Below are 63,526 nucleotides of genomic sequence, written 5' to 3'. Positions count from 1 at the left end.
ATTTGCGCCCTTGACTGAGTCGTCATTATTATTATTATTGCTGATGGTTAAATTCTGGCTGCGGCATGGGTAATGCTTGTTGGGTGCTGTCGCCGCACTGCACATGACCATTAGATAAGTTTATTATAGAATAAATACGCGCTGTGCCCACTCATAAAGAAGTTAAGCAATTTCAGCTCTTTAAAGCGTAAATTGTTTAATAGAGTTTGACGCGACAATTGGCGGAGGGCTCATATAAAAGTGTCGCCTGTTATGCAAGAGGGGGGTGGGGGGAGGTGTTGAGGGAGACAGAGACAGAGATAGAGATAGAGATAGAGATAGAGATAGAGATAGAGATAGAGATAGAGATAGAGATAGAGATTAGAGATAGAGATAGGATAGAGATAGAGATAGAGATAGATGATAGAGATAGAGATAGAGATAGAGATAGAGATTAGAGAAGAGATAGAGATAGAGTAGAGATAGAGATAGAGATAGAGATAGAGATAGAGTAAGATAGAGATAGAGGATAGAGATAGAGATAGAGATAGAGGATAGAGATAGAGAGATAGAGATAGAGATAGAGATAGAGATAGAGGATAGAGATAGAGATAGAGATAGAGATAGGATAGAGATAGAGATAGAGATAGAGATAGAGATAGAGATAGAGTAGAGATAGGATGAGATAGAGATAGAGATAGAGATAGAGATAGATAGCGAAGAGATAGAGATAGAGATAGAGATAGAGATAGAGATAGAGATAGAGATAGAGATAGAGATAGAGATAGAGATAGAGATAGAGATAGAGATAGAGATAGAGATAGAGATAGAGATAGAGATAGAGATAGAGCTCGCGCTCGCGCTCGCGCCTCGCGCTCGCGCTCGCGCTCGCGCCTCGCTCTCGCGCTCGCGCTCGCAGCTCGCTCGCGCTCGCGCTCGCGCTCCGCTCGCGCTCCGCTCGCGCTCGCGCTCGCGCTCGCGCATCGCGCTCGCGCTCGCGCTCGCGCTCGCGCTCGCGCTCGCGCTCGCGCTCGCGCTCGCGCTCGCGCTCGCGCTCGCGCTCGCGCTCGCGCTCGCGCTCGCGCTCGCGCTCGCGCTCGCGCTCGCGCTCGCGCTCGCGCTCGCGCTCGCGCTCAGCGCTCGCGCTCGCGCTCGCAGCTCGCGCTCGCGCTCCTCGCGCTCGCGCTCGCGAGCTCGCGCTCGCGCTCGCGCTCGCGCTCGCGCTCGCGCTCGCGCTCGCGCTCGCGCTCGCGCTCGCGCTCGCGCTCGCGCTCGCGCTCGCGCTCGCGCTCGCGCTCGCGCTCGAGCTCGCGATAGAGATAGAGATAGAGATAGAGATAGAGATAGAGATAGAGATAGAGATAGAGATAGAGATAGAGATAGAGATAGAGATAGAGATAGAGATAGAGATAGAGATAGAGATAGAGATAGAGATAGAGATAGAGATAGAGATAGAGATAGAGATAGAGATAGAGATAGAGATAGAGATAGAGATAGAGATAGAGATAGAGATAGAGATAGAGATAGAGATAGAGATAGAGATAGAGATAGAGATAGAGATAGAGATAGAGATAGAGATAGAGATAGAGATAGAGATAGAGATAGAGATAGAGATAGAGATAGAGATAGAGATAGAGATAGAGATAGAGATAGAGATAGAGATAGAGATAGAGATAGAGATAGAGATAGAGATAGAGATAGATACAAAGAGAGCATGCATAGATGGTTCATAAGTTCATATATATATATATATATATATATATATATATAACTGTGATATTTGCATGTTATATAAACATTCTAAGCAATTCATAGGATCGTTCAAGTTTTTCCCACTTGAGGTCTGTTCTGTCAAGCATATCTTTCAGTCGAATCTTTGTAGTAACACAGCACCAACTATTTTTAACTCGCTTTAGTTCCAGACACTGCTTCGCTATTTAGTTATAGACGTAAGACTACGAGTGCCCAGATAAGCCCGTAACAAGTTCAAAGAGTCGTTTTTTATGTGCCTGATAGCAGAAGCAAAGTCAAAGTTTCTGCGTAAGTTCGTGTGCCAAAAGACATACATAAACATATATATATATTGGTCTAATTTCGGCAAATGTATATATATATACATATATCAATTGTGGTTGTTATATAATTAGCGGAAAATACGCATTCGCTGATCATTGTCGCGCGCATGCGACTGGCCCCAGCCGTAAATTGCCATTTGATGAATAACAATTAAGCAGGCATTAATAATTAGAACACTTTGTTTTTATTATTTGCGATCTTAATTGCTGTGCGTCGAAAAAGGCTGAATAAGAAGAAGAAACAAAAAGCGAGTGCCGTCGACATAATCGTAAATCATGTATTTGACACTCATAAAGGCCCACTGCGCCAGACCTCTTCAGATTGCCTCCCCCAATTACTCATACGCCGCGTGGGATCGCGTCTACCTCAGCCTCTGCCTTCACCTAAATAAGCCAAATGCTGGTGCGCGACCTTATCAGCCAGCCACCTTATCGAGTGGCCACCAGCACCGATCCACAAGGTGAGCTATCGGGAACACTTTGTGCAGAAGAATCGCCATTTGGTATGCAGCCAGTGCTAAACGCTATCGGCGATCAAAGTTTGCGGCCGTGTTTATGGCCCACGCCACAGACGAGCGTCAGCGGCTCACACGGCGCATTTGCGCTGAGGCCCAAAAGACTCGCCAAACACCTCGTAAAAATTGCGAGACAAAAATGCCGATGGACGCATGCGCGATTCACGTGAACCGTTCAACGATCAACTGTAACGTGAGACGTTGAGCGTGGAGCAAGGAACGAAAAGTGTGAAGCGGGTAGTGAGCGCCGGCCGACGGCCGACGGCCGACGGGTAACGGCCGATGGGTAACGGCCAACGGGTAACGGGGAACGGGGAACGAGGAACGGGGAACGAGGAACGAGGAACGGGAAACGAGCAACAACTGGCGGCGGCCGGCAATCGATCAATAGAAAAATAATTTACACTTGTTGTCTCTTTCTAACTGCACTGCGAGAAAAATGTGTTATAATTACCAAGCAATTGTTACATTATTTATATATATAATTATTTGAAATATTGCTTAACAAAGTTTTCACTTCTTTTCGATTTTTTTGCAATTTATTTTGTTAATTTTTCTTGTTAATCGATAACTTGATTAAAAACGGGTTTAGATCTAGTTTGAAGTAGGTTCGATTAATATTCTCGCAGTGTAATTGTTTGTATGTTAATTGTTCATTAAGAATTTAAATAAAATTAAGTATTTTTATATCGGACAATCGTCCAGTCGTCTGGCTGCCTTTATTTGCGTTTATTTTTAGATTGCCTGACAAACGCTGCTCTTACGGCCTGACTTCCAGATTAATTTGTATGGCAAGCAGCGCGTGTAAAAACTGACAAAAGTTTATGTTTTGACCTTAAAGTAATTGTTGAACTGCATGACGCTACGGACAGGCAGGCAGAGAGAGAGAGGGAGAGAGAGAGCGAGAGAAAAAGAGGAAGAATGGCGTAAGTCGTAAAGACAGAGCGAGGGGTATAGCTAGAGAAGAAATTGAAGATAAACAAAGAAAAAGAGCGACGCAAAGGAAGAGAAAAAAGCAGATCCAAAATTAGATAGGGGAGAAAGTAAAAGAGTGCGTCAGAGGTAGAGAAATACAGATAAAGAGGAGGAGAAAGAGAAAGAGCAAGCGAGCGATTTATAAAGATAGAGAGGAAGATGAGGCTGAGATTCGAATGAGAGAGAGAAAGAAACGGGCAGATAGAGAAAGAAGGAGAAGTGGAAGGAGTGAAATCAGAAGGAAGATAAACAAAGAGACAAAGAGATAGAGAGAGGGAGAAAGAGAGAGAGAAATAGAAAGAGCCAGAAGTAGATCCAAAGAGAAGGAGAAGAAAAAGGGATAGAGAAAGAAAGAGGCCCCTCGAGAGTATGAGAATAAGAGAGAGGAACTTATAGATAAAGAGAGAGGAATAAAAGAGATTTAGAATAAAAAGGTGTAGAGTTAAAGAAGTGGAAAGAAAGAAATCAAAAAGATCGAAAGAGAGAGAGAGAGAGAGAGAGAGAGAGCGAGAAACATATTCAAAAAGAGATAAAAAGAGAAAGTGAGATGAATAGAGAAAGAGAACAAGAGAGTGAGAGACAGACATATTCAAAAAGAGATAAAAAGAGAAAGTGAGATAAATAGCGAAAGAGAACGAGAGAGAGAGACGCAGAAACATATCTAAATAGAGAGAGAGAGGAACAGTGATAAATTCGAGTTACAAAACCAAAAAAAAAACGTTGTTTTTCTACCTCTCGCTCTCCCTCTCTCTCTCTCTAGACGGCGTAAGCGCAGTGACCTTTTGTTATCTTAACTCCCGAACTAATAGCTATTCAAATACGCTCGAGCCATACTCAATGCATTCATTGTAAAGCAGATATCTCATATCTCAGTCAATGCTAGTTTCAAATATGTTTCTGATAATTGGCCTTGGCAAACGATTGAATGTAGCCAAAAGTTCTTAAGATAAGACACAGATCGTATACTCTATATATTTATATATATACTTTATATATGTACATGTTTAATGTGCACAAATATAGATATGCATAAGGCAGACAATTAAGCAAACAGCGCCAAACTCAATGTGTGAGAATCTTGAATGGGTAATTAGCACATGGTAGGTCTATGTGTGCTTTTGTTAAGACGTCATAAATATAATCAAGAAAGAGCCGAACATCGCAGCTCCGCATCTGGGGCCATGTCCGCAGTCGAACAGCAAACTGGTATATAAGCTGATCAATCGCCGCTAGAAGTGCGCAGTTCGACAAGAACGTCTCTTAATCCTAAGCGGTTTCTATAGATAGGCCCAAGTACTCAACTCAACTCAACTCCCGTCACATACTACTGCTCGTCGATCCAGTTAAACACAGTTGGACACGGATTTGCGGCCAAAAGTCAAGATATCGTCAAGATCGCAATCGCTAACAGCTGAACTAAAGTGCGTGCAAAGAAAGAAAAAGAAAACAGTTAACAGCAATAAATCGAATTTTAACTACGTAATTTTAGTCCAATTATCAACGGCGTGAGATAAGGAAAAAACGTCGACGGATATCATAAAAGCTTATGCAATATGCATTCATCGTAAGTTGGAAAAACTTCTATAAATAGTAACATAACATCACACACATAACAGCACTTCCCGACATATATGTATATATATATATAAATATATATATATATATATATAGGCATTAATTATTTTATCGTTACGATAATTCAGATTCAATTCAGTTCTCAAATTGATAAGATTGAAAGATTAGATTAAAGTGAATTTAGAAAACGATCATTTATGATATATATATATATATATATATATGTATTTATATATATGCTTGATATTCGGAGTCTCACAACAGTCAAAAATTGAAATGAATTATGACCTGCTGTATAGTTACACAGATTAATCAGACTAATCAAGCCCGATGATAAACATACAGATTTAGATAATCAAAACTAAATGGAAGAGCACTCGTTGATTGTTTTATCTAGCCATGGGTGAGCCTCTCAGGCATACATACGCATATCGGCACGTAGGGGTTGTCATGAACAGATGCAAATACAAGCATAGTGTGTGTGTAAGTGTGTGTGTGTGTGTGTGTGTGTGCACATCCAACATCAGCCGATAGCAATGACGTTGCATATCGCAAAAAGCTGACGCTCTGCTGTTATCTATGCCAGCATCGGGTCTAGAGATGAGCGCGTGCCGTGACAACAGCTAATGCAAGTTGTTGTTTAGCAGAAGTTCATGTATAAATAATTAATTATTTTACGCCGAAGGCAGCCGCAAAACAAATGAATCTAGTATTAGAAAGCTATGCGTGTGAGTCATTGGGCATCTTGGCAGCGTCATGCCCAAATGTATGCTAAATTAATCAAGTTCTAGATTCAGCGTTAAATAATTCAAAATACACGCTTTGAGCGCGCTCTTATCAACAACAACAGCACAGTGTTTTGATCGTAAATCAAAATGCGTACAGAATATCGTAAATGCTAAATGATCGTATATCGTATCGTATATGTCACGTGCACACCTCTAGATGGCAGCGGGACTTTTGCCGTTGCTCGATCATGCAGCAGCTAAGTAAAAAAAGAAAAAAGAAGAACTAGCGAGCAGCGCCGCATGGCCGACAGCGTGTAGAAAGCAGCGCAGCAGCAGCGCCGGCGGCAGCGACATTGACGTTGGGTTGTGGGCGCACTGCGACCTCTGTCGACGCGTCGCTGCTGCCGCTGCTGCTGCGACGTTGACGAAATCTACAGCGCTTGCGCTTTGTTTTTGGAATTTGTTTTTTTTTTATTATTATTATTGAATGTTGTTGCTGCTGCTGCTGCTGCTACTGCCCGCTCAGCTTGTTGTAAGTAGTAGCAGTAACAACAATGTTGTGCGCGTTTGGATTTTAGTTTGTCGTTATAAATTGAGTTGGAATAACGCATTCCAGCTTAGTCGTGTTCCAGTAACGTTTACGCGCGCAGCAAATTTTCACTAGAGCAAAGCATTCCATACAACATCCTTGCACCGACAACTAAAGCACAAGCAAAAGACCAACAAACAGGTGCGCACATAATCCAGCGAGTGTCAGTTGAAAGATCGTGCAGCAAGGCTAATTTTTTTCCATAATTTCCATTTTCATTTTCACTTTCATTGAACACAAATCGAAATCCTGCACCCACATTAACACCCATAGTATGTCTGGTAGAATTCTGGAAGACTCGCCCAATGCGCGCATCAACAAGACCATCTTGGACCGCTATCTGGCCCTGCCGCTAGAGGATAACATTGTGCAGGCCACCTACGTGTGGATCGATGGCACCGGCGAGGATCTGCGCTGCAAGGATCGCACACTCGACTTCATACCGTCGAGCCCAAAGGGTAAGTGGACCCAGGCGCTGCTGGCTTGGCCCTGCTCCCAGCCCAATCTAATCAGCTGGCTAAGCATAGTTTCCCACAGCCACAAAGTGGCATCTTGAGTGGCCGTCAGCCAGACAGCTCGTTATATCAGTTGCACTGCTGCCCTTTAGGGAATGCCACGCCGAGATTAACTTGATTCCCAGTAGCAATCAAAGCAGTGCGAATCACATTCATAATTCAAGCTATATATATTTATATTTATATGTATACATATATATATATCGGTGCCGTTCCATGGAATCCGAGTTTATGTTCTTTGGCAACTTTTGCCTTGACATTGTCCAGACGACGTCAGACGTCAGACGTCGGACGTTAGACGTGCGCACGACGCGCTGCCAAATGTTTATAGACATTGAATTAAAAAATATATATAATTATTTTTTAGTACAGACATTTTGATAGTGCGATTCCGTTCATAAAGGCGTACAACTTAAAAGGGGTTTCACGCTGATAATTGATTACGTTTTAATGTGTTTGCCGAGCAGTCACTGCTTTATGGACATATAAACTAAATGTCGGCAATTAGACACGGCGCGTGTTCGGCCCAACATCGGTACGCGCTCAAGAGAAGAAGTCAAACCGATTCACTTTTCACATGCATATTCGCTGGCTAACGCGACGTATGCGTAATATTTCGCATTTAAGCAGTGAGAACAGTTTAGACAGTCGAACAAAGACACAAAAACAAGTGCAAATCATTTTAGCTCGGAAGTGAAGCGATCATGATGATGATGATGATGATGATGATGATGATGATGTTAATAACAAGCATCTGAGAGCAAATGCATTTATTTAGCTCTTTTTATGTTTTGTTTATTCAGTTTTTGTTCTGCTGCTGCTGCGTCTTCTTCTTCTTCTTCTTCTTCTTCTTCTTCTTCTTTCTCTGTGTGTTTTGCACTCGTCAGCAGCAGTGCACAATTACTAATTAGGAATCTCAGCTGATAACTGTGCATATGCAGTCCGCACACCAGCAAACAGATATATATATGTATATATAATTTCAAAATACAGCTAGATTTCAGATGCAGACAGATAGGTGTGAAGTATGCCAACACGTCTACACACAAAATTTGCACAGCAAAAACCCAGGCGACACCTGGCCGCTGGGGCGTATGCTTAATATTATTGCCACAACACACGCCGACGGCGCGTGCCCAAGTAGCTAGCAAAAGACCAGGCACACTTTCTCTCTCTCTCTCTCTCTCTCTCTCTCTCTCTCTGTGCGTGTGCTTAATATATATACTAAACTCTCTCTATCTCTCTCACTAAATATATATACTAAATTGATTTGGCTGGGGATTTACGAGCAACAAGCAATTACCATGTCAATTGAAATGCGCGAATTGATTATAGTTTAGCATTAGCTAAACAAGGGTCGCATTTTGCATGACCAATTTGTGGGCAGGCAAATTGGCCTAAAGTGCATGGCAAATAACGAGCCGCAATTTGGCTTATCCCTGGCTCCACTTCACATTCGCTGGGCCCAAGGCAATCAGCTGTTTATCTAGTCTATGGCGTCCATGTCACTAGCAATCGGATATCAGCGGGCTGGGTGGCCTGAGCCTGAGTGGGGTGCGTGGGTGGTCAACAACGAGCGTTAGGCACGAGATTGTAAATGAAAACGTCGGCCCAAGGTAACAGCTGACGCTCTACCCGCTGCTAGCACAGTAACTTCTAATTATAGAAATTTTCTATTGACAACTTGAATAACATTTTCCTACATATCTCCCCCGCACACAACCCCTCCCCTCCCTCTCTGGCTATGTATATATTTATTTCTTTTTGCATTTTTTTAAAATTAATTGTTGCTAAAGAAAGGAGAAAAACTTTTGACATTCAAATTATTTCAAGCAATTAAAAACATGAAGCTTGAAATGCTGCTAAAAGGCAGCTAGAGATGAGCGCGTGACACGTCAATGATAATATTGATTTAAATAAATTAATTAATAATTAAAAAATAAATATATATATATATATATATATATATATATATATATTTATTTTTTAATTATTAATTAATTTATATATGTATATATATATATATATATATATATATATATATATATATATAGATTGTTCAATTGCGCTACTAGCTACAGTTTAGGAGTCACAAAAACTGAAAAGTTTCGAAAGCTGCGCAGCTTTAGCTGTTGAACAGAATCATAGATATATATAGAGTGTGAACACCGTCATATATAGCCGACTTTTTAGGTGTCGTGTCACGCCGTGACACGCATCCAGCTCAAGTTACATTGCAAATGCAATGCAAGCTGTACAACCAGCACTCGTTTAACAGGTTCACAATAGACAGCGATGATGAACAGGGTTGGGTATGTCAGCTGCTGTTGTTGTTGTTGTTGTTGTTGTTGTTGGTTGGTTGGGCGAGTGGGAGTGGGAGTGGTAGGGTAGGGGAGGATTGAATGTACAAGTGCGCAATAGCTAATTTGTAATATTCACGCTTGGCTATTAAATATTCAACTGCATTCTATTATAGGATATACGATATATGCCAGTGCAATATTACATAGAATAATGCCTATGTATAGCAGTAGCTGACAGATGTGTGTGGCTTTGCGGTCTTGGCGAGACAGGAAATGCCACTGTTTCTCTTTTTTTTTTTTTATTATTTTGTTGCTTGTTGCTTTTGGCAAACGGAAGCCAATTAACGCTTAATTATGGGCATATCGCATTGCGTGCCCCAATGGAGGGGCGAGGCCGGTGGTTGAGCGCACAGTTGCTTCATCTCGACTCTCGACTTGCTACTTTCAGAGCTTCCCGTTTGGAACTACGATGGCAGCTCGTGCTATCAGGCGGAGGGCAGCAACTCGGACACCTATCTGTATCCGGTGGCCATCTACAAGGACCCGTTCAGACGCGGCAACAACATCCTGGTCATGTGTGACACCTACAAGTTCGACGGCACCCCGACTGCCACGAACAAACGCAAGTCCTGCCTCGAGATCGTTAACAAGTGCCTGGACGAGCAGCCCTGGTTTGGCATCGAGCAGGAGTACACGTTCCTCGACTTCGACGGCTATCCGCTCGGCTGGCCCAAGAACGGTTTCCCCGGACCTCAGGGTCCCTACTACTGCGGCGTGGGCGCCAACAAGGTGAGTACCGCCTCGCGCCCATAGCAGCCGAGTGGACCAAGCTAAGTTTCTACATTGGACAGGTCTATGCTCGCGACATTGTGGATGCCCATTATCGCGCCTGTCTGTATGCTGGCGTCAAGGTGTCCGGCACCAATGCGGAGGTGATGCCCGCCCAATGGGAGTTCCAGGTGGGCCCCTGCCTAGGCATTTCGATTGGTGACGATCTGTGGATGTCGCGTTTCCTCTTGCATCGCATCGCCGAGGAGTTTGGCGTGAGTTGCCCAACAAATTTGAGCTTGTTCAGTTCTGTAGCCACGGCTTGTTGCTTTAGATTGTCGCCACTCTGGATCCCAAGCCCATGCCGGGTGACTGGAATGGCGCCGGCGCACATACCAACGTGTCCACCAAGGCGATGCGCGAAGATGGTGGCATTCGGGAAATCGAGAAGGCCGTGGCCAAGCTATCCACGTGCCATGAGCGTCACATTCGCGCCTACGATCCCAAGCAGGGCCAGGACAACGCACGTCGCCTGACGGGCAAGCACGAGACGAGTTCGATCAACGATTTCAGTGCCGGCGTGGCCAATCGCGGCTGCAGCATACGCATTCCGCGCGGCGTCAACGATGACGGCAAGGGCTACTTCGAGGATCGTCGCCCCAGCTCCAACTGCGATCCCTACTCCGTCGTGGAGGCCATATTGCGCACCATCTGCCTAGACGAGTAGAGCACCTGCCGCACCCAAACACGCCCTGTCGACCTGGACCCGGACCCGCCCACAAGCCGCGGCGGAGTAACCATAGACGTAGCCATACACAATCAAAACTATATACTATATAATATGTATAACCAACGTAGAGCTTTTGCTTGCTTCCTTTTTTTTTGTCGACTTCTAAATGAACTACCCCCTAAGCAGCTGTTAAAGATAATTATTTTTTTTTTTTTGCTTTTTTTTGTAATTGTTGAGCTTTGTTGTTAGGTTATAGACATTAACGGAACACGTTGAAGAAGTAGGTTTAGAGCTGTGCGTCGATCGATCAACTGTTGCCTGTTCAAGGACCCGCAACACATTACCAACTATATCCAAAAAAATACACACCCACCAAGCCCCAGACCGGAGGACAACAACGTACCGTAGCAGAAGAAGAAGAAGAAGAAGATGAAGCAGAAGAAGAAGAAAAGAAGTCAACGGGCAAATAAACCTAACTATTAATGATATTATTTTAACATAAAGTACCAATGCATACATGCACACATACAAACACGCAATACATACACAAATACACAAATACACACATACACACATACTCACATACGCACATACATAACATACATACATATACTCCTTAGTTAAGTACAATGCACGAAAAAAATTTAAAAAATTTGCGTTTTTATTGAAGGCGTTTCGCGTGGCTGTTTTTGTTGCAGAAATATTGAAGGCATCGACAACAAAAGCTGGAAAATTGAAATGTGGAAAATCACTTAAGTCAGCTTCGACTGAGTTTTTCATAAGCAAAGCTAAGAACTAGTTAGATATACTACATACAGTAAACGACTCTTGGCTTTTGACTGCTCTACGGCAAGCAACATTTTGATCGGGAAAGCCCGACTAGACGATATATGTTATATAGATATACGTTTTTTGATATAAATCTGAGTATTCAAAGAAAACTCAGCAGTTTTTGTGGCATTAAAACAACGCTAAAAAGCAAAGTCAGCTAATCGATTTTTATCGATCATAGGACAATGTAATGTGTAGGCGATACGGATAGCTTAAACTCAAATGAACAGACAGACATGGCCCGCCTGATCAAGAATATATATGCTTTATGGGCTTTGTCAGGCCTCATTCATAATACTCCAAATGTCCACTTGTAAGACAGAATCTGCACTGGACTATAAGCTATGGGAATCCCTAGACCCAATAATAATAACAGCAGCCAGAGTTGAATTTGATTTCTCTACCATTTTATTTACTCGTATTTGTATATTCATGTGATTTATACTAAAATGTATACGAATCGTCTGTTCTTTGAGTTAATATATAAATACATATATATATATATATATATATATATATATATATATATATATATATATATATGTATATATATATATATATATATATATATGTATATATATGTAGTGTTATGTTTTGTAAATTGTGTATTACGAAGTGTTTGCATTTGTTGTTTTAACAACGGTCCACAATATGTTTGATTAGTTATATAGAATTTAGCATATAGTATATATATATATATATATATATATATATATATATATATATATATATATATATATACCACGGCATCTATGCGCTTAATATGTTTGTTTGTAGTTATGTATAAACGAGTACTAAATGTCTTCAACTTTATTCGGTATTTTGTATGTTTTTTTCTCTTTTGTTTTTTATATAAATTTTGGAACAATTACAACACAATATTTCAATAGTATTCAACTACAAATGTAATTATCATTTATGTTTACTTAAACGAACATTTTCAGTAATTCAAAATTTCACTTCTTAAACATAGCTATTTATTTTCCTCAGTGTATTGTGTCTGTGTGTGCTGCGAACATGTGTTTCAAGTAACAATAAACAAAACAAAAAATAAAATAGAATAAATTATCAAAATAAAATAAACAGGAAAACTGATGTCCATCTGAACACTGTCAATTGTATAAATGGAAGCTGATGTATTCATATAGTTAATATTGTTTTGTTTATTATTTATATATATATATATAAATTATATAAGCCATATGTACATATATATATATATAAATATTCACGATCACTGCGCCTGCAAATTCAGCAAAATGCAATTTGCTTTTGATTAGCTCATTTCAATGAAAATGCACTGATAAAAAAAACAAGTGAGAACTTCAGCCAAGAGTCCGCTGACTGTTGCTTGACTACAGGACTGTTAAATTTAACAGCAATTGCCACTGTTAAGTTCGATTTGAACATGTGCATGTTAAAGTTAACACTGACTGTTCTTACAACATGATCGTTCGATTGCGCCTGTCAAACATTTGACAGGCAGTTTTAACTATTAAACATAAGCAATTCAGTGCACAAAATATGAATTCATTAGAATTGGTCGCTTATGGCAGTTTATTCGATACATTTATATATATATATATATATATATATACATATGGTGTCTATATATGTTTTAGAGATATGTTTGTCCTTTATTTATGTACTTTATTTAATTTTATTTTGCGTTTCTATGTGAGCTTAGTTTGATGTTAAATTCTTTGTGTCAAATACAATTTGAGTTGAAGTAAAAGTAAAAGTAAAAGCAAAAGCCAAACTTAGTGATAAAAGATATATTACGTAAACTAGCAGATCATACACATATCAGTTGAATGTAGAATAGTAATTGTGCGCTATTTACTTTAAACACAATTAACTAATATGTTTTGTGTTTCCGTTTCTGTCGAGATTTAGTTAATTAACAAAACATTCACTAAAATGTTGTCCACCTCGGTTATAGAACTCAAATGATAGAGAGATAGTTATGAGAGAAAGAGAGCACTTCTTGAAACTTGAATTGAGAATATTTAATACTGAAAGAGGAACTTCATATGATCTATTGGAATCGAAGAACTTTAAGACTCTTCTGCTTGGATTTAGGAAATGTAATATTTTGGCACCTTCAATCGTAAACAAATCTTGTGACATTAACTAGTTGTAGTACCTATGGTTTGATTTGAAAGGATCTTGAGTTCAACCGAGAGTAAAATGCAGTTGGCACAACATCTTAATAAACGTATGCATATATCTTGATGTATGTATACTGATAGAATATTGTATATTGTGACACACAGTTTATCGTTAACTAGAACTACATAAGAAATTGTTTATTTATATGGTCTTGTCATGAAGTGCAATACGGAAGCGCGTCTGCTGCATAAGAATACCATTCGGTAAATTACATAAAATATATGACTTTAGTGTACAATGTTTAACAAAAATGAAAAAAAAAAAATACATATATATAAAACACACATATTAAAAAAAAATTATTAAAAAACAATGCTTAGAAATTAGCAAAAAATATATATGTATATATATATTCATTCATATATATATGTGTGTGTAAAATTGAATTAATTATTGCACTTGGAAAACAGCTCAAACTTAAATACACATATTCGTATAATAATCGTTTTTTTTTTGCATTTCTCTTATGGTTTTTTTCTTTTAGTTTAAGTTTTACATGCTGCTAAGAATCGCTGGATCGCAGATCCATTTTAGTTGCAGCTGTTCGTAAGTAATTGATGCGCTTTATACATATATCAATATCAATATATATTCTTTGCATAGAAATATCTATTATTTATGCGTGTGTGTGTGTGTGTGTGTGTGTGTGTGTGTATTTGTGTATTTATGCATTTGTTTGCATATCGACTACATCGTTAAATGGGATTAACCGAATATCGTATTTGGAATATCGTAAGTTATGGGAGGCCTGCAATTCATTGCATATCTCGAGGTTCTGGTTCGCACTATTTGAAATAGTTAAGGGTTTCTTGTTATTGTTGTTGTTGTTTGAAATAACATTTTGGCAACGCTTGTTACATGTTTGAACATTATTAAAAACTTTCTTGGGATGATTTTCGCACTTCGTTATCGTAAAAGTTGATCTATAAATTGTTTAGGTATGCTCGCTATATGATCTCAATAGAATACATTGGGTATTGCTATTGTTTTCTTTATGCTTGTTGTTTTTTTGTGTGCAAATATATGATAATATTATTATTAAAATAAGTGTTATGTCAAACTTAGTTGGCTACACGATGAGGAGTTACAAATTCGTTTTAGACATATGTGTGTGTGTCAGTGTGTGTGTGTGTTTACAAAATATCAGCAATATCCATTCTACACGTATATAGGTTTTAAGAGGTAAACAATATAAAATACAAATAAAAAACTATTTCGTTCTAAACTTGGTTAAAACTCACATAATTTTTTCCTTTTCTTTTTTTTTTTTTGATTTTTCTTTTCAGTTTTTTTCCTTCTCAATTTAAAACTTACATTAAAAGTGTTGGGTACATAAAATCCATCATTTGCTTTATAATAATATCTGCATATATATATTAATATGTATATATGTATATATATAGGAGTGACAAAAAAAAACTATACATATCAATAAATAAATATTTTTTCGTTTTTAACATAACAGCAAATTTCCTTATATAAATACATACAATAAAATTGGAAAAAATCATAAGTATAGTAATAATTGTTTAAAACATATTTTATAAATAGTAATCGTGTTTTTTTTTGTTTTCATTGAATTTCAACTAATTATATTTTATTGACCATCGACGGAGCACAGCCGACTTTGTGACAGAACATACATAGTTAGTTATGTATACCATATGCAGCTGGATGCACATAGCTCAGACATTAATATGTATATATATATGTATACATATATATATAGTGATTTATATAGTGATCATTCATATATGTATATATATGTGTATGTGTATGCATATATGTATATATCATTGTTAGCCGCACTGAGTGACGCCCGCGACTCTGTATATTATGTGGATAGCTCCGTGCTCCCGCGACGCACCATGTTGAGGTCACTGAAGTCGATCTCTGTCGATTCGATGGATTGTATGGAGGCGCTGCGTAGCTTGTTGGCTGGAAACTTGCCGCGACTTTTCAGTGCCGTCAACTGCAGCAGGAAATTATGTTGGCCAAGTTAGTTGGGGCATTTATGAATATTGTTCGTGTTGTGCGTGCATTACGTATACGTATTATAGTAGTAGTAGTTGTTGTACTGTGTGTGTGTGTGTGTGTATGCGTGTGCTTGTGCTTAAACATTAACTAAGCTCTACCAGATACCAACTACAGATATTTACACAAAAAAAACTATATACATTAGATGAAAGCAGACACAAATTCACAAACTGAATTTGAATGAAATTTAAAGTAAACCAAAAACACTGAAAATATATTTAAGAATCATTTAATTTTCATATATACAAATTTTAAATGATCTTTTGGTTTGAGTCTTGGCTAAGCATAGAGCTTTGCAGCTTTACGATATTGGCAAAAAAAATACCAAGCAGTACTATACGGTATATTTGAATTGATAGCAATGTGTTACAGTGAAACGTGGCTAAGATATCTACGGCACGCAGAGTAGGTTTATGTATGTTACAAATGATAATGGATATACATATATATTTACATATATTATAATGCAATATGAATACACTTATTAAGCAATCTGTAAATAAAATTATTTTAATTGATTTGATGCGAGCTCACAGATCATATTTCGTGCAGTAAAAACTAATTATAAATAATAATATATAAAATTTAAATATATATATAGCAAAAATTTATCTTTAAGTACCATGCAGTAATATCTATTACAACATTAAAAACACTATAAAATATGGAAACTATCAACAAGTCTTAGCAGAACTTTATCAAGATAAAACCAAAGAGCGCATGCTTTACTCAAAATGAAACAAGAAAAAACCGTATATAAATAAATAGATTGGGACAAGCAGGCTGAGGTAAGAGGTTTGAATATACTAAATACATGCTAAATTGGAACATGAATACGCTTTAAATACTAAATGTATTCAAAAACAATGGACAACGAAGTCTATGATCTGATTTACACTAGCAGGCTTAGATCGTAACTATACAGAAATGCTAATCTATCATTTGATCTTTTCGACTGAGTTATAGACACCTGATTCGCACAGTCGGTCGCTTGCTGTTAAGTGTTGAATTTGATTTGGGTTTTAACTGGAATGTGGGGTAGTTGCTTTTGGTATTTGACGATTATGATGTTGTTTTGCTGAGTGTTTGTCTTGGTTTTTAGCATTTTGTATTCGATTAGCTTAGCTTATCCATTTCCACGGTTCAGTGTCGGGGCTGGTTATTGGCGTTGGATACTATAGACGCAGCATTGCGTTTCATTCAATATTTTTTTTTTGTTTTGTTTTTTTTTTTTTGTGGTATGAGAAAGAGATTCAATGAGAAACATACGATATTATTATTTTCAGCAATTTCAAAGAACCAAAAACTAAAAAAATATCTTTGAAAATTATAAGAAACACGTATACAAAATATAAAAGCGTATGCCACACCAAAGCTTATGGGCTGATAAGCAATTAGCATGAGCTGAAACACAATTCTTAATGTGGTTTTTCTCTCTTTGTCTTTAGTGTTTAGCTGATGGCCAATAGCACCAATGGAATGGCCCTTTCATATGTGCCGTGTGTGTAAATATATGTGAGCATGGGTGTATAGTATGTACACAGTGAATATTAGTATGTGTGTGTGTGTGTGTGTGTGTGGCAGTGACTTTAGCTTGGCGCTTTGAATTGGCATTATGATTGAATGTTTGTTTTTGGGTTGGGGGTCTGGGTGCGCAGAATATTAAAGGCCCGAAACCGAAAATAAACAGCAAATGGTATCCAAGTAAATAGATTGGCTGGACGCATCAGCAATACACACCTCCGCCTTCATGTCAGCCAACCTGTCCTGCAGGTCGCGCACTTTATCCGAATCGTCGAGATTGGCGCGCAGTTCACCCTCGGCAAGCATTTCCGAATTCTGAATGGATTGAATGAGTTAATACCGCTGAAGAGCTGAACATACAAATTTGTAGACTTACGACTTACCTTTGTCTCCAATCGTGAAATCTCCTGCTTTAGCTCGGCAACCGTTTGGCTCTGTTCGGTAAACTTGATTTTGACATTCATGAGCTCATCCTTCATACGAGATTCCAGATCCGAGTATCTAAAGCAAACCAAGCCCAACTCATTAATAACTAAATAATAACTGATATGAATGTGGATGAACCTGTGTTGTTGCTCGCGCGCCTTATTGGCCAATTCCTTTTCGCGTGTGACAGCCAGCTCGAGCTCTTCCTTGAGCTTCTTCTGCTCCTCGTCCTGCCGGCGCAGCTGATTTGTGGAGACCTGCACCTGGGTCTCCAGCTCCATGACCTTGAGCCGCAGCTCCTTCAGCTCGGTTAGCGTTTCCATTTCACGTATACGCGTCGTCATTAGCTCCTCTTCGAGCTTCTGTGTGTGCTCCGTCGATTTGGAGTTGTCGAAAAAGTTGGTCAGCAGCTTTTTGGGCGTGGAATCAACGGAGGCGGCGCTATGCTCGTTGCGCTGATTCTCGGCCAATTGGCGCTGCCATTGGCTGCTCAGCTCCTGCACCCGCTGCTTGAGATCCTTGAGGGATAGCGAGGCCTCCGCCTCGCGCAACTTGCTGGCAATCAGCTCGTCCTGCAAATGGGCCACCGAATTGTCCGGCGTTGTTTCGCGCAGTGTCTTTTTATCCTCTTCGAGCTCCTCGATTTTCGACTTCAGAGTTCGTATCTGATCTTCACTTTCGGCCGAGCCCTGTCGCACCTTGACCAGCTCCTCCAGCAAACAGGAGACCATCTCGTCGCGCTGCTTCAATGCCTCCTCCTTCATGCACAGCTCGTCGATAGACGATTGCCGCGAATTATTCTAAATGGAGAAAACTCAGGCTGTAGCAAAACTCCCGCAAAAGGCGCGATTCAATATTTTCATGCATATGTACAAAGCTATCGATAAATCGATCAATGATATATCATAATTGTAATTGGCGTTAATTAATCGATAGCTTTTCAGCTCTAGCTATAAATGATTGAGCTTAGCACTCAATAGAAACAAGTAATACATGAACAAATGATGTTAATTGTGTTATATTTGTATAATGTACGCACGTGAATGGATGAATTATTGGTCAACATCTAATTACTTATCAAAAAAATAAACGATAACAAACATGCAAGGTAACGCTACGTAATGCCAATATTGGCATGCACCTGCTAGAGCTGAAGAAATAACTTTGGAGGCCCAAGCACTACATATGTATATACGTATATAAATCTATATATATATCTACATATGTTTGTATATATACACTGTGACTTTTTGGCAAGCTGAGATACTTACGCTATCGATCGAAACGTTCTGCTTGGCGTTGAGCAATTTTCATTGTATTTTTTTTTTTTTTTTTTTTGAAGCAAACGTTTTCGGATTGGATTACCATTTGATTATTGTATTGTTTTGAGATATTGACATATTTGTTTGATATATTTTTAAGCACCACAACCATAAGAAATAAACAGAATGGAAAAAGAAAGACAGAAATGATTAACAAACGTATATCTATCGATTTAGCACGATTTTAAGATTTTTTTTTTTAATTTTAGCACTATTTTCTCTTCATTTTTCAGTTCTTCAGTTTTTCAGTTTTTCAATTTTTAGTTACAAAACAACCGAGAATAGTGTTAAATTTGTTCTGGTATTATACAACACTTACATTCTCCTGTAGTCGCAGACTGAGACCGCGCACCTCTTCGTTGGCATTCTCCAGTTGATGCGATACCTCCAGATAGGAGCGACGCAGCTGCATCAACTCCGTTTGAATGGCATAGCTAAGCAATAGATAACCAAATTTGATTACATAACATTAATATAATTGATATAAATATTTGTATATATATATATATAGAAAGGTGAGGTTAAGCACCTGGTCTCCTCCTCTTCGGCACGTGAGACTTGGCCGCGCACCAGACGATCGGCCAACTCGGCACTCTCGGCCTCGAGCAGCTCGTTGCGCTGCTTGAGAAGACAATTCTCGCGGCGCAGCCGTCGCAGCTCGACCATCTCCTCCTGTTCCTTTTTCTTCAAGTCTTGATACTCTTTCTCCATTTTCTTCATGCGCTTCGTATTGAGTTTCTGCGCATAGGCCAAGTTGAAGAAGCCCTCCGGATCGGCCTCTACGCGACCGGGCAGCTCCTTTTGAAAGAACTTAAGCATGGCCTCCATGTCGAGGGACAGCAGCGACTCCTTGCCCGTCAAGAGCAGAGCCAGCGCCACCTTAAAAATGAACTCCATGCCCTCGCTCAGGAAGACATCCATAATGCGGCAGCTGAGGTTCACGTTCAGCGTGGTCGTATAGAGCGTTAGGAACCAGCTGGACGCATACATGGTCGTCTGGAAGCCTTGCTGTTGGAAATGTAAGTGCATATCGGGTATCTGCTCCTGCACCAGATTCTCCAGCTGGTACATGCACAGGCCCAGCTCCGACATCGATGGCTTGAACATGTGCCGCATGCGATGCTGTTGCATGATCTGTACGAGTACAGCGAACGCCTCCTCCTCGGGCATCTGCATCAGCAAGAGGCCAACAATGAAGCCCGAGCCCTGGCAATAGCCAACCTCGCGATCGTGCAGCGAATACGCTTTGATCACATTGAACAGCGCCTCCTGGCCGGGGCCGTCCTTCTCCTTGAAGAAGTCCACCTCCGGATAGGTGCGCGCTATATCACGACGAATCACTTTCTCGCAAGCCGATGTTGCCTTAATATATTCCGCATACTGTTTCTTATCAGCATCGGCGGCACCGCTCAGCTGCTGCCACACGATGGCACGAAAATGATGCGGTATGCCCCTTCGCACCAGCTCGCGTACACAAGGATTTTTGCGCTTCAGCGCGCCGTCCCAATCGTTCAATATGGACGCCCATGTCGTCCAGATGTCCTCCTCGGCAACCGAATTGCCACCTGCAAACACGATTGAAATCCACATTGAATATCATATATATATAGAGACAAGTGACATATATATGAAATATATAGGGATCAGAAGCTTACTTGATGTCAGGCTAATTTGACTCGTGTCCGAGTTTTTGCGACTGTGCGTTGAGTGCAGCGAGTTGAGACTTTTGGCATCGCTTTCGATTAGCTTGTTGGCAGCCTCCAGCTTGGCTAGCAGATCCATTTCAGATGTGGGCAGATTCTCTTCCGCTACTGCATTCACTTCCATTTTCTTGTTGCTCTCCGGTGGCGTCGCCGTTGTGGTCAGTGTCATTTCTATATGACGATGCTGACACAACAATCTCTACCGAACTGCGAGCGCTCTCTTCTCTCCCACTCTCTAGCGTTGACTTGTTGCTTTAGTTGAAAGTTTTTCTCTTTCTCTTGTTGGTGGACACCAAGGAGTTGTTGTTGTTGCTGTTGCTTTTGCCAGTGGTCCTTAAGCAGTTATCCCTGTGGGCTGATCTCAACGATAGCTTGCTGAATGCATAGCTAAGCTCGGCTCAGCTCATCGTCGCAGCTCGTTTCGCACTGTAATCAATGTGTAAATTGTTAATTAACAAATAATCGTAATTGTGGCGTTATCTTTCGGTCTTGTTTCGGGTCTTATAGGTGTTCACATTGAGGTGAATGAAACTGACAACTTAAGCGCACACTTATCGACACACCAGACTGACAGACGTCAACCACAACTGACTCGAAATAGTGAACACAATATGTGAGCCACATTCACGTTCACGTTCACATTTCGCTTAATGCAAACAAGTGCTGCCAGCTCTGCGACTGGCGACTTAGTTCAAGTTTGTATTGTATTGTATTGTTCATAAGTCGTGCGGCCCCAAAAAAGAAATGGATCAAAACAAAACAGAAAAACCAGTCTGGGCCCCCACCCCACTATCAACAACTGTACATACATATATATATATATATTTGCTTATATATGATTATCTAAATATTTCAGTTTAACGACTCTGTCTCTCTGTATCCAAACGGATACGCATGGCTCGCATGGCTAGTGGGCGTTCGGATTGCGCACAGCTCTCGTCCCTGACCGAATTGTCACTGTTAATGGCCAGATAAGCGCGAATCAATTGACATAATATTTATACAGATAACATACATTATATTAGCCTGCTTAGCGCAAGTCTAAGAGCCGAATTAAGCTTTGCTCAAATTAGATTTTAGTTCATTTTTATACTCCGTCAAGCACTGAAAGCAGCATATAAAGTTTAACTTAGCCAATCTTGAGGTCTTTTTGTTATGTTGTTATATATACTTGAAACTTGCATCAAACCTAGATCAAATATATATAATATATGCACATATATCAATGCCCATTGGATCCGCTGTAAATTGGAAAAATCCATTTTTGCTGCCTGCGCATTTTGCGGTCAGATTTGAGCAATTGTTATTCAGGCTTTGGTGCGTAAGAATAATTAATGCAAAGTTTCCATTTGAAATTGTTTTAGCTTAATATTATGTCAAATATCTTAATTGAAATAAATTAATTTGTATTTTATCTAAGTTTTCATATGCCGTTTAGTTTGAGCTTTTCAAACTACCCTCTTTGGCGCTGTTATCAGCGTGGCATTTCGCTTATCATTTAACTAGGGGGAACCCAGGGTATGGAGAGAGCGTCACTTCAAGCAAACATACGCCCGATAAGCTATTTGGAACACCTGCTCCATAACCTTTATCACATGGCGTTCGTCAAAGCCCCACCTAAGCCCGTTCAACTCACTCGAGGCGAGGGCCGTAACTAGGGTACGCAGCTAGACTTGAATCATCAGACATGGCATTTCTGATTCACCAGAGAACCCTCTGCTGCAAGTCTCCTCAGTCCGATTCATAAAAAAAGTTATTTATCTAGCGACAAATAATACAACAAAGCCTACAACAAGCGGGCGTCTTATCAACTTTCAATGCACAAAGAAGGAACAAAAAATAAATAAAAGGAATTTTTTAAGTTTATAGATATCGATTTACAAATACGAAACTTAACTTATCTCACGATACATAAAAATTTATTTGAAAAAAAAAAAAAAAAAAAAAAACAGTTATAGAGCGAGAGAGATAGAGATGTGTACAAACAAGCATTACGTCAGTACATGTACCTGGCGATATACCATATGATCAAGCTTGTCGGGAGACAACATCTCGTATACGCAACGTTGTGCGCTTACAACAATTGCGAGCTTCTGCGCTTCCCACACGAATCGAGTTTGTATTATCAGCCGGTGTGGGGGCGTGAGCCTATATAGTTGCTTTGGGATCAGCCAATTGCTATACCCTGTAGTTAACACGAAGCGCTGGGGTATAAGAGCCAATGCAGTCGCTTCACATTTTTTCTAGCTCTGATGAGCACAGATAATAATATATATACATATCTTTATATGTCTGCATAAATGTCTACCAAAGGCCAACTCAAGTTTACTTTACATTTTCTGCTCTAGTCGAACAACGCCCTGCTCTGCGATTCTCAGGCTTTTCAGTAAGTTTAGTTTTCGGCTAGTTCTAGGCTTGCTTACAGGGTAGCTGCCCGGTAAGCCTTAACCCCCTTTTTGCTACCTCTTTTATTTAATTTAAAGCGACTCGCAACTTGTCATGTTTAGATTAATCAAAAATTTAAACATTTCCGCAAGTGCAGCCAAGTGGAAATAGCTCACGCCCATTTGAAAGAGACTCAAACAATAAATGCAACACGATGATAATGTTAAAGAAGACTGTGTCGGCAAACATGGTTATAAATTGTTCTCTCTCTCTGTGTGTGTGGGTGTGTGTGTGTGTAGTTCAAGTGGCGGGGGTTACGAGCGGGATAGCCTCTGCTCTAAATTGCACTTGCAAAAAAAAAATTCAAAGTCGAAGTCAGTTAGCAAATGCGGTTCAATGCCATCAAGCTTAGAGCGCGTTTATAGAGAGACAGAGAGAAAGAGAGAGAGAGAAGAGTAATATGCATAGCATGTATATATAACTGGCATTACAAGTGTGTCCGACAATACAGTTATGAAGCAGACATAGTACACATCGATACTACATATATGATTCGACACGATACGACGATACGTGTTGATTAGATTTCGAAACACCAAACGCACACACAGACAGAGACACACACAGACACGCACAGGTATGCGAGTGTGTCCGAGACCAGTGAAATCAAATCGCACAGCGCCAATCTCCCCAGCTCATTCGTTCCATACGAAAAATGAGGTTAGTTCGCTCAGTACGCGAAGATACGTGGAGTCGAGCGCACAGGAGCGAACGGCAACTAACAAAAATTGAATAAAAACAAATAAAGAAAAAATATACAAAAATAATAAACAACAACAACAGCAGCAGCAGCAGCAGCAGCAGCGACAGCTAAAAGTGGTAATAATTAAGTGAAGGCAAAACAAAGCAGGGCCAAAAGCCTTGCAGCTTGTAATACCCTACAGCTGCAGCAACAGGGCATAACGGCAACAGGCAGGCAGACAGTCATATATACACCTGTTTAACATCAATTAGAAGTGCATTAATAGCAGCAACTGTAGCTAAAGCGTAAACATATTGTTTTTCTTCTTCTTTCATTTTATGGCCGCTCAATTCGTTTCCACGAAATTGATAATACCCGAAATAGATTAGGTTTTTATCAAAAAATTGAGCTGATTTAAACGTAAATTAGCTGCAAACATATGCACATATATATATCTCAGATATAAACAATAACCGAGAGTCTTCAATTGCTATTATAAAGTTCGATATCCTAAAGTTCCCAATCTGAACTATTTCAAGATCTGAGACCTTTGCACAGATCATTTCATGTTCATATATTTTAGATGTATGAATCATAGTTGAAACATCATCTCAAATTAGCCAAGTTTTTCAAGGTTGTTCACTGCAGTGCACTTTACTTCCCACTTTCAATCTTTCTTTGTAGTTGTCGTTGCATGTGTCATTCAGCAGGCAGAAGCAAAAGCTAACCGAAACTTGGAGGCGTGGCGGCCATGACAGCCAACCTAAAACAGCGAGCCGAGCGACAAGAGTCGGAGGTGGACTCGCCGCTGAAGCCGATGCTGCATACGGAAGCCGACGCAGCTGCGGAGGAGTTGAATGGGGCAGCTGGTGCGGCTGAGGAGTCGGAGGAGCTAATTGGTATTTTCTATGTGGAGAATCGACGACGCAAACAAAACATCAAAATTGTGGTCAAACTCTGCCCGGACGGCGTCTATTTGCGTCGCGAGACGACCCAGAATGATCACATCAATGAGCAGCTGATACGCATCGATGACATCATCGGCTCCAGCTGTGGCCAGCGTCTCAAGAAGCGTACAAGAGGTGGCCTCAACTCTTGCAAGAGTACCAAAAATCAGGAGCAGCAGCAGCAGCAGGAGCAACACCAGCACCCTGATGAAGACGATTACGGGGAGGAGGACCAGCAGCGTAAGGCGGCCGATACTAGCGCCTACCTCTACATCTATGCGTATCTGAAGAAGGAGAAGCCGCTGCGACGGGTGCAAACGTTGCGCATTCTACGTTTTCGCACCAGCGATGACTATGCCGAGAATCTGGCCACGGCTCGGCTCTGGCATCGCACCATACGGAAGCACAAGCGGCGCTCAGGTGCAGCGGGCGAAACGGCTCGGGCAGCGGGCAAGAAGCTGCTCATATTGCTGAATCCCAAGTCGGGATCGGGCAAGGGACGCGAACTGTTTCAAAAGCAGGTGGCACCACTGCTGCGCGAAGCGGAGACCCAATACGATCTGCAGATCACAACGCATCCCAATTATGCACAGGAGTTTGTGCGCTCGCGCAAGGACCTGATGGAACGGTATTCGGGCATTGTTGTCGCCTCGGGCGATGGCCTCTTCTATGAGGTGCTCAACGGTCTGATGGGGCGCATGGATTGGCGTCGCGCCTGCCGTGAACTGCCAATGGGCATCATACCCTGCGGCTCCGGCAACGGACTGGCCAAAAGCATCGCCCATCACTGCAACGAACCATACGAACCGAAGCCCCTGCTGCATGCCACCTTGATCTGTGTGGCCGGCCGAGCTACGCCGATGGATGTGGTGCGCGTCGAGCTGAATCATCGGGATAAGCACTATGTGATGTATTCGTTCCTCTCCATTGGCTGGGGCCTCATTGCCGACATCGATATTGAGAGCGAAAAATTGCGCTCGATTGGCTCTCAGCGCTTTTTCCTCTGGGCCATTCGGCGGCTCATCACGTTGCGCTGTTATCGGGGCAAGATCTACTACCTGCCGGCAAAGAGCTCCACAGGGCAACCAGCAGGAGCAGCCGCAGCAGCTGCAAAAGCAGCTGAATCCGGGCCAGAAACACCTGCGGGGCAGGCCAATAACCAGTCCGAGCCTCAGTCCCCAGAGTTCAGCGAATTCAGAGACTTGCCCGACGACGAGGATGTCGAGTTGCGCGACAGTCAATCCGATCCGGATCAATTTGCCGATGCCCTGTCCTTGGATCGTTCCATCTATCGCCAGAATGCGGACAGCTGGCATTCGGCTGTGTCAAGGCGCACGGCCTACTATTCAATTGGTGGCCATAGCTCGCGCTCCAATCGTAGCCGACTAAACGTGACCCAGCGGATCGAGGCAGCCAATGCCGAGTTCAATCAGCTGATGCCGAAGGGCACAATACCGGGACTGCAGCTGCCGCTGCCCGCTGCCGACGGCTGGCTGCACGAGGAGGGCGAATTTGTGATGGTGCATGCCGCATATACGACACACCTGGCCTCCGATTGCTTCTTTGCGCCAGAGTCCCGGCTCAACGATGGCCTCATCTACCTGGTGATTATACGAGCTGGCGTCGGACGTTCTCAATTGCTCAACTTTCTGCTCGGCCTGCACAGCGGCACGCATCTGCCCTTGGAGGAGGATCCACACATACAGGTTGTGCCGGTGCGAGCGTTTCGCATTGAGCCATCCGGCTCTCACGGCATAATAACCATTGATGGGGAGCGTGTGGACTATGGCCCCATCCAAGCCGAGGTATTCCCAGGCCTGATTAATGTGATGACCACAACAGGGCAATGAGCAGGTTTTCAATGTTCCGTTTTTCTTTAATTTTACCTATATACATATATCGCCTAAGACTGTTTTTTTTTTTTTTTAATATATATAAATGTTTTTTTTACTACTGTTAAATATTATTAGAGAGAGAACGCAAATACGACACAAATAAAAGAGCAACCAAAACAACAATATTTTTGAATATATTATATATATATATATCCATAAATGTCGTACATCTATTGGTATACACTTATATAATATATAATTTTCCACAGCTATTCAAATCAATTAACACAATTAACATATTCAGGTGTTTGTGTTGCCAAACAATTATAACAGAGTGTAAACTGTGCGACAACATCTGCAAGATAATGTTAATAACAGAACACAAACTAGTTCAATTTAGATAACTGTCAATAGTTACTTGTTTTGATTTTTTTTCGACAAATATCTGATAAATATGAGCTCAAACCATACATCAATCGAAATGTTTATAGAAATTATTTAGTGTTAAGTTTCGTTCTGAAGCAATAGCCAATAAAAAAATTTCGTTAGCTGCAATTTTGATAAGATTGACTCTTATATGGCCCAGATTGGAAATAAAAAATAAAAAACACTGGGATTTGCTGGCAATCTATTGGACCTGACTGCATGGCTATCTTTATAATCATTACATAAATATATATATACATAAATATATATACATATGTGAACAATACATACACATGTTGTTAAGCCGATATGAATGAGCTAGGGCAATGGTCGAGTGCTGCTGTTTATAATGGACTCTATTTACCTAGCAACTATTTTAATTCAATAATTATTGTGCTTTAATGCGAGAATAACACTATTCGATTATTCGTTATTAGGTATTGTATTATTATATTTCATAAATACAATATTATTATATTTCATAAAATACAATCACATTTATTTATACGTCACTTAATATTTAATCAAAATATTATAGATAAGACCTAGCTATTTACAACTCTAATTTGTTACCCAGCCCATTATTTCGGACGCCACTGTAACAAGCAACAAAGTGTGCTGCATACGTTTAGGCTAAGTGCTGTTAATTCGAAAGAAAAAACAAAGCTGTTGTGGAGACAACGTGCATGTGTATGTATGTATGTGTGAATGCTATGAATAGTTGCTAATTAATGGCACCATCAAATTGTAGACAATAATTTACTGCCGGCATACGTTACTGTAGTTTGTTAGCAAGTGTATGCATATGTATGTATGTATTTAATTGTCGTAATGCATAAACTGAAAAAGTGCGCTGCTATGTAGGTGCTTTTATATATAGATATATGTGTGTATTTTTTTTTTTGTAAAACTTTTCAACCAAGTGGCAACATTTTCTGCTCTCACAAACATAGGTTAATGTATATATATATATATATATATATATATATATATATAAATGTGTGTGTGTCAGTGTGCGCGCGTATAGTGCATGCACTTGCCTACTTATTTCCACTCTGATTCATTCATAAAATACATATGCATGTGTGTGAGTGTGAGTGTATGTATGCGTGTGCAGTGGCTAAGAAGTAAACCAACCAAAAATAAAAAATTAAGTGAAAAAACGCCGTCTTAAATTCATTTCGGATGCGTTTTCAAGTGGCCACTCGAGCCAGTCCAGTAATGCATGCATACATAAAAGCATTCGTTAACCGTTAGACAGAATACGACACAGGCATAGACAGACACACGAACACACACAGATCGAGACTCACATTTAAAGATGGAAATAGATTTTGTCACTGAATTGGCCAGCATTATTGGTTTTTTTCTGTTTATACAAATTGCATTTTATTACTTTGCTGACTGTCTAAATATGTCTCCACTATCTTCTCTCCACGCCCCGCATTCTCCACATTTCCATTCTTTCGCCATCGTCACCCAGTCGAGTAGGTAGACGATAGGCGAACGGGTAACGGGCAACGGGTAACGGGCCATGCGGATTGTGTGGGAATTAGTCAGAAACCTGATGGCCGCAGCAGCAGCACCCGCAGCGACGGCGGCGGCTGGCTAAAGCTTCAAATTATTTTATTGTGTGCTCGAACCGTATAGGCTATATGAGTTGCGACCGGAAATATATTACATTTTGGTATGTTTTCATTTTTGACATTCTCTTTTAATGATGAGAAAAGATTCAGGACTGCATATGTAAAGTTTATTAATTTTAACATTTGCACAGGGTATCTCATAGTGTCATACAGTTGAGTATACTTTGATTTAATTTTTAAAAACCAAAATTTTAGATTAATACTGCATTTTTGTGGAGTTGACATTTTTCATATCAGGTTCTTCAATTTGCAATTTTGCATTTTTAATGAAATTAATTTGACAATATAACTGGAAGATCAACTGTTTACAGCGAGATGTGTATATATATATAAAATTATATTCCTGTCAAGGAGCGTCTCACTTACATTTTAAGTATTTTAACCTAATTAAAAACAAACTAAGAGATGCAGGAGGTTGGGTCTTTGGGTGGTCGTTTGGTTTGCGACGGCGACGTCAGCTTAGGTCTCGTTTCCAGAGGCCACGCCCCACCTGACCTGATGGTTCGAGCAGACACACATTAGCATAATTTCATTTTGCCGCACCTGACCCCCCTCCCCATCTTTTTTAAATAAACCACAGCCAAGCCCCAAAAATCGTTTGTGCTTTGTAACTGCATCTGTTATTTGAGATTTCCAGTTCTTTTCATACAAAGTGGCAACGCCAGGATATTTATGTAAATGCTAATTACGTTTATGTTTGGGCAAACGTAATCCACAAAAACACTTGAAAGAACAACAAAAAGAAATCGTTCCAAATTGTTTTCTGCTAATGAGTCGCGTATCGGCTGTATAGAATTGGTAGAAGAGTGAAAGGGTAAGAGTCATTATAGAGCACACACACATACAGAGGCACATACATCGATTTCCTCAAGCAGGCATATGTGAGAGTGTGTGTAAAAGCTCGGCACAAGTGGAAGTTGATAGCGTATAGAATGAAGGCAGATGCAGAGACAAGCGACAGACACGATTGCAGCGATCGCTTAATCATCTAGCAGTAGAGCAGAAGCACGCGCTGCTTCAATTCTATTTGTATACAATTATATTTTATCGCTTCCAGTGAGAAGAGACTGTGAGAAAGAAAGAGAGAGAGAGAGAGAGAGACAGAGAGCGAGCGAGCGAGCGAGCGCAAATGTGCGTATATACATATGTAAGTATTAATCATTTCAATGGGGGCGGCACTGCTCTCCATGGACAACGCATAAACATGGCTTAGACTAACTTTGTATTTAGTGTAAAAAAAAATAGCAAACTATCGTAAATTTGCAAACTTGTAAACACATACATACGTGCAAAAACAAGCTGAAACAACTGCAAAAACAATTAGGAAATGAGCCCCGCAGGTCCCACACTCAATCTCGCTGTCTCTTTCCCCCCTTTTGACACATACATGTCTTAACAACAGCGTTGACTGAGACGAAAAAGCTTTCGCCATAAAATGCACAAAAATAACAACAAAAATTGATCATCGAAATGAGGCCAAAAAAAAATTGTAGCGGTGTTACAGCAACGACAACAACATAGCGAAGATAGAAACGACGAAAACGCACAAAAAACTGGAAGTTGCTTGAGAAGTGTAATTCATCAAAAGCCAACTCCTAAATGCCGGCACGTATCGAAATTTGTATGACACACACACACATTCATACATACACTTATGCTTGCATGCACTTATGCTTATTCATCTGTATGTTTCAATTGCCCAAATACACATAGCATACATACATACATATGAATGTGCTGAATTGCAAGTCTTGTCAGAAGTCGAAACTGTAAACAACATTTTGAAAGTGATTGAAAACAAGCGTCAACAGGGAGCTGAGGGTAGGTGTTGCCGCTATTGTTGTGCTTTTTTCTGCTCTTTTTTTGTATTGTTGCTTACTTTACATAACGGTTTTTGCAACGGACATTGGGACGAAAGAGTGAAGGCAATTATGAGCATACATACATATGTATGCATGTCTTTATGTCTATTTGTGTTCATGAAGCCGTTTGTTACTTTTCAGCTAAGCATTAACAAATGGCAGTTTAAATACATATTCACATAAATAAATGGACGTGGCTCAGTTTTCAAGAGTAAATCATTTTTAACATATTTTCGCGGCATTTGGAGAAGGTCAAAATGCTTCAAAAGCAGCTTCAACAATAAAAAAATTAATAAAAATTAAAACAATACACCCACACACACATTAACAAAAATCAACTAAATATTATATACATATGAACATATATAGACGGCACACTCAAAAGGCTGAACAACTTCTAAACAAATTATGCACAGACATACATATACAGTTGTGCATATATTTGTTGGTCGTGCTGTATGTGAAGCATGAACATAAATAAATAAACAGAATTATAGCAAAACGCACGCGAGGCGTATAAATGTGGGCATGGGTGTACGGTAAATACATATGTATGTACGTAAGTATGTATGCATGTACAGACACCCGTGCAAGGTGGTAACGCTGCGCACAGAGAAAGATAGAGCGAGAGAGCAAGAGAGCAGACGTTGTGAAGTTTGAATTGGAAGATACAAGGTTACAACAACAAGACAACAAAGCAGCTGATGTGGTAGGAAATGGGCATATGAAAGTGTAAACGAAACGCAGAGAATTTTCTCCAATTGGAATAGTTGTAGGCTGCTGGCACTTGTTGTTGTTGTTGCTGTTGACATTTAACGATATGGGGCTATAATAAAAAAACAACCAAGTAATGTTAAAGGGGCGAGGAAAATAATATATATATATAAAGGACAGCAAATTCGAAGTATAACTAGAAAGTTTTTATTTGTTGCTATTTGATGACGTTTTCTACATATAAATGTTTTATTTATCTGTGAGTGTGTATGAGTACGTATACACACTATGCTTGTTAGTGTAAATAGTAAACACACCTGCTTCAGCACTCACCGTTATTGCTTCTTATTGGTATTCTAAGCGAAGATGGCGAATTTTTCAGCGAAGACGACGAACGAAGCGACGTCGTCGTTTCAATCAGACGTGTATCAAACTGCCATGAAAGAGTTGTAATTAACTGGACGACGACGACGACGAGTTTTTATTTAATTTCACTTCAAATTTTGACGAGACCGACTTTTTTGCTGTAAACGTCACTTCTTCGGTTTGTCCGCAGACACAAGCACACACATACATACATACATACACAGAATTCGTTTTCTGGTTGGAGTAAGTTTTCAATTGCTAAGCGGCAATGAGTTCTTTTTAAGTGCACTATCGCGAGTAGCGTTAGTTTTGTGGCTACGGTGAAAAAAATACAAAACAAAAAACAATATCATTCACAATCTTTAAATTTCTTTGGCGTTCGAGTTTTTAATGTTTGCTGAATTTATAAACTGAGCTTCCAGTGTGACTGCACTCTGCAGACAGTGTGACCACGATCAGCGCATAAAAAAACCCTAAATGCAGTAAAAGAGCGAATGCTGTTAACAGCACTGTAATCCATTTAACATTTAAACATATTCCAATAACAGAGTCTCTGTCTTTTACAATCGATAAGTAAAATAATTTTTGTTTTTTAATCTGATGGGAAAATGTTAATGGATACCTTTTGTGAAATTATATTGAGATCTCTGGATTGCTGGGCATCTAATGACCTCATTTGAAATACATCCATCTCTGATACATAAATATCGGCACAAAGTATTGAAGGTTGTTATCGGACACGATAGGTTATCGCATTTGCTGTTTATCCATCGATGCATTTTAATTTGTCGTAAGCTGGAAGATATTTAGTTATTCAGAAGTTTATAGCATATATAATAAGAACAGGATGCCAGAAACTGAACACTTACCAGAGGGCTGGGAAAAGCGCACCAGCCGTTCAACCGGTAAGTAAATACTATAGATATCTCAACATATCTTCAAAACCGGTAAATATTTTATTGATGCGCACATCTATACGCGCCCAGGCATGAGCTATTATCTCAACGTGCACACAAAGGAGTCCCAGTGGGATCAGCCAACCGAGCCGGCCAAAAAGTCCGGCGGCAATGGCTCCTCGTCCGATTCACCCAGCGAGGTGCAATGCCTCCATTTGCTGGTCAAACACAAGGGTAGCCGCCGGCCCAGTTCCTGGCGCGAAGAGAACATTACACGCACCAAAGAAGAGGCCCAAATGCTGCTCGAGATCTATCGCAACAAAATTGTTAACAGCGAGGCGACATTCGAGGAACTAGCACGTTCCTATTCCGACTGCAGCTCGGCTAAGCGAGGCGGCGACTTGGGCAAATTTGGAAGAGGTAAATCTCGAATGAGATCCCATTAAAACAACAAAAACTTAATAATCCTATTTGAATCCTTAATCAGGTCAAATGCAAGCGCCCTTTGAGAAGGCAGCCTTCGCTTTGAAGGTGGGACAACTATCGGACATTGTGGACACAGACTCCGGCCTGCACATCATTATACGCAAATCATAGACCGAATCAGCTGATGATATATAGAGAAAACTGCATTAACTCATTAGAAATAAAACGAAATTAAAGCGCTTCAATGAAAATACCTTTCAACATTATTTGTCTTCGCACTGCCTGAGAATCTCTTAGGATCCCATTCAAATCGTTAGTTCTTGCTCTGCTAATAACTGTTCTGCCTGTTCGTAAATACAAAACTATATAAATATAACTACATAAAATCGTCGAGATTTTTGTACTTCCAAGCAATAAGTTTTATTAACAGGATTTAAAGATTATGTTTGCAAACTTAAAGGGCTAACAAACAAATGTTCAGTATAAAAACAAAATTCCATTTCTATGCGATTTAAGTTAAAACTTGAAATGACAGCGACGATAGCCTTCTTTCATATATAAATCGCGCCTTTCTATGCGATTTTTATTATACGAAATGCGTCTCATGCATGAATCTACCTAGATAACATGTAGATAATATATATAACAATTAATTAATATTGAATTATTTAAACATTCAAATGTATACATATATATATTACATATATTTGAATATTTATATTTATATATTTATTTATATATACTATATCTAATTATCGTATAAAGTTAGTTGCAAACGCATTCACTAAAACTAATCAATATACTAGAAGATATTAGCATATATCTATTCCTTCAATTTGTTGGCCAACATCTTGACGCCAGCCGACTGTTGACTGTCGAGCAATTGACGGAGTACATTCTCCTTGATGAGAGAGCGGCAGCAGCTGAGCAAGGCCGGCGAATCCTCCACAAGCTTAACGAGCACAAAGCATGCGCGATTAATGACCAGCCAGGATTTGAGCTAAGGTAGCGAGAGCAAAGAGTTAGCAATTGTATAAACATTCTAAATAATATCGAATTACCACATCACAGTTTAGATGATTCAACAACTGTACGGCGAATGGTGTTGACTCGTGCTTTTGATCGTGCTTGATGATCTTCTTGAGCACATGATGCATGCCGGCATCCTCAATGCCAGATACCATTGGCAACTCCTCCTCGGTCGGCTTGACCTCTGACTCTTTCGGCTTTTTTGCAGGCGTGCCCTCCTCCTCAGCATCGTCTTCGTCATCGGAGCTGGCCGGAGGCGGGGCTCCCGAATTGAGTTTATTCTTACTTTTACGCTCTTTGATAGCGTCGGCTATGTAGGCTTCTACATCATGCGGCTTCTTCTTATTCTGTGCAGCGCCTTCACCGGGCACCGCGGAAATACGCCAATTAGCATCAGCTACCACCGGAGCCAAAGCTGTGACTGCTTTTACATAATTCTCTCCAGTAACTGATAAGAGACAAATATTGTTGAATCAGTTTAAAGGGTGATTGCTTAGCTTACTGTGCTTGAGTATATCGGCTGTGACGAGTCCAATGTGGCTGTTGGACAGCCAAAAGGCAGCATCCTCTTCAATAGCGAGAGCAATAGGTGCTTCAATCTGCTCCAGAATCTCTTGGCGACGTACCAATTTTTCCTTCTTGCCGTAAGCCAACCCCAATTCAATGGTCTTAATGAATCCGGGATGGAAACAGGTCGTATCGCCAGGTGCCACCAGCCACTGAACAACACGACGTCCATATTGATTGGCGACTAAAGTCTTAAGATCAGCATGCAAAGGATCAAAAATTGACTTTTTGATAGCTTTTGTATCGTCGAGGGCGTTCAGCAAGGCTATAAGAAAGACATGGCCTTGCTCATGCAGGGCGATTTTCAATAAATGCTCCTTGATATTCTTGATGATGGCCTAAGTTTGGACGAGATGATATTATGAATTATTCTATTTAATGATTCATTGCGAAATTCTCGACTTACTCGACGATTTTTCGGCGTAGATTTGTAGAAGCATATTATGGCAGCATCGGTGCCATCCTTGGTGGTCAGCATGTGAGGTATCAATGCAGCTAGACTGGTGACCGTTTCCTCCAATTTCTCCTCGTCGGTGGCCTGCATGAATTCGAGTATGACAGCATGCACCAAAGAGTTATCAACCAGCTGTTTATTGGCAATATGATCTATATTAGCTTTTACAGCACCCATTATAGAGGCTTTCATATTAGCAGCGTTCTTGTATGTGTCTTTTAGGCAATGTACAGCGTCGTCTTTAGCTTTCTTGTAGAGATCGCTATAAAACTCCTGGCGCAAATAACGACGCTGCTTCTCATTCCCATTCAAATAGATGTGATCCAATATTTTGCTGGCTATATTATGACCCGATAAACGCACCACATTGCCCAACAGAGCATCCACTAGCTTATTTTTAGTCTCCGGCGAGCCGTACTTAAGCATACGCTCGATGCAGAAATGAGCGTACTTCGACTGGCACATCTCCACGGCATGTGACATCAGTTTGTCAGAGATTTCGGCACGTAGTGTCGGTGTAGCATGCTTTAGCATGCACTGAAGCACGCGAGCGGTATCATGGGCCTTGGATACCTTGGATATAGTATCGCCGACATTTAGAATTTTATACATTTGTGCCACCAGTTGATCCTTGTTTTCGGTACGACGACTGCAATGACATAAATGATTGTCTAATGTTAAGAACCTTTTTAAGTCATAAGCTGCATGCTTACCATTTCACCTGTTCGTAGATTTTCTTAACCTCCTGTGTGACTTCGTAGGTGTCACGGTTACTTTTACGTTTCAGCTTGAGCTGCTTTTTTTCTTGCTTGAATTTATTCCAGTCTTGTTTTTCGCCACTATTTTCAGCCAACTGTGGCTTGGCACCGCCAGGTTTACCTGTTTTTTTGGCATCAAATTTGCGTTTCGGAGCATTTTTGAATTTATTCACACGTTTTGCCTTAGTTTTGTCTTCAGCTTTGTTTTTAGCTGGGGTTTTTTTCTTTGATTGCATTTTTTTGCCATTTGCTATAGCAATTGGCGCGACACTATCTATGTCAATCATGGTTATAAATTCTGAGACAAAACAAGAAATGCGAAATGTTTTGTTTTTTGTGTCCAACGGCAACACGTGCCAAGAGAATTGATAAATCGATTAATATTGTTATCGATAAAAAGAAAAAGTACGGTACAGAAATCTGTAAAATTACCTAACATTGATATAGATAGCCGTTTCTAACTATCGATAACAGCATTAAAAATTTAACTATTATAATAATTTTATTTTATTAATTACGCTACGAACGTATTGCCTAAAAATTTGAATAAAATTGGCTTATAATTGTCTAAGATTGTTAGTTGAGTATACATATATATACAGCTAAATATATCGCAACGCATGCCATCAATAGCATTTTGCTGGTTATCTCACCCCTAGTGTACAGTCGCCTCAGTCGCGACGGTGGATATATAAATAATTGTTGTCTCTTTTTTCGCGGCAAAAAGTGCAAACATTTTTTTTTTAAACCAATATAAATTGAAAAAAAACAACTCAAGCAATGGTTAAGTTGGGCAAAAAGAAATTGGCCGAACTCTCCGAAATAAGCAAAAGGAAATCAGCCGCTTGTTCCGACAGCGATGAAAACCCGAAAAATGGAGCCACCATTTCGAGCGACGATGAGTCTGAAAGTGTTAGTAAGGAACACAGCGATAAAGTGGAAATGAGTTCTAAGAGACAGCGGGCGTCCACGGCATCAACAAAAATAATCGTTGACGACAGCGATACAGATGAAAGCGATGATCTGCCATTGAATGGTAGTAAGGCCACCAGTTCGAGTGCGCCGCCACGGAAGAAGCAAAAGAAGACGCCCAAATCCAAGGGCAAAGCAACGGCTGCTGAGAAAAATCAAAACAAAAAAACGCCAACTAAAGCCGCTAACTCAGAATCGGATAACAATGATAACGACGACGACCGGGACGATGCTGATGAAAATGTTACCACGGAGTTCGAGGCATGTAAACGCTCAACATTTTTGTTGTGCAAAATTATAATCTTCATTTGAATTGCAGGTGGAGGCGATTGTCGGTCATAAATCGAAACGCGGTGAGTCGTTTTTCCTTGTACGTTGGAAGGGTTACGGCAAGGATGATGACAGTTGGGAGCCGGAAGCCGAGTTGAATTGTGACGATTTAATTGAGGAATATCGCAAAAAGGTAAAGCTACGCTTGGGTATTCCATATGCATGGTATTAGCTTTGTGATTTCATTTATAGAATAGCAGCAAGAAGAGCGCTGGAGCTGGTAAGAAATCTCCGGCTGCTGCCAAAGGAGTACGCGGGCGGAAGTCAGGCAAGAGTGTGTCAAGCGATCCTGATAAGGAATGGGCAGTTGAACGTATATTGGACTCGGCCAATGATGATGAGCATGGCGTTTTATACCGCATACGCTGGAAGGGCTTTGGTGCCAAAGAGGATACCTGGGAGCCGGAGTCCAATCTATCCTGTGAGGGCCTGATCGAGAAGTTCAAAAAGAACCTAGCTGAGCAGCGCAACGTGGATGCAAAACAATTGCGGGAATCGCCGAAGAAAACAAAGCGCTTAGTCAACGAGACTATTCCACGCTCTAATTTACACAATCGCATAGAGCGCTCCTCCAAGCGAGCTGCAGCCAAGAATCGGTAAGCCAAGCGCTCTTGCTCTCCCTCTCTCTCTCTCTCTCTCTCGCTCTCCCTCCCATGTTTATATACACACTGATTCTCTATTGAATTTGTTTCATGTAATATTTGCCATCCCTTTTGCACCCACAGGGTTTTTTATGGCGAGGAATAGGAGAATGGGAATTTCAATAAGAAATACACGACGACAAATAACAACAAAAACAGAATGCAGTATCGAATCTGGATTAGTAATTGAAATTGAATAAAATTTTAAGACGATTAGCTTAAGTTGATGATACGTGAATGTTGATCTAAGGCGTGGCACGTTCCTAGTTCTTAAGCAAATTGTCTAGGTGTATGAAAACCAATGCGACACAACACATACACATGTATACACCACTGACACACACACACATATACATACACACACATATATACACACATACATACATACCTACACAAGTAGATGTTTAAGATATACAGTTATAAAAGAATGTTTCAGAATCTAAACATTGAAGTTAATTTGTATCTGCATAACCCTTTTAATTAGATTTAAAAATTTACAGTTTAAAAAAGAAAAAAAATACACCATTTCTTCTAACTTAGATTTTAGGTTAAAAAAACCAATTCCCGTCTTTATACATTTCTGTTTTGTTAGAAACTAAATTATAGTACACTCCTTTGAGTTTCCAATTAACAAATAAATAAGAATATAAAACTATACCTAAATCAATCTGCTACGAATAAGAGAATTACTTACGTTGCGGTTTCTTTGACTTTCTTGCATATTTCACAGAACTTGGGTAGAGGATAATTCTTAGATTAAGAAACAATATTAATGCAATAAATAAATATATTTACGTACACAGCTAGTTCCAATTTCAGATTTGTTAGGTATGCCATAGCTCTCTCAAAAATTAAAAATTGAAAATTGGAAAAATTTTTTTGTTATTTTACTCTGTCGAAATCTTCACAAATGACTCGTTGTCGAACAAAAACCTATCGATGTAGATGTAGAGAACATGGCTACTTTGACGTATCCTGATTTCGATAGAAAGTTTAAAGTACACAAGTGGCATAGTGTTATCTATAATACTTATATAGATGCACGATATTTTCATATATGAATAAACCTTCACTAATTGCCAATTAAGTCGAATTCACAAAATATTTTAATATCTAGAATTGTTGGTCTATAGCTTTGCCTTACGCATAATAAAAATGTCTGAGGAAGACTTAGCAACCCAGAGCTATGGAAGAGAATCCAGCCGACTCTCTTCATACTCCATATACTTGGGTCTATTCGGCGCAGTCAACAATGATACATCTAGACTATAGTTTTTGTGAATTTATACTTTTTTAACCATCTTTAGCCATGGATCAACAGTAGCAGAGTTAGATTCTAGCTCTCACACAGAAGTCAATATAGCCTTTGCCAATTTACCACGCCATTAGGCGCGTATATATACAATAAGTATCTCTAATCTGGGCTTATCAATACATATATGAATTCCAAAACTCCAAGACTCTAGACTGCTTCAAATTTCGTTTGCTGATATATATACATGATTTAACTTCCCTTCAAAGTCTGATCTGAAATAGTACATATTTACTTTTTCTATACATAGTGAATGAATTATAATTAGTAAAATCCATTTGCTTTGGGTTTATTGCATTTAACTGCCATTTGACAATCTGTAATTGTATTTATATTTTCTGTTTTTTTTTTTTGTTTGGATGTTGCTGTGTCGCACAAAAAAAGAGTTAAATTGTATGTTAAACAGTTGAAGTTAAGCTAGATAGGTATCGATGGGGCTTAGAGGCCCGCCTGTATACCAAAGCCTGGGCCCTTTGGCTCCTCGCTTAGCGAAGTCGGAGCGCCTTTAGGTTCGCTTGCGAAACGTCCGTTGCGTGGTCCTGGCGGCGAGATCTTATCATTTTTAAGATCGTTCAAAATGGCCTGCATATCCTGGCCAGTCAGATCCTCCTGCAGCATAGAATGCGACACATTAGCAGCTATAAGCCAAATATCTTCATTTTCCACTCACATAGTAATCATCGTTGATGGACACCATTGGCGCATTGACACAGGCGCCCAAGCACTCAACCTCAGAGATGGTGAACTTGTTGTCCTTTGTGGTATCGCCGACGCCGATGCCCAACTGCTTCTTGCACGTCTCCAGAATTTCGTCGGAGCCGCGCAGCCAGCAGGGTGTGGTTGTGCACACCTGAATATGATATTTGCCTGTTGGCTTGCGCATGAACATTGTGTAGAATGTGGCCACCTCGTAGACGCGCATATTGGGAAGCGACAGTATTTCGGCCACCTTGTGCATAGCTGAAATGGGCAGCCAGCCATATTGACGCTGTGCCAGATCGAGCAGCGGTATCATAGCTCCACGTTTGTGACCCTCTGGATAGATGCTTAGTATGGCTTCTACACGTTTCTTGTTCTCTGCGCTGAACTCGAAGGGTATGTTGGGATTATCCTCGGGTGTGTCGCGATGCACGAACAGATTGTCGCTGCGCTGTGCACTGCTAGTGGCAATGGTGCGCAGGCTACCGCGCTGTAAATGCATGATGTATTTTTGTCAATGTTATTGTTTGTTGTGCAAAAAATTACATAACTTGTTACTGGTAATTCGCACTTGCATGTCAGCGCTTCCAGTATGTTGGGCAGTGAGTTACTTACGACAGCGGCCAGCGTCTTTGCGGCACAATTCGAGAGCATTTTATGCGCTTTCTATCCAAATAACAAAGTTAAAATTCTAATTAAATTGGAAGTGTCGGTGCCACAGCCAGTGTCACAAACGATTTCGATTGCTTCGATTACAGATCAGCTGGAATTGTCAGGGTTGATTTTAGCCAGATTTATCGATAGGACATCGTGACGTTACGAAACCACTGAAACTCAAGAAAACTATTGGAGGAATGCGAGTTATATTGGCGGATTGGTTGAACAACTCTAAGTCTGTGTTGTAAAATATTAATAATTACACAAATTGTGTAATTACTTATTTACAATATATTAAAAAATAATTATAAATATAAGAGCAATATCATATCTGCTAAATATTTTCGTGGGCTTTTAATATTCAAATACGCAATTTTTACCCGATTGTTAACTATTGTACATGTTACAATTCAATTTTTCAATTGTTAAATGCATGTTTTTAATAGGTATATACAGAAAGACTATATTATCACGCGTTCTGCTCATAGTTTTCAGTTTTCATATCATTCAGGCCAAGCTCCTCGTTGTCCTCGTAACTGCGCTCATATCTTTCCACCGTAAGCTTATCATCTGGCTCATCATCGTCCGTGAGGGATTGGACATAGGTATTACCTGCCGGATCTTCCAGCACAAGTGTGATTACATGCTCCAATTTGATGACTTTGTCGAAGGTGCTAAGGAAGCGGTCCAGTTGATTCTTGGATGGCTCATCGGCAGAGTCGTGGAACAAGGTGCCATCCAGTTGCTCACGCATGGCCACCAGCAGGCCCTCGACGGTGGTAAAGCGGCCGCAGAGGGCATTGGGACCCACATCCAAATCCAGTTCTGGTATCGACAGACTGCACGTTTCCGATTTAAGGACATCGCGCGTCAAATCCTCTTTGGTGGCAATGCGCACCTTGAATCGCACGCCCTCTGGCTCAATGCCGCCGCCAGACTTCACCTCGTTCGTCTTGTGGCCGCATTTCGAGCAGACGGTGGCCATGATGACCACCTCCTTGAAGTGCGGTATGTTAGTCAGCTTCATGTTTGTCTCGCATTGCGCTTGACAGCTGGGACAGTTCGTGGCGAACTGCAGCACTTCGCCGTGCAGGTTCTCAATGGGCCACTCATCCTCGGCAATGGGTTTTAATAGATTCTGGTCTTCGTGGTTTTGCTCATAGAGACCTGCATTGCAAATAATTGTATTTTGCTAGACATGGAGCGCCTGCACCAACTACTCAATAAGGATGTTCGACTTACCAAGTTGTTCGTTTTGCGCTGTTGTCCTTGTAAAGTGACTCGTTTTTAACTGTGGATCGCTGGCGGGCGCCAGTGGATTCTCAATGAAACTGTTGCCAGAGATATCCTCAAGCAGCACAGTGAAAGGTGTTTTTACCAGCTTGAGATGTCGCAAACGATCAATGTAGGCATCAATGGACTCCGCCTCCGCGGGGTGGTCAATTCGTCGTTTCTCCTGATCCTGCGACAAACCCGATATGGTGCGCTCAATGATACCTTCAATGGTGGTCACCTCGCCCTTTTGCGACTGCACGGGTATCTCCAGCTCTACTTCTGGTATGCTGATACTGGAGTTGTCGGACCGCACAACACGACGATTTAGATCCGATTCCTTCTGAACTTTAAGTTCGATGCGTACTCCATTCTTTTGTATTTCCGACGCCGATTGCATTTCGTTGTTCGTATGGCCGCAGTGATCACACTTGAAGGACATAAGCACCACCTCCCGAAAGAAGGGTATCTTCGTTGGCAGCAACCGGGTGACACCAGTTTTAAAGCAGTTCATGCATGCCGACTCGATCTCCACCAATTCGACTGTTTGCTCGGCGTTGATGTCTTTGAAGATGGGTTCCTGCTGTGCTGTTGCCGACGCAGGATCAATCTTGTCAGCGCTCTCGGGCGCAATAGTTGTGCTTGCCCCAGTGGACATGTTTAAGCTTAAAATTCTTGTAAAAAGGTAAATAAATAGAGTTTGCCGCTCTAACAACGTGTAGCCAGTGCACTAGATTGTTCTGAAGACTTCTTTCAGTGTTGGGAAATGTCGGTTAATTATGATAAGATACTTCACGTACTCGTTACTTATACCGGCTTTTATACAGTTACAAAATATATTTTGTAACAAATGTCAATAGTAATTGGTTCAAATTTGCTGTTATTTTTCTTATCGAACTATGATTATGTGTTGCAAAATAGTTTATTTTTGTGTATTTTAGCTTGTACGAATTCTTAGAAATTTCATTTTAGCAAGCTGACAAGAAGATTATAAATTCTATTGGGCAATTGCTTTGCCCTTTACGTTTTTAAAAAATATGGAGGATTACAGTTAATGTATACAATCAATTAAGTCCATTACGTCTTCCCCGTTATCGTATTCCTAATAATCTACCATATTTAGATGAAAATTAATATATTTTAAGTTGTCTAGTTTGAATCTAATTTGTCGGGTATCCGCTGAATTCAAATTGCAAGTTGATAAAGATGGTATAACTATCGTTCAATCTATCGTTCAACCATTTTCATCGATGCGATATGATATATTTCATCACTAACCGCGAGAATCAGCAGCAGCGGCGGCCAGCAGTGCTGTGTGTGTGTGTGCGTGTGTGCGCGACGAAAAAGTATAAATCGTAACGAGCAGAAGAAAAAAACGTGTGAAAATTTAAAGAAAGGTATCGCAATAAAATAATTAATTGTCAATCATACTGCTATATTGCATACGACGCGAATACCTTTGAAGGACTTTTTATGCATGCGTGTGTGCTGTGTATGTGTATGTGTATTTTGTGCGACCAGCAGCACCTGGGCGGTGGAGTGAAAATTTTGCGTTCAAGGACAACAGAACGACAGTGCTCACAGCTGCAAGTGTGTACTGTGTGGATGTCCCCTCCCTACCCCATTTTGTCCGTCCACTATTAGATCTCTCGATATGTTCCTCCTCGGCACGCCAAGACACTCGCTCAATTGCCCAGGCTCACGAAAAGCATACAAACACACACATACGTATATATGTATGTCCAAAAGTACCGACTTTTAAAAGAGCGGGCGCGTTTTTTTCCATTCAGTTTTTGTATCGCACAACTTAGTGTATAGTTACAATTCAACGATAGACAGCTAAGGTGTCCAGACTGCATTTGCAGATCTGGTGTACAAGAGCCAATTTTAAAATAGAAATTTTCACATATTTTGAAAGAAATTCAATTTTCAAAGAAATCTAAATGTGTTTGTGTGTGTGTGTTTGGGGTTGCCAATGTTTTTTTTCGCCCTAAACGAGCATGCGCATACCGACACATGTGCTCTCTTGCTCTCATACCAGCAAAACACATGGGTCGTGCTGCACTGAAAATAACTGTCGCAATTGAGAGAGAGAGACAATGGTACAGTGAGAACAAACGTTTGAAAAAAGTACGTAAAAAGTACGAAAAATGCCAGAATATGCGAAAAAGAAGAAGAAAAAAACAACAGCTGCGCAGATTCGACAAAGTCGTTAGGATAATGTGGGCCGGGGGAGTGCATATCTGGCTGATGCCCATTTCCAATTGCACGGGGCGCATAGACGCGTAGTCGACAGTCGTGCACAGATTCTCGTAAACAAAACGCTCGAAATTTGCGTACCACGTGTGTAGTCTGAGTGCGTGTATAAATACATGCATATGCATATATATATTTATACATATATGTGTGTGTGCCGCAGTCTATAAGTGTATGTATAAATGTACATTGTTGCAATTGTTTCGTGCAGCTGATTTGTTGTTGTGGTTGGTTTATTACCATTTCGCTGTTATTTTTTCCTCCTGTATTTCGAGGGCTACTAATCAACATTTAAATTTGCGACACATCCGCTGCGGTTATTACTAAAAAATATATAAATCGTTAGAGCCCGCGTGTGCTCATATGTACAAATATATGTGCATATAAATAAATATGTATATATAGAATATTTGTATATAGCTATACTTTATATTTTAAAAGACAGATCTTTTGGTATTTATGTGTATGTGTCGTATTTCTTGTCCAAGGACCTTTGTCATAGCGTCCTTGCGTCAAGCAATATACAAGAGGTGCATAAAGGGCGAAAATCAAAGTTGAATTTATTGCAAACGGCATTGACTTCACTTCTACATATGTACATGTGTATGTATGTAAACGCACACACACAAAGATATTGTGCTGCAGCAACGTTAACGCAGGCGCCTGCGCCGATTGGGCGACTCGCAATTTCTACGAGTACATGCGAAAAATATACACACAATTATACATATGTATATCAATGGGCACGTGCGTAAAGAATCGATTCGCTTCTTCGTTTAGACTTGTACTTAGCTGCGATAATTACTATCGCGATCGAATGACATCGCTAACAAATTGAAGATCGGCTCGTGCGGTCTGTTGCTACCGGCAGATAGAAGCTATACATACAAGGATATAACGATGATTTTTATCGACTCATTATTGATAACACATGTTATTTGCATTACTCTATATACATAAATGTTGTGTTATAAAAATAATAAAAGATCTGGCAACCACACGAGGATAAATTCTGACAGTGCTGTAAACCTTCAGTTAAATATATTTGCACTTTATTTTTAAATGAAAACTAAATAGAGCTATATATTCTAAATCTGCTTGAATATAAATAGACAACAACAAATATATTCTTATCTTATTGTGTTAATTTAGACATTCATTTTGATGCACAAATCTAATTCAACTAATTTAAAAGACAGAGGGAGAGTGACAGAGATAGAAGGATAGTAGTGTGCTGCCAAATGCCTAACCATTTACTGTTAGCTGTTCCCTAAAGTATGCATCATTATGTGCTATTAGGTATAATATATTGTGCCGTTGTGTTGCATAAGCGACAGGAGTATTAGCATTTAGCTGCCGCTGCTGCTGCTCCTTGACGCGTACCACCCAGACGCAGTACCACACGCATAACCCTCCACCCTTTTTTTTACTGACTGACTGACTGTGAGACAAACATTTCATCATTTACTTTAGTGCCAACACTTGGGTATGTTTCTCGTTAATTTTTATTCTCTCGTTCGAAACTTAGGCGTGTCATCGTTTGTTTGTTTGTTTTTATTTTTTGTTATTTTTTTTATGTCTTTTCTAAGTTAGTTCGCGTTTCGGTTAGTTAGTACTTGGCGGTCGCAGGTTCGCAGATATCTATAGCTTATTAATAATTGACTAAGTCCTAGGTTATTTTATTAACCATTAATTTAACAGCTAAGTGTTATTGCATAATTTTATACATCTGATTAGTTTTCTAAAATTTGATTAATTCACGCTACGTTTTTTATTGCGGTATATTTATTCTGTAGAACGACGCTGTTATCCTTCGTCTATCTGTCGTCGTCGTCTTCGTCGTCGTCGTCATTTTCGTCATCGTTCTCGTCGTGGTTAGCGCAACACAGCAACAAATTGAAACAATAGCAACACGCAGTTCCATTGCTTTAACGGTACCTATAACGGATCAACAGCAGAAACGAGAACCAACAAGAAGAGAGGAGCAGAACAGAAATCAAGAGGCTTACAAAATGCAGACGCATAAAAAGTAAAAGGAGCAGCAAAACAAGCAAAACAGAACGAATTCTGCTTGTGTGTGTGCGAGCGCGAGTGCCTGTGTGCCTGTGTTTGTTAGTAAAGCAGCAAGCAAACACAGACTCACACTTATTCTCCCATTTTTTCGCTGACGCCTACCTGCCAGTCTGTTTGCGTATATACGACTGCTTCCTCCTCCTGACTTACGCGTGTGTGTGTGTTAGTGCAGTAGTAGAGATTCAAATATCGACTCTCACACTTACACTCATTTGTGTGCAATTGGCATGGCTGCAAGGAGTAAGAGCGAACATCAATAGCAAACACAATTAGGATATGCAGCTATAAGAGAAGATTGATAGTTAAGTAAGCTTAAAGGACTTGAAACCAAAAATACCAACAACAGCAACAAACAACTTAAGCAACAAATTCACAAATACGTTGAACAAATTCCAAGCTAAAAGAAACAGACAGAGACGGAGAGAGAGCGAAAGAGCGACACAAACTCTGCCCACCCACTCAAAATTCACCAAGGAAAGGGATAATACTTAAACGAACGGTAAATTAACAAGTTGCTGGCAACATGAGCACTCTGCTGGAGGAGATTGGCCAATCCCTGGCCCCGGCGTCAATTGAGGAGCAGCAGCAGCAACAGCAGCGGGCTGCGATGAGTACGACACTTTGTGAGGATTCGAATTCATCATCGGTGCTGGAAGACATTGATGTGAGTAATACGAGCAGCAGCAGCAGCACCACCAGCAGCAGCAGCAGTAGCAGTGCCAGCAGCAACAGCAGTAGTTGCAGCAACGGCACTGGCACCGACACGGACACCGGCAAGGGCAGCAGCACAGTAGGCAGCATTGATACGACACGCGTTAGCTCGTCTAGCATTGGATCGGCTGCATCGATTACATCATCGGTATCAACGACCGCACCATCAACGAGCAATTCTTCGGGACTCGGTTTGGTGGTCGATGTGGATAGCAATATTGGCAGCAGCCAGGAGCTGAACCATGGCTATGACTCCAAGAGCGTCACGGAGACCGATTCCCTGGAGGGTACGTGCAATTCCATTCTCAAAGATGCTAAGAACTGCATGCTTTGCAGGTAAGTTTCTAGCTATCAAGTTTTATCTTTGGCCATCAGCTAATATCGATAAATGGACTTACAGAAAAGCGCCTATGCGCGTCTTCATTAAGCAATCGATAACAAAAGCAAAATATGTTCATAAAATCTTTAAATAGCAGCCAGGGATTAGTTTTTAATTTATATCTAATAATAGCAAAGAACTTAATTTATCGATATTATCGATGTCACCAATTGAATCGATATAAAATGTTGTTGAAATTATATTTTACCGTTTGTAGCTCGCGTTTGGTTATGCCGCGCATTTTATCCTGTCTACACGTATTTTGCGAGGATTGTTTGTTGAATTTGCTACGCAGCAAGGAGGCAGCATCGGCCAGCTCACCGGCCACATCACTATCGTCGGCAGCCAGCTGCTCGTCGGCATCGTTTGATGGCAGTGAGAACCAGCAGCGATTGCACACGGTGCTCGAGTGCCCTGATTGCAAGCAGCTGACACGGCTGGGTAATAAGGGCGTCAAGGGTCTGACCGTGGATTATATTGTGACAAATATATTGGATCTGTTTAATATGGAAACGGAGCATATACCATGCACGTCTTGCAAGAGCAAAGAGGAGGCCATATCCCGTTGCAATGATTGCGCCAACTTCTTGTGCAACGGCTGCGACAATGCACACAAGTATATGCGCTGCTTCGAGAACCATCAGGTGGTGCGCATCGAGGATCTGCAAAAGAATGTGCAGAACGACAAGCTTATCATACACAAGCCCATCTGCTGTCGCCAGCACGTAAACGAGAATCTCAAGTACTATTGCTTTACATGCCAGGTGCCCACCTGCAATGATTGCCTGCTGGGCGACCACAAGGGCAACGATCATCACTACGAGACTGCTTTGGTTGCCGAGCAAACGGTTCGTGCTGATCTCGAGCAAACTATTGCGGAGACTCTGAAGAAAGCACAATATTGCAACGATGCTGGCGGCAATCTGAGCAGCGCTTTAACCGAACTCCAATCGCAGCACGACAATGTGCGACAGCAGATCGAGGATGCATACAAAAGCTATAAGCGCATTCTCGAGGTAATTCGCGATCAATTGCTTACCGAATTGGGCCGTCTCCACTCGGAACGTGAACTCAAGATTATGGATCTTATGCAGAGTCTAGAGAATAACATGGGCCGATTGCAGCAGGCCTCACAATTCGGTCAACGTGCCATCGAGAAGGCAAATGCCATAGAGTTTCTATTGCTTAAGCCAGTCATTAGCGCCCAGTGCGCTAATCTCATTGATCAGACGCCCCAGAGCGATGTCAACTATCAGCTACAGTTCGAGTGCATGCCTGAGAAGTTCGAGCGTTTTGCGCGCGAAATGTTTGGTAAATTTCGCACCGAATCAACGAAAGGTATGAACGTAGCTGGAGCTGGAATGTCCGAAGCAACGGGTTCTCCGATGACCACGCCTAAGCAGCATTCGCCGCCGCCAGCAAACTTGGCGCCTGGTTGCCATGGTGTTGGCTTGCTGCCCGCTGGTGTGCGCAGCTTGACTGGTGTTGGCAGCAGCTCCGTCAACAACAGCTCGGTGCAAGGACGCTTGAGTTCGGCGGCTGTATTTAGTCCCATATCGTTGCCATCATCGCTGCAAAGCTCGTTCGATGGCGACACCTCAGTTATGACAAACTTTTCCATGATGAGCACGCTGCCACCAGATTCGCCGCCACAGCTGCAGCCGCAATTGCAGCAACAGCAGCAGCAGCAGGCGTTGCAACAGGTGCAACAGCAAAAGCAACAGCAACAGCAGCAACAAGCATTGCATCAGCAGCCTCAAGCGCTGCCCGTCAATCAACAAATATCACAGATGGTAACGACTCAGGGCATTGTCCAAGTGCAGCAATCTACTGGGCATGTTAATATCAATGCTGGAGCAAATAACAGCGCTGTTGGCATGGGTCTGGGCGCCCTTAATGGTCTTGGAATGAATGCTGGCGGACCGACACCTCCGTTCAGCATGCTCGAATACAATCTGTCACGTTTGGCCAGTCTTACCGAGAATATTCCGGATGCCATGAACGATACTTTGGGCGTTGGCAGTTCTAATGCTGTGGCTGTTTCCGCTACCTCCGGCGCTGCTGGCGGCACTGCATCCCATCATCAGCAGGCAGTCATACCCGCCTCAGGCGTGACACCCACTCAGCCCATAACACTGGCCGACATTCTGTCCGGCGATCAGCGAGCCCTCAACAATCTGCAAGCTCTGGCTAAGCTGGGACTCAACAACAATGGTGAGTGACGTGATCTGCGAAACTGTTAGCTCTGTTCGATTGCCTGCTTCCTACTGCACACATTTTACACACCTTGCAGACAGACAAACAAAAAGAAACTTTATATTTATTTAACTTATTTCTGCTAACTGGGATCTTTCCTATATGAATGTTCAGGCTTGTCCAGTATTTATTACTAAGGCTCTCACTCTCTCTTTCTGTTATTCCAAGTTATATATTAGACCATGGGAGAGTATGTACTATATATACCTTTCCCTATATTTATAGATTTATCTGCCTCTTTTTGTTTATCTCAATCGAATTTCTGTGTAAGTGTTATGATTCCACGTCTTTTCATCGATGATGTCTGCAGTGGTAAACGGGTTTCGGCAGGCCGAAAGAATTCCTAATTTCCTTTTATTTTTGTTATTTTTGTTTTGGCAACTTTTAAGTTTTTTTCTTTTTACAACAACCAACACCACATACTACCAACAATACCACCACCACCAACAACAACAACAACTCCAACACTCCCAAACACCACCCAACACACAGATGAGCAACACGATTTGTTGTCGTCGAACGGAAGCTCAACGTGCCTTGATTATATTTTAACAGATTTCTGCATGCCAGCAGCCACATCACCCAATCTTCAAACTTTGAATCCAATTGTTGGCGGTGTCGAAGAGATGAGCCTCAACAATTTCCATGCCGTTGCCCAGCCCGGCACCACCAGCGTTGTAACCGGCCGCAACAAGGCCACGCCCATGCAGATACGCTGCAAATTTGGATCGCTGGGCACGGCCAAGGGACAGTTCAATTCGCCGCACGGCTTTTGTCTGGGCGTCGATGAAGAGATCATAGTCGCCGATACCAACAATCATCGTATCGAGGTCTTTGACAAAATGGGCGCACTCAAATTTCAATTTGGCGTCGCCGGCAAAGAGGAAGGCCAACTCTGGTATCCACGCAAAGTGGCCGTCATGCACAACAATGGCAAATTCGTGGTCTGCGATCGCGGCAACGAACGCTCCCGCATGCAGATCTTCTCGAAATGCGGACATTTTATGCGCAAAATTGCAATCAGGTGCGTGATGAACACGCTGCCCACAACTATATCCGTTCTATTATGCTAACCGTGTGATCTTTGCAGATATATTGATATTGTTGCGGGTCTGGCTGTAACCGCCAAGGGTCACATTGTGGCCGTTGACAGCGTCTCGCCCACCGTTTTCGTAATCTCCGAGGAGGGCGAATTGGTGCGTTGGTTCGATTGCAGTGACTATATGCGGGAACCCTCCGATATTGCCATACGTGGTGAGTACTCTCTCTATGGCAGTTGCGATTATAAATATGTATTCATTTATATATATATTCTCAATTTCAGACAATGATTTTTATGTGTGCGATTTTAAAGGTCATTGCGTGGCCGTTTTTCAAGAGGACGGCACTTTCCTTTATCGCATTGGCAATGAAAAGGTCACCTGCTTTCCCAATGGTATTGACATATCGAACGCCGGCGATGTACTCATCGGTGATTCACACGGAAACCGCTTCCATGTGGCCTGCTACTCACGGGAAGGCGCCCTACAATCCGAATTCGAGTGCCCACATGTCAAGGTTTGCATATGAAATACGATTACGATTTCAGCTTGTTGAATATGAAATATTATGCGACTATCGGAGACTAACAAATATTCTACTAGTTCATATATACATATATATATATTTGTATATAGCTGTTGCTTGCCAACATATATATATGTATCAATTTTGTATATATTTTATATCGATTTATAATAACTTGCCGTTAATTCTTATTAATTTGATCGCATTCGACTATTGTAACTATTTATATATATATTTACGTATAGGGGCAATTGCGTTAGCTGCGGCTGTTAACTGAAAGGCAGTTTGTATACTATATTCACAGAGTTCTGCGAAAATTGTGTTGTTTGTTTTCTGAGCTCTTCCGCAAAAACGGTTGTCAAGCTCAGTTGCTTGGGGTTTTAATGTATTGTGATCATAATATTTATTAAATTGTTTTCCATTGCGCAGGTTTCACGTTGTTGCGGCCTGAAAATCACCTCCGAGGGCTATGTCGTAACATTGGCTAAGAACAATCATCATGTTCTCGTCTTGAATACCCTCTATGTTCACTGATTGCAAATCAAAGCGCGCAACAATCGTCCAGCTGTCGATATGAACAAATACAACTATAAATACTCGTCGGGCAAAATTTACGGATGTCGTAGGCAGCAACATCACTATCAACATGAACAGAAAAAACAACAAAAGCAGCAGCACCAATCAACAAGCAACAACAATAACACATTCAGCAGTACCAGCAAAAACCACCACAACAACAGCAACAACATCAAGAACAATTATAACAAAAACGACATGGAGCAGCATAGCAACAACTCGATTCGAGCTAAGCCGCCGCCTTCCATATAAATAAGCTTGAAATAAGGGCCAAACCCAGTACCGTTAAGTAAACAACCATGCAACACAATATGAGGGCAAAACGGGCGAAACTCTCGAATCTCGAAAACACGTTTTAAGCGAAAGTGTTGTCAACGTACAACAGCAACAAGCAACAACAAAATGCAACAATACTATTTTTGATCTCTAATTTAATAGCAACAACAAAAAAAAAACAAAACAAAACCTAAAACGATTAGCGCTACTAACAAACAAATAATTAACAAACATCTATATAAATCTATAACAAGAAACAAACAACTTTACTTAGAGTGTAACAAAAAAAAAAAAAACAAACAAAATGAAAAAATAAGGAGAAAAACTTACATATTTTTCAACACGTTTAAGAAATGCTCTTATTTAATTTTTTGTTTCTTTTTTAAATATGTTCTTGTTACAATTTTCATACGACACAAAATGACACACACTCACACTCACAATTAGTTATGCTTACACACACACGGTAGCACACACAACACAATACACACACACACACACACACTTCATGTTACTTATTATCTATGTATAAGCATACATATATATTGTTATATCGACGAATTAGCTTTTTTGTGCAAACCCCCTTCCAGAATCTTTTTCGACAAAAAAAAAACAAACGAAAAAACAAATACCAAAACAAACACGCATATATTTTACATACAATATATATACACACAACTCATATATATATGTATATATATAAATATATATATGTATATACATATGTGTATATATTCATATACATATTTGCGAAACGTGCGCTTTTTGTGCACATTTCCAAAGTGGACAGGAAAAACCAGGCAATAATTAACAACAACAACAACAACAAAAACATCTAAAATTATGTACAACTAACGTATATTTTCAATTTTAACAACTACAAAAACAAAAAAACAAAACAAAAATATGGAAGAGACACGTGTTTAGGTTTTTCCTTACTGCTGCTTATATAAGGTGATATTTATTTATATATATACATATGTGTATGAATATATAACTATATATATATATGTATGTATTTAACAAAGCAAAAATATCTTACAACTGACATAGATATATGTGAAATCCTACGATTATATGACTTTGCCATATATACAGAAAAAATAACACATATATATGCTGATTTTTGTCACTGTGTATATACATCTCTATGAATTATATGCAGATCTAATGAAAACACAAACATTAGAATACATTCTGCGTGTGTGTGTGTATGTGTGTATGTCGCGTTTGTGAGTGCGTTAGTAATAGGAACAAATAACAAGAAACAAAAACATACAAACTAAATGTAAGCTAACAAACCAAAATGCAAACAACAAGAACACAATAACAAACAACAAAGGCAACAAATTTGCAATGCATTAGGCCAACCAACTAAGTAAACAAAATCACACTAATACGACGAAAGTAAGAGACAAACAACAACAACAAATGAGAAAAAACCAAAAGATTACAAAACTATTGTTAAGTTCTATATATATTTACAATGTTAAAATGATATTCCTCTTGCTTATATACATACAAAACAAAACGAAACAAACATATACATATACGTGTGTATATGCCCACGTACGTATATATATATATATATATATATATATATATATATATATATATATGATATATAATATGTATATGGTATTTATGTATAGTAAGGACTCTTCTAGTAGCACATATTGGGGCATGTGCCATTTCTTTCCCGTTGTAATACAATATATAAGGCTGGTTTACTCCCAAGACATTATTATTTTTTAAACAAAAGAATAACATACTATTATTATTATTATTATTATAATTATAATTATTATATTATGATTAATTATGTGAATATTATGACTTTGTTGTTCTTTATTCTTTACGATGACAAAATAATTTTTGTGAATTTTATTATTATTATTATTATTATGTAAATTGCAATTTATTTTTGACTATGTTCTAAGTGAGAAAGAAGCAAAGATCATAAAATATCATAACGGTTATGATAAATTATGTAAGAGCGAAGCAACTTATTTTTTGTATAGGCTGTAACAAACATACACACACACACATTTTATTATATACAACACACACACACATATACATATATATATATATATATATATATATATAGAAAACGTATCGAAAGTGAATTTTTTGCATATTGTTTTTGTGTATGTTAACCAGTTAATGGACTTAACTTTATTTTTATTATATTTTATAAAACAAAACAAAACAAAACAACAAAAAAAAAACACCTATTTAGTGATTCGTTTAACGCTGTTAAATTTGAATGTGTTTCATATGAATATAACTTCTAATCTTGTCATTTATTTAATACTAGTTAAACATGTACGTTATATGGAATATATATGTATCTGCTTATTGATTAATTTCCTTAAAAAAACTAATTGTCTAAAAAGCAGAAGTTCTAAACAATTTAAGCACCGAATATGTTTTTATTATGTACTTTTTTGTTCGTAGTAATCTAAAGAGAACACACAAATTGTCGAAAGAGTTTACGCCTATTTGATATCTGCTTAATTCTGTATAATTGTTTATCTTTTTATATATGTGTATATATTTGTATATACATATATACATTGTCCTGATTTTTAATTTTTTTCGTTCGTTGAAACTATGTGTGAGGCTACACCAATTTATGGAAAAACAAAGAACTATCTAGCTCTAGCTAAACAAAAAAAAACTAAACTAAACTAAACTAATTGCATAAGTTTGTGAAACGCTTTTAATTGTCTTATGATTAATTTTATTTTGTATCCTTTTGTTGTTGTACAACTTAAATATTGAAATCTTCAAAGCAACAAACACACACACAACACATACACAACACAAACATCATATTATGAATTTCGATTTACCTTTGTTTAGTAAGTTAAGCTATAAAAGAAGTGAAAATGAAATGAGAAAAGGTAGACCTCCTCCCAAAGTTGTTGTCGAAGAAAATATATGAAGATGAAGACGAAGACGAAGAGTTGAAGAAAAATGCAATTTTGTGAACAATTTGGCTGTTGAAATATAATTTTAATTTTATATTCGTAAATACGTTATGATGATTTTAGTTTACACTATTTAATTAAGATTACATCATGTTATATTGTGTACAATAATTATTTTTTGTAATGTTTAGATCTAGACCACTAATCCCAAGACCCCCCACCTTCCTACCCACTCCCTGCCTACCCTTGATACAAACAATAATTCAAATGTGCTTAGTGAATTTACGTAGATTTCTTATGCAACAAAACTAAATGAATAAACAAGTATTAAGTGAACACTACAATTATAACAACAACATAAACAACAACACAAATGTGAAATATGCCAAATTTTGTTAACTTTCTTTTCTCATTTGCGCCTTAAATAGTCAAACGAAAATTCTGTGAGCAAACAAAAACAAAAAAAAACAAAACTCTTAAAGTTGTTATATATACATATATATATATGTATATATATGCGTTTTTGAAACAACAAAATACCTATTTCAAAAACTTTTTACACGAAAAAGCCTTCAAAAAGAAGAAAAAAAAATGAAATTGTAATTCCACACGCTTTTATTTATAACATTTACAAATTTTTTTTTTATTTTTAGTTCGATGAGAAAGCGAAATAGCAAAAAGAAAAAATACTTTTGTTTCAAACAAAAATAAAACTTTGTTTAGGTTTAATTCAGATAAAAGAAAAAAATTAAAAAAAAAAAACAACTTAATGAAAAATCCAAAACAAATGATATTAAGTTAACGAAAACATGATTTTTATGCAAAGCTCTTAAACAAAAACAAAAACTATAGAAAATTGAAAAAAAAAACCACACACATATACACACACTCACTCACACACACACACAAAGAAACGTTAACTAATTGATTTCCTATATTGCATACAAATTTATGAAAAAATGTGCTTAAGTTTAAATCAAATTTACAATTTAGTTGAGATTATGAACTAAAAAACTTTTTACATAACAACTATATACACACACATATGCATATATATATGTATGTTTATGTATAACGTTTAGCGAAAATATATATATGTACATATGTAAGTTTAGCCAATGGCAAAGGCGGCTGAGTTGGTTGGCAATTGGGCGTGGCACTAGAATGGAACACGTAATACACGAAACAACATACAGACACAACCACACACGAAGGATACTTAGGCCAGAGCAACTAGTCACGTTTAGACACAGCTTAACGTATAACGTAAGAGTGCAGCAAACATCACGTAACAGACAGACAACAGATGTGACGTAAGAGTACAGCAAACATCACGCTACATACATGAGCTGGTGTGACTTAACGAATGTAAAAGGACGTAACAGCACTAGCACTGACGTTACGTAACGCACAGGCGACACCAACTTTTTTTTTATGGAACCAACTTCGCCAGCTTCGGTGCCAACAACAATTTTTGAGGCCGTTCTTTTGTGGCTAAGCTACGAAATAAAAATAAAATAAAGTAATTAAAAATAATAAAAATACAAAAAAAAGAAAATACAAAAAACAAAAAGCAATTCAAAAGAAACGAAAAAGTGAACTAAGAAAAGGCATATTTTATTATATTATTATTTAATAATGACACAAGAAAACACAACAACAACAACAAAAAACATTTGTACAATGTGAGCAGAGAGAACGCTTTCCACCTATTTTGGTTTATTATTCATGTACTTTATTGTGTTATATACTTTATAAATTTTGTGTTAATCAACTACTCAAGTAAACAAATATAATCTAACTATACACATTTATATATATACGTATGTATGTACACGCATATGTATGTTTATATACATTCGTTGTGAAACACTCAAGTCCTCAGTCACGTTTATTTTGTAATTATGTAATTTGTTTTTAAACATTTTCAATTGGCATACACAAGACACCAAAAAAAAAAAAAAATAAAATTAATCAACAAAAACAAAATGTATAAAAAAAATACAAATAAAAAATATATGAAGAAGATGAACAAGAAAAAGAACATTGTAATTCATATTTGATGAAGAAATTTTGAAGATGCTGCCAAAGATTAATATTTGTTTCTGTTTTTTTTTCCTTAAATTTAAATATACACTGAAAAAAAGAAGTTAAATGAAAGCAACAAAAATTATTATATGTATATATATTTATATATATATATATATATATATATGATATATATGATATATTAACTAAATCTATTATGTACGATGATAATGAAGCGTATTAACTTTTTGTTTATATATATATATTATAATCCTATTGATGATGATAAATACAACTATCTAATAATAATAAAATGAGAATGAAAATGAAAATGAAAATGAAAATGAAAATGAATTGTGAGAAAAACGTAACGAAATATTTTCGGAAAACTTGCTCAGTTGGCAAATCAACTAAACACATACACATACATCAAACTAATCATCTACTAACGATAACAAATGTGAACGATTAACGATAACAGCAAATCGAATGACGGCACCGTTTAACATTTTCCAAATCAAATTTAAATCCATAAAATTCATTTGTTCCTCAATGCGCGACGTCAAAAACATAAAAACAAAATATTTGCAATTGAATGTTAGTTTCAATGAGAATTATAAACGAATGAAACGTTGAATTAGATTATTAAAAAAAGAGCATATAAACCCACTATACATATACGATATACATATGGAATCAGGAGTAAAGCGAGATATACACACACACACACATACTCTATATATGTGTGCATACATATAGCAATTAGATTGCATCGATGCCCAGTGGATCGATGATATATGATCGAGTCAGGTTCGACTGCGCCACAGAGCGTGGTTTTAGCTTAGTTTCTACTAATACACACACACACACACACACCATCAAATGCCTGTGTACACTCGGATAAACATTTTAAATATTCTCTCCATTTACAACACTCAAAAAAGAAAAAATTTAAGAAAAAGTTAAGAAAAAACACCCACCCTAGCTCCCAAATTTTTGCCTAGTTGCGTGTCTCATTCTTGTAGATTCATGTCTTATATTGTGCATTTAGTTAAATTTATTTATCAAACTACAACAACAAATGATGTAAAACAAAATCCAAACGCTTTATACATCAAATTATTTTAATATATATACATATATATATATATGAAATATATTGATAAATGAAAAAAAAAAAAACAAAAACCAAAACATATATCTATATATACATATACAACATATACAAAATATTATGTATTTTATTTGAAATTTTTAAATGTATTAGCAAGAAAAAAAAACGAAAGTTGAAATTCTACTACTAAAAAAAAAATACAAAAAAATTAATTTAAGTATAAAAAAAAAATATAAATATGAAAACAGAAAACCACACAAATTGAAGCAAGTGCGTCGTCCCTTTGCTGAATTGAAGGCGTGGCACGAAGCAAGAGGATTGCTAACAAAAACGATATACATATATACACATATAATCTATATACATACATACATACATACATCAATATATGTATATATATATATACATGTACTACAATAATGAGCAAAGGAAAAACAATCTAGTGTACGTCAATTTTTTGATGATATTTTTCGCCTTATTATAGACAAAAAAAGAAAGGAAACCAAATTAAAAATTAAAAAAAAAATACAAAATACATATGAATAATAATAACATTCATATAGTTATAAAAAAAAACTAAACTAAAAAATTAAAATTAAAAAAAAAAATATTGAGAAATCGAATCAAATCGAAAAACCAGTCAAACAGAAGTCAACCTTAAGGCCCCAATGGGAAGTTTGATTTTGGCTATAAACATACACACTCACCCACACAAACACACACACACACACACACATATATATATATATATATACATATATATATATATATATATAGTTTTTTAGTTGTTAAATGGAACTTGACGAGAAGCAATCAATCGCAACAAAACAAATTATTTAATCAAAAGGAATCGTTACAAAAACCAGAGCATGACAAATTATATATATATATATATATATATATATATATATATACATATAAATACAAAATTTTAAGCAATAGCGCCGAAAAAACCAAACAAAAAATAATAACAAAAATTTAACTAAACGTGATTAAGCTAAAAATAGCAAAAAAGAATAAAACAAATTGTTTACTCCACGCGACCCGCCCACGCTCTCTTAACTATGTATGGGCATTACACCCAAAACGAAATATATATACATACTTATATACTCTCTCACACACACAAAATAGCATCCAAGACACAAATTGCTTTGCTGTAAAAGTTCCTCAATAACAATATAAATGATTTATATATATATATATATATATATATATATATATATATATATATATATATATATATATATATATATATATATATATATATATATATATGCATATATATGTGTATATTTAAATTTTAAAATATTTTACAACTTATTTTTGTTTTTTTTTGTCTTGTTTAAAAAATATAGAAAAAGAAAAACTTAAGTTGTGTTCAGCTTGCAGAAAAATATAATAAAAATATGTATAAAACAAGAATTATTATTTAAGTTATTTATTTTATTATTTTCATATATATATATATATATATATGTATATATATATATATATATTCCTTTTCAGTTATTCGAGTTGCACCTGATAATCTTATGTAAAGTGAAAGGCAAATAAATGCCTTTGTCGAACTGTGCCAATTGTTGTACTACGTCCTGCGCTGAAGTGCTATAGCTCATATATATATATTACAGAAGTTACCAAAAGCAAAACAGATATCAGCATGATATATATATATATATACATAATACACTTAATTAGCGTTTAGAACCGCTTGGGAATTATATAGAATTTGATATTTTGAAATCTTTGTCTTTTTGATATATCAAGCGAAACTGTCTAAAAATATACATGGTTTAGCTGCTTTTTACTCTTAGCATAGAAAACATGTATCTATATATCTATATATATATATATATATTATATTTTTTAGTTGCATTTTACTAAATTTCATATCTCTCTCTCTCTCTCTCTCACGCTCACTATATATGTCTCTTGCACAACAAACAATTTCGTTTGGCAGCTTTTGAAATTCTTATTTTTTCTGTGAGTAAAAAATATATTTAAAACCAAAAATAATCTAAATGAGAACAAGAAAACTCTTAGCGAGTTGTTGTGTTAAATTTGCGTACATATCAGTGAGAATTTTTATATAGAAGACCTAATGAAAACGATTGCCATTTCGATGAATAGCCATCGATTTATCGAACTGCTCAAATCTGATTTTTTAAATTTTTTTATCTTTAGTTTTCAACAAAATTTGTATATATATAAATATATGTGTGTGTGTGTAATCATTTACATATTAAAACTTAGTGCCATGATCTTTGCAAGGAACAAAAATCGATATATGTCGATTTATATATATATATATATGTTTATTAATGTGCTGTATTAATAATAGAAACTTAATCGAGTCTTTCACTCACACTGTTTGACACCAAAACAAAACAAGACAGCAAGTTACATACGTACTTATATATACACACATGTATGCACATGTATGTGTCACACATATTTACTAATATATATATATATACGTATATATATATATATATATATATATAAAAATATATATATATAGATATCTAAAGTGCATAAGTAGACGAGTCGATGGAGAAGATGTTTGAAGAAAGCCAACTAAAGTTGGCAACACAATTACAATTATACAATGAATAAACTGTTATTCGAATTATAGATTAGAGAGTTACCCTACACACACTCACACACACATACGAAAAACGAAGCAATTAGAAAGCTTTTATTTTTCTAGAATTTTAAATGAAAACAGAATTAACAGCAACAATAACAAATGAAGAAACAAAATCAACGTAGTTAATTATTCGCGAACAGCAAACAAAATAACTAAGCAACTAAAAACTTCCTAATTTCTCTCAGTGTAATGACACAACAAAATCTACAATGCCTATATATATATATATATATATATATATATATATATATATATATAGATATATATATGTAGATATCAACATTTGTATGAACATAACTTTCAATTTACATATATATATATACATTAAATATCTCTGGGTTGTTCGAAAAAAAAAAACAAAAGAAAACAAAAAAGTTTTTACGTGTATGAAAAAGCAAAAGACGTATTCTAGAGCATATTATATAAAGCAAATCTACATTACTAAAACTATCTATATACACATATATACATCATATACATATACATATATACATATACATATATATATGTGTGTGTACGAACCTACACTTAAAAAATTGCGTATACAAAAGCGTAAGAAGCAGAAGCTAACAGAAAACAAATTGATAATAATTAAACAAAACAAAAATAAAAACAATTAATATTTAAGATTTGACCAACCAAAACAGAAAAACAACAACAACAACAACAACTAAATGCGCCTTGTAAAGCGAATTCTTAAAGCAAAAAACAAAACAAATAAATATAAAATGATAATATTGGTGGGGGGCTTAGTTTAGCAAATATATGTATATATATATATATATATATATATATATATATATGTATAAATTTTGCACTTCCAAAAGAAATCATCACAATTTTGTATGAAATAAGTATAATATCAAGGGTATATACATATGTATATGTTATATATATATACATATATAAAAAACAGTCAGACAACGATGATAAATGAATGTACAATGGGATGGAGCGGATCATATATATATATATATATACATATATACATATATATATATATATATATACCTAACATGTACTAGCTATGTAGCCTGGTATTCGTAAAGCTAGTCAAATAAACAACAGCAACAAGAGAAAATACATTTTTAAAGCAAGTCAAAATCAAAAAAAAAAAAAAAACAAAAAGAAAAACGAAAAACAAAATAACTTAAATTAGTTTTTGGAAAAACAATTTGAATATCATATATATATATATATATATATATATATATATATATATATATATATAAAATAACAATTAAAAATTTCCTGTGTTGTCAAAAGGCTTTAAGAACAATTTGTAAATTAGCGTAAATTTTTTTTGTTTTTCTTTTTGTGGCTTAATGAAAATTTATATAGATTTCTAAGCGTGCCTCACATTTTAGACACTCTTTTTAGAGCAAGTAACACACAGCCAGAAGAAGAAGACGAGGAGGAGAAGGAGCCGGAAAAAGTCAGACAGACAGCAACAATATTTTTGGGCACCAAATATATATATATATAATATAATAAAAACATAAAACAAAATCAAGAACAATTTTTGTGTGTGCTTACAAAACAGAAGAACAAATGTAAGCTAAAGAAAACAAAGAAGCATTGAAAATACACTTAAAGAAATAAATACAGCATATTTTCAAGGGCGCAACGGTTTTTCAGCTAGACAAACAACAAAAATACAAATAATTAGAATGTTTTATGAATTATATACAAACTATATATATATATATATATATATATATATATATATATATATATATATATATATATATATATATATATATATATATATATATATATATATATATATATATATATATATATATATATATATATATACATATAGATGTACTTAGTAAACTACTTAACTAAACATAAGATGTTGAAAAATTTTATGTGAGTTGTTTATGATGTTGTAAAGTTAAAGCAAAACAGAAAAAAACTCAAAGCAAATGCATCAAATAATATGATAAATGAAAATATGAATTAAAATGAAATGAAAATAGAAATTGTTGTTATGAAGAAGAGGAAAAAAACGTAAACGAATTGTTAGGCATTTGAATTATTAACTAAAAAGTGTGCATAACAATAAAAACAAAAACAAAAAAATGGCACAAACTAAAAAAAAAAACAAATATGTATATATACATATATATATATCACATGTATGACTAGATCTGGTTTACTTTATTTATTTTTATTCTTTTATACATATATATGTATATTATATTATATATTGATTGTGCATTGTTTTCACTAACAACAACAACAAAAAAACATTTAGAACTCAAAAAGCTGCCTCAAAAAAAAAAAAAAAACAAAAAAAAAAACATAATATGAATTAATAATTTAAAATATATATATATGTCTTATACAAAATTATACGTATATATAAACTATATATGAATATATGCAAGGGCATTCCAACTAGGTACTTGGCAACTAACGAAAAACAACAACAAACAACAAAAACAAATGAATATACATTATACAAAACAACAAAAACTAAAGTGAACTTAAAAAAACTAAAATTAATATTAGAAAAAAAAAACAACTAAAATTTCTGAAATTGTAATCGATGTTTGGGCAGCATTTAATTTGAAAGCACAAGGGTTAACATTTCGTGTTCCTCAATCTAACGGCGCTCGCGCGCTGTCTCGCTCTCTCATCCACTCTCGCAGCTCCTTTGGTAGCGTAACCCTTGTGCGCATGCAGTGCCATTTAATAGCCGTGAAGCGCGCTTAACAAACTTTATTTGGATCGTTTTCATTTTGTTTTTATTATATACGAGAGTATTACGAGTATGAATCATATATATATATGCATACAACTATTTACAAGCTACGTACATATACAACAAATTATATATACATATATATAGAAGAACTACTTAAAGACAAAAAACGAAATCAAGAAAGAACAACCAACTTATACCATTTTTGCTGACTGTACTCCTTAGGCTTTTTACACCTTTTACCATTTTATTCGCAATGGCAGACTATTTCCGAACTTTGCATGCG

General features: G+C 38.1%; 9 protein-coding genes across 16 annotated transcripts; 5 read left to right on the top strand and 4 right to left on the bottom strand.

Moving 5' to 3' along the window:
* The first annotated feature begins 4,878 nt into the window (after positions 1-4,878).
* Positions 4,879-11,404, top strand: LOC111601829 (glutamine synthetase 2 cytoplasmic). 2 transcript variants are annotated; one of them, XM_023318656.2, is made up of 6 exons: positions 4,879-4,965; positions 5,034-5,108; positions 6,722-6,894; positions 9,703-10,043; positions 10,106-10,297; positions 10,357-11,404. In XM_023318656.2, the coding sequence occupies exons 2-6, from the start codon at positions 5,098-5,100 to the stop codon at positions 10,747-10,749; spliced, it is 1,110 nt and encodes a 369-aa protein (XP_023174424.1). In that variant the 5' UTR covers positions 4,879-4,965; positions 5,034-5,097; the 3' UTR covers positions 10,750-11,404. The 2 variants fall into 2 exon arrangements, with proteins under 2 accessions (XP_023174424.1, XP_023174423.1); XM_023318655.2 differs by lacking the exons at positions 4,879-4,965; positions 5,034-5,108 and adding an exon at positions 6,413-6,577 and having other exon boundaries at positions 6,710-6,894.
* A 3,910-nt stretch (positions 11,405-15,314) lies between these two features.
* LOC111601809 (ecotropic viral integration site 5 ortholog) lies at positions 15,315-31,744 on the bottom strand. 4 transcript variants are annotated; one of them, XM_030223487.1, is made up of 10 exons: positions 31,658-31,744; positions 20,720-21,193; positions 19,594-20,629; positions 19,384-19,498; positions 19,014-19,031; positions 17,881-18,542; positions 17,700-17,817; positions 17,533-17,631; positions 16,763-16,967; positions 15,653-15,727 (listed from the first exon to the last, which is right to left on the bottom strand). In XM_030223487.1, the coding sequence occupies exons 2-9, from the start codon at positions 20,934-20,936 to the stop codon at positions 16,914-16,916; spliced, it is 2,319 nt and encodes a 772-aa protein (XP_030079347.1). In that variant the 5' UTR covers positions 20,937-21,193; positions 31,658-31,744; the 3' UTR covers positions 15,653-15,727; positions 16,763-16,913. The 4 variants fall into 4 exon arrangements, with proteins under 4 accessions (XP_023174373.1, XP_023174372.1, XP_023174374.1 ...); XM_023318605.2 differs by lacking the exon at positions 16,763-16,967 and having other exon boundaries at positions 15,315-15,727; positions 31,642-31,744; XM_023318604.2 differs by lacking the exon at positions 16,763-16,967 and having other exon boundaries at positions 15,315-15,727.
* LOC111601810 (sphingosine kinase 2) lies at positions 23,999-26,846 on the top strand. Its single transcript, XM_023318608.2, has 2 exons — positions 23,999-24,031; positions 24,579-26,846. The coding sequence occupies exon 2, from the start codon at positions 24,646-24,648 to the stop codon at positions 26,689-26,691; it is 2,046 nt and encodes a 681-aa protein (XP_023174376.1). The 5' UTR covers positions 23,999-24,031; positions 24,579-24,645; the 3' UTR covers positions 26,692-26,846.
* Positions 31,745-32,407: 663 nt separating the features above from the next.
* On the top strand, positions 32,408-33,409 carry LOC111601811 (putative peptidyl-prolyl cis-trans isomerase dodo). The gene is made up of 3 exons (XM_023318609.2): positions 32,408-32,595; positions 32,677-33,006; positions 33,074-33,409. Exons 1-3 carry the CDS (start codon positions 32,538-32,540, stop codon positions 33,181-33,183), a joined length of 498 nt encoding a protein of 165 aa, XP_023174377.1. The 5' UTR covers positions 32,408-32,537; the 3' UTR covers positions 33,184-33,409.
* A 426-nt stretch (positions 33,410-33,835) lies between these two features.
* On the bottom strand, positions 33,836-38,655 carry LOC111601845 (protein penguin). Its single transcript, XM_023318679.2, has 7 exons — positions 38,563-38,655; positions 38,458-38,495; positions 35,776-36,118; positions 35,015-35,711; positions 34,544-34,946; positions 34,074-34,489; positions 33,836-34,012 (listed from the first exon to the last, which is right to left on the bottom strand). The coding sequence occupies exons 1-7, from the start codon at positions 38,598-38,600 to the stop codon at positions 33,836-33,838; spliced, it is 2,112 nt and encodes a 703-aa protein (XP_023174447.2). The 5' UTR covers positions 38,601-38,655.
* Positions 36,467-38,313, top strand: LOC111601836 (heterochromatin protein 1). The gene is made up of 4 exons (XM_023318668.2): positions 36,467-37,053; positions 37,112-37,255; positions 37,315-37,718; positions 37,848-38,313. Exons 1-4 carry the CDS (start codon positions 36,601-36,603, stop codon positions 37,867-37,869), a joined length of 1,023 nt encoding a protein of 340 aa, XP_023174436.2. The 5' UTR covers positions 36,467-36,600; the 3' UTR covers positions 37,870-38,313.
* Positions 38,656-39,348: 693 nt separating the features above from the next.
* LOC111601828 (NADH dehydrogenase [ubiquinone] flavoprotein 2, mitochondrial) lies at positions 39,349-40,539 on the bottom strand. The gene is made up of 3 exons (XM_023318654.2): positions 40,390-40,539; positions 39,746-40,264; positions 39,349-39,684 (listed from the first exon to the last, which is right to left on the bottom strand). The coding sequence occupies exons 1-3, from the start codon at positions 40,426-40,428 to the stop codon at positions 39,514-39,516; spliced, it is 729 nt and encodes a 242-aa protein (XP_023174422.1). The 5' UTR covers positions 40,429-40,539; the 3' UTR covers positions 39,349-39,513.
* Positions 40,540-40,761: 222 nt separating this feature from the next.
* Positions 40,762-43,648, bottom strand: LOC111601855 (zinc finger protein ZPR1). Its single transcript, XM_023318694.2, has 3 exons — positions 43,324-43,648; positions 41,674-42,377; positions 40,762-41,598 (listed from the first exon to the last, which is right to left on the bottom strand). Exons 1-3 carry the CDS (start codon positions 43,326-43,328, stop codon positions 40,901-40,903), a joined length of 1,407 nt encoding a protein of 468 aa, XP_023174462.1. The 5' UTR covers positions 43,329-43,648; the 3' UTR covers positions 40,762-40,900.
* LOC111601854 (E3 ubiquitin-protein ligase TRIM33) lies at positions 42,829-51,975 on the top strand. Of its 4 annotated transcripts, none has more exons than XM_023318690.2 (7): positions 42,829-43,100; positions 45,756-47,079; positions 47,340-49,336; positions 49,871-50,402; positions 50,469-50,632; positions 50,703-50,935; positions 51,374-51,975. In XM_023318690.2, exons 2-7 carry the CDS (start codon positions 46,556-46,558, stop codon positions 51,476-51,478), a joined length of 3,555 nt encoding a protein of 1,184 aa, XP_023174458.1. In that variant the 5' UTR covers positions 42,829-43,100; positions 45,756-46,555; the 3' UTR covers positions 51,479-51,975. The 4 variants fall into 4 exon arrangements, with proteins under 4 accessions (XP_023174458.1, XP_023174461.1, XP_023174460.1 ...); XM_023318693.2 differs by having other exon boundaries at positions 42,830-43,100; positions 49,952-50,402; XM_023318692.2 differs by having other exon boundaries at positions 42,830-43,100; positions 49,949-50,402.
* The last annotated feature ends 11,551 nt before the right edge of the window (positions 51,976-63,526 follow it).

This window comes from Drosophila hydei, unplaced genomic scaffold, assembly GCF_003285905.1.
Source record: "Drosophila hydei strain 15085-1641.00,03,60 unplaced genomic scaffold, DhydRS2 tig00000232-arrow-arrow-pilon, whole genome shotgun sequence".
NCBI lineage: Eukaryota > Metazoa > Arthropoda > Insecta > Diptera > Drosophilidae > Drosophila > Drosophila hydei.
The sequence above is the reverse complement of the archived record's forward strand: the minus strand, read 5'-3'. Positions and strand labels throughout refer to the sequence as shown.

What these genes read in the sequence shown, in the direction of transcription:
- LOC111601809 (XM_023318605.2), bottom strand. Translation starts at nt 20,936, where the DNA reads ATGACACTGACCACAACGGCGACGCCACCGGAGAGCAACAAGAAAATG. An exon ending in GCGCGCGAGCAACAACACAG is followed by an intron (nt 17,818 to 17,880) that starts GTTCATCCACAT and finishes GGTTTGCTTTAG; the next exon opens with ATACTCGGATCTGGAATCTC. An exon ending in TTTCACGATTGGAGACAAAG is followed by an intron (nt 17,632 to 17,699) that starts GTAAGTCGTAAG and finishes CAATCCATTCAG; the next exon opens with AATTCGGAAATGCTTGCCGA.
- LOC111601855 (XM_023318694.2), bottom strand. An exon ending in AGCGCAAAACGAACAACTTG is followed by an intron (nt 41,599 to 41,673) that starts GTAAGTCGAACA and finishes TTTGCAATGCAG; the next exon opens with GTCTCTATGAGCAAAACCAC.
- LOC111601811 (XM_023318609.2), top strand. Translation starts at nt 32,538, where the DNA reads ATGCCAGAAACTGAACACTTACCAGAGGGCTGGGAAAAGCGCACCAGC. An exon ending in GCGCACCAGCCGTTCAACCG is followed by an intron (nt 32,596 to 32,676) that starts GTAAGTAAATAC and finishes ATACGCGCCCAG; the next exon opens with GCATGAGCTATTATCTCAAC. An exon ending in CTTGGGCAAATTTGGAAGAG is followed by an intron (nt 33,007 to 33,073) that starts GTAAATCTCGAA and finishes ATCCTTAATCAG; the next exon opens with GTCAAATGCAAGCGCCCTTT.
- LOC111601829 (XM_023318656.2), top strand. An exon ending in GCGGCGTGGGCGCCAACAAG is followed by an intron (nt 10,044 to 10,105) that starts GTGAGTACCGCC and finishes TACATTGGACAG; the next exon opens with GTCTATGCTCGCGACATTGT. An exon ending in GCATCGCCGAGGAGTTTGGC is followed by an intron (nt 10,298 to 10,356) that starts GTGAGTTGCCCA and finishes TTGTTGCTTTAG; the next exon opens with ATTGTCGCCACTCTGGATCC.
- LOC111601854 (XM_023318690.2), top strand. Translation starts at nt 46,556, where the DNA reads ATGAGCACTCTGCTGGAGGAGATTGGCCAATCCCTGGCCCCGGCGTCA. An exon ending in GCTGGGACTCAACAACAATG is followed by an intron (nt 49,337 to 49,870) that starts GTGAGTGACGTG and finishes CCCAACACACAG; the next exon opens with ATGAGCAACACGATTTGTTG. An exon ending in ATGCGCAAAATTGCAATCAG is followed by an intron (nt 50,403 to 50,468) that starts GTGCGTGATGAA and finishes TGATCTTTGCAG; the next exon opens with ATATATTGATATTGTTGCGG.
- LOC111601828 (XM_023318654.2), bottom strand. Translation starts at nt 40,428, where the DNA reads ATGCTCTCGAATTGTGCCGCAAAGACGCTGGCCGCTGTC. An exon ending in CAAAGACGCTGGCCGCTGTC is followed by an intron (nt 40,265 to 40,389) that starts GTAAGTAACTCA and finishes ATGCATTTACAG; the next exon opens with CGCGGTAGCCTGCGCACCAT. An exon ending in CCATCAACGATGATTACTAT is followed by an intron (nt 39,685 to 39,745) that starts GTGAGTGGAAAA and finishes TCTATGCTGCAG; the next exon opens with GAGGATCTGACTGGCCAGGA.
- LOC111601810 (XM_023318608.2), top strand. Translation starts at nt 24,646, where the DNA reads ATGACAGCCAACCTAAAACAGCGAGCCGAGCGACAAGAGTCGGAGGTG.
- LOC111601845 (XM_023318679.2), bottom strand. Translation starts at nt 38,600, where the DNA reads ATGGCATACCTAACAAATCTGAAATTGGAACTAGCTGT. An exon ending in ATCTACGAACAGGTGAAATG is followed by an intron (nt 35,712 to 35,775) that starts GTAAGCATGCAG and finishes ATGTCATTGCAG; the next exon opens with TCGTCGTACCGAAAACAAGG. An exon ending in CTACGCCGAAAAATCGTCGA is followed by an intron (nt 34,947 to 35,014) that starts GTAAGTCGAGAA and finishes GTCCAAACTTAG; the next exon opens with GCCATCATCAAGAATATCAA.
- LOC111601836 (XM_023318668.2), top strand. Translation starts at nt 36,601, where the DNA reads ATGGTTAAGTTGGGCAAAAAGAAATTGGCCGAACTCTCCGAAATAAGC. An exon ending in TTGAGGAATATCGCAAAAAG is followed by an intron (nt 37,256 to 37,314) that starts GTAAAGCTACGC and finishes TTTCATTTATAG; the next exon opens with AATAGCAGCAAGAAGAGCGC. An exon ending in CGAGCTGCAGCCAAGAATCG is followed by an intron (nt 37,719 to 37,847) that starts GTAAGCCAAGCG and finishes TTGCACCCACAG; the next exon opens with GGTTTTTTATGGCGAGGAAT.